This window comes from Rhodnius prolixus, unplaced genomic scaffold, assembly GCF_049639745.1.
Source record: "Rhodnius prolixus isolate KJV_2025 unplaced genomic scaffold, Rpr scaffold_4, whole genome shotgun sequence".
NCBI lineage: Eukaryota > Metazoa > Arthropoda > Insecta > Hemiptera > Reduviidae > Rhodnius > Rhodnius prolixus.
This window is the reverse complement of record NW_027411614.1, coordinates 17,629,989-17,702,077: the sequence shown is the minus strand read 5'-3', so window position 1 is coordinate 17,702,077 and position 72,089 is coordinate 17,629,989. Positions and strand designations below refer to the sequence as shown.

Below are 72,089 nucleotides of genomic sequence, written 5' to 3'. Positions count from 1 at the left end.
CTTGTACATTATAGATCATAAAGCGATTGGTTTTATATTACCTTACTTTAAAAAAAAGAAAAAAAAAGTGGGAAATCACAATGGAAAAAGAACATAGTGAGTGATTTAAGATGGAAGTTACATCACCGTTTAAGGTGTGGACAACTCACCAGAAAAGGATATTCACTTGAAAAGTTCTTATTTTAAATGCTTGTAAATACTCAACCAGAAAATGTGGTGTATCACTTGCAAATGCTACCATTATGCGTGCAGACTATCTTCCGGTTTGATGGCTAAGCTTTTGTAAAATAGAGAATAGAAATAAACTAGCGCTGGTAATTGGGAATCTCTGCTGGAGCCTTATAAGGCCAACTCACGTCCAAACCATTGTCTTTATTGCTTAGTTATATGTATACCATCTACTAGAAGGACTTCCTATATTCGTGCCATCATTTTTCACTACCAACATTAAATAGACACACTAATTGCCAATATATAATAAATAAATAGAGAAATGCAACTTTTTGTTTCTTTCACACTTTTTTCAAATAAATTTTTTTGGCGTTAATAACAATAATAAAAGTCAGAAACTTCTTTGTAAATAATTAGAAATACGAAAATTACTTAGTGTAGTGATGTAACCATTACCTCTACGACATACCTGTATCTACTACTTCAACGTTAGCCACTTACGTGAATTGATTATCTAAAGCAATCAATAAAAGCATTATTAACTGATACACTAATTCACACATTGAGAATTGAAGCTTAAATCGATCAAAACGAAAGCAACTTCCTGTGGATTTACAATTACGAAATTAAATTAAGGAAACAGAAAGACCAAGGAACCTGGGCACAAGCTTTACCTGGAGAGTGTACAACAAAGCCATACTGCAACAAGCATACCCTACTATTCCAAAACATATGCCATCCAATCAAATTCTCTTGGCACTTTACTGCTCTACCAGACACTGATTAAATGACAGCCTAGTCTGGATTACTCTGGCAAATCGACTGCTGACGTTCCAAAGTAAATTACTACGTGTTGTACTGTTTGGATCACAAGAAATACAAAATTTCACAAGAAATTCGAACACAAATGACTAAACTCTCAGAAAATTTATTCACACACGCCTACCATATAGGCGCCTCCATGTCTTCAAGATTCCCAAAATCCAGATGTATCAGTTACCTTTAATTGTTTTACCCGTACAATCAGTATGTGAAAAAAGCTCGATGTTTCATTTTATTATTGAATTAAATATGAACACAGTTTTATATTTTGAATTTTCTTTACGTGAAAATGAATCTACTGAATGGTTGGATACGGTTGAAACACTTTCCATCCGTAACTTTTCAGAAATATTTTATACAGAAAGGGATAGAAAAATGAGTGGATGGTCTCGGAATGAAACGTGCCAGTGTGTGGTAACGTTATAAACACTTCCGATTGTCCACGCATTTTCTCTTAGCGTATTTATGTACAAATGTCTCATGCATGGCGTATGATTTGCCAGAAAAATTGGAAATCTAATTAGAAGAATTAAGTAAGGTTGCGCATTGAATGTAACTTTCTTCTTGAAGCAAGAAGAATTTTTTTAGGGTGTCCATTTTGACAGCAAACAGGGTTGAATGTAGAATGTCTAGCGTCATACTTGAAACTCAGCGCGTTTCTTTCACAACTCTATCTTGATCTATGGGATTTACTGGTGCTACAAATACCAAAAATGATAAATTAAATTTGGTTAAAAATTACTTCCCTTTTTGAATTCCCTTAATCTTGCTCTTGAGGGCTCGCACCTCTTTTTCTGGCGAAGGTTGTACGGCCTCAAATAATAAAATCTTTAATTGGAAGTCTCCCATTATCGTGAATTTTCACTTATGTTTGTCAAATTCTGTTCGAAATCTTCGTCCTAACTTTGGTGACTTTTAAACTAAAAATTATGTAAATATAGTTATACAAATATACGAGTAGTTTCCCAACTGTGAATTCAAAAATAATATATCTCTTGTGAACACACAATTTTCAGAAATCTTGAATGCAATAGTTTTTCTCAAAGCAGTGAAAATTGTTACCAACCTAATTTCTCAAAGCAGCGCTATCTTCTTACCTAACCTAATTTAAAGTTCTGTTAGAAACATAGTAGGGGTAATATTCCCAATGGAAAGTCTCAAATACATTTTTCAAATAAAATATACTTTGTATGTTATTTACGTCAGAAAAGTTTTATATTCTTAAACCTAATTATTAGCTTACAACTCTAAAGAGTTAAATGGTCTATTTATCACGTATATGTTACACAGAAATTGTACCTTTCTGTATATAAATATATACATTCCCAAGTTGTATGTACGGCCAATAAAAATGGTGAAATTATATGTCTATGCAAAATGTAGATATGTTAAATTTTTGTTCAACATAATATAGTACAGGGAACTTCAAATAAAATGTATTTAAAGTGAGCGAATGAATAAAATAGGAGAATGTATCCTTATACATATTGTATTTATATTTTGAATATATATATTTAGTAAAAGATCTCTTTTTTACCCCGTAAATCATAGAACATACAATATAGTAGATTAAGGTTATTAACCTCTTTTATAAGCACATTTCTATAGATTCTTATAAATCAGCAGTAGCCAGTGTGTGGTAACGTTAAACAGAGCGTATCCTGTCCGTTTCATGTATATGCGTGGCATGTGGGAGGCCAACGTGTAACAGTCCTCATATTGGGTCCTCAAGTTAAATACTAATTTCACGGATCGACGAGCCTAACTGTGGAGTCTTGGTCTTTAGAGTCACTTGTAATAAACAAGTAAAAATACTTTGTTAAAGCCTTAACGCCACTTCGCTTGCTGCTTTGGGTTCAAATTCTAGTTCAAGTAATGTGTAACATCAAATGGTTCCATGTATCCTAACCACAGAAGGCCCCTGCTTACAGTGCGCGTGACACAGTCTAAAATCATCATTTCATTAATCATTGCGTGACAAGGAGATTCTATTGGAATTTGGATAGGTTATAGTTGGCAAGGTTATGGCGATTTTTTTAGTTTTGTTTTAAGTCAGAATCTTTAAGAAGATACTGTTTAAAATTAAATGATTTTACTTAAATAAAATAAGTTTTTAAATTTTTGCAATCTGAAAACCCTGTACGAATAAAATTATTTTAATAAAGTTGAATCCAATCTGTTACAATCAAATTATGTGTTCAAACGTCTGAGATTTTCAACTATTCAAACATAAGCTATTACGCTAACGCCGCTCTTGACTGCTTGTCCACCCGCTCCCTTAACAACTAAATAGGGGAAAGGACAAGTGATATATAGGGTGCGATGGGTGATCCCATGAACAGCCCTGATTTGGCCGACTGGTGCTCTCCATTGTTCAAACCCCAGCCCCTATTAGTATACTCATGGGAGTGCTGGTCCAGTCAGGCTCCCATATCTTTCAAAGGTTTTTCTATCTTGATCCAAACAATATTGTCAGGAAGCAAGTGTCATCAAAAGAGGAATCTGCTCATTGCACGTGACCACGCCACCGCACGTGACCTTCATAGCTATTCCTGAGAATAATTTTGTGCTAACTTTTTAAATGAACTTATACTGCGCTATGGAGTTTATTGATTTGTCCCGCATAATGGGTATCACTTATCGATTGGTTTCACTAATGTGCTAGGAAATGCTTACGTAAGCATTGGGATTTATTTATTTAACTGGGCGCATTGTTATCTGAGCTCATTGACGGCAGCATCCTTTTTCAGTGCATTGAAGGCCTCTAGTTAGAGAACTCTCGTTTTAGACAACATGAACCGGATAGCGAGCGGAGTCCGAGAATCCTAGGGGAGTAAGGATTGGGATAGTCCACGAGTGGGAGATCAGGGCAATAACCACTCAGCTCTATTTACAGTAATATATATTTAATTTATAAATTATTCAATAAGTACTGTAGGATTCATTTTAAAAGTTAAATTTCTGTGAACTCACAGAAATGCCAGCATGCCACGTTTACTCTCCGGCGGGGCTCCAGTCCACCTGTTGTCTCTTCAACAGCAATCCACTTCCTTGTACAGATCTAGTCCACTACCTTGGGCTCTACATAGACAAACGACTCACCTGGAATCCACACTCTAAACTTAAAAGACAAGCAATGACAAAAGAACTCAAACGATTGACACTGCTATCCTCAAACCTATGTGGACCTACGGACTAGAGCTATGGGGTTCAGCCAAACCTACAAACATACGGACAGTACAAACATTTCTGTCAAAACTCCTCCGACAAATAGCTGACGCCCCTTTCTACGTGACTAACCTCACTCTTCACCACGTCCTCAACATCCCATTCGTATAATAACTAGCCAAGACTAAATATCAAAAGTTCCATACTGCTCTCTCTACTTGCTCAAATCCTCTTGTACAGTCTCTCGCCTCCTCTGACATCCCTAACAATCCTCCTCGCCGACTGAATCGACTTCTTGCAGTCTGAAGACCAAATCATCATTATAATCCTATAGAGAGTGATACCGCTGGGTAGTTTCTCTCCTCCTGCTCTTCCCGAATCAGTTCATCATATGTACTCATTGCATACATGTATACAGATTGTAAATTACTAAATAAATAAATTTAAAAAAAGTTAAATTACATTATATGAGTAATGGGGATAGTGTTCCGTTCTAGAAATACACAATATACAAGATGTATTAGAGTCAAAAGCTTTGAAGGTATATTACAATAGGGCTAAGCAGAAGGACACTCCTTCGTTTGTACTTAAATAGCCTTGTGGCTATTTAAGGGCTGTTGAGGAGCATGATCATGATTGAGACCTTTACTAGCCTTTTATCCACCTGTTGATCATCTCCCCAGATATACCGCAATGGTTGATCATTTTTCAGGTAATTTTGAGTAGATAAATCAACAGCATTGTTTCCATGATAACCACACGAGAAGTGCATAAGAATTTAAAATTTATTCAAAAGTTACCGAGGAATGGTACACGCGAGTAGGAGGATAATTTCATTAAAACTCAAATGATTTGAGTAAGTTAAATTACTTATTATATTGATAAGGTTTACTTAATCAATACTTTTCAAAACCTTAAATGCCATAAAGCTTAATAAAAGCGAAACAATTTTTTCGAATTAAAGTAAGCACCACAATTTATGGTGCAGCATTTATGGGGGAGTTTCTATTCTTCCGTAAAGTCAATAAGGTTGCAACACTGTGACATATGTTTCATTTTGATGTTATGAACATTAAAAAAACTTAACATGTGCTATGTTATGATGTTCAATATGTTTCAATATGTTTCTTGTTATTTGTACACGTTATTTAGCCTGTTATGACTTTATTATAACATATTACGCACGTAAATAAATCATCTAAAAGCCAATGCTGTTATGGTGGTTTAATTTTATAAATTCTAATGATACATTTTTTGTCGTTCAATGTTTAGAAAAATCAGCTCAGGATTTGGAGAATATTTAATTTCTAAAAATACAAGTAATTAAACGAATTAAGGAGTGATGTCAATTTTTCTAAATTGGTTTTCATCGAAGGAAATCCGTTCTGAGGCCCCTCCCCTCGAGTCCAAAACAAAGAATGGATTTTAGAAAACAATATAAAAGAAAAATGCAGGAAGCCGATAATCATTCGATTTGGGTCCACCAGGAGTTCGTCTGTAACTGTACGACTAATTAAATCAATGAATTTTGAAAAAGACATATTTTGCTCAAGACAAAACACAACTAAACAGTTTTTAAATGTAACGTAGGCATTACTCAAGAGAGTAACTTTGTGGTCCTTCTAAAAGGTTGTTTTCTCAATAGAATGAATACATTAACCGCCCAGCTACGGTAGAAGAGCAGTGATCATCTCATTAGAAGCGTCCCTTAGAGAATTGTTTTTAATCGTTTTAGAGGTTATATTATAAAGCTTTCTTTAATTTTGTTGTAAATTGAATATAAATGTTCTTAAATTGCAAAGAACATAGCCGAAAGGCATTGAAAAATGGACTGCTAAGAATCTTAATCCGACTAAAGGAAGCTTTCAGTGAAGTGGCTTTGTGGCTTGCAATCAAATATGAAGCCTAGGCATTGAGTATTTTTTTTATTATACTGCATACTGTGTCGCTCTAAATACAAAACTGGTCGCGTCCTAATCGACTGGTCCTCGCGTGGAACCCAGGCTCGAATCCAGCTCTCACCCTTAGATTATCTTTTCCTACGAACGTCTTATATAGATCACTGTCCGGTGATAGAGTACGCAATCTAAAGAGATACATCCGGTAGCGGGCAGTAAACCGAGAAAGGCTCCAGATGCCAATAATTTCAGATGTTGTCACGCCTTTTTATTGAAATAAATAAAATAGTTTAAGTGGCAATATAATCGAATCAATCAAAGACTGGAAACTGAGAATAAAGTGATTGGAGAAAATTAGAACAGATAACGGGAATTATAAGATGAAGAAGACTAGAATACTGAATACTAGATAATAGTTAAAACAAACGAAATCATTTGGTTGGACTAAAGAAGCTGTAAAATGTAGAGTTCAAGAGTGAAAATTGATGCTGGTACATCTGTAAAACGGTACTATTTAAAGTAAAGCGCAACGTTCGCTTTTTTCCCATTTTAATCAATGGAAAAAAAAGCGAAAAGGGACAATTTAAGTAAATCTACCAATGCATTATCAAGATTATTGGAGAGAATCCCCATTGAATGATGGAATAGCTTTAAATTCGGCAATGTATGTTTAAAATATAATTGGAAATATTCTGCACCTTTTTAGCCTGCTAATATGAAATATAAAGATCTAAAAAAAGAGATACTTTATGAATCCAATTAAATAATGCAAATAGTCTAATAATATTCTTAAATAATGGTTATTCTGTTTTCCAAGATTTACTTGGCAGGGTTATATTGCTTGTACATTTTATTGTGCGCACAGAATAAAGAAAAAAATTAAATGATTATATAGGGTGAAGCATGTGTGCCAGAAATATGTTCTGTGGCGCCTTTCATGTACTCTTTAACTGCAACTAATGCTGTAATTCTTTCAGTCGTTCGTTCACACGTGGATAACTACAGTATCTCAGTTAAATACTAAAGTTGGGGGTGTTTTAGCCTTAGGCTTTCAAGTAATATCTTAACAATATCTTAAAATAATAGTCGCAACTAATGTTGAAACATGTGTTCATACTTAACGAGGTGTTCATTGTGGAGGTAAGCGTTCTATTAGGTTTGGACCTATTCATAACCTAATAAAAAACCCTATTATTATGTCGGCATTCTCTAAAATTCAGCCGGTCACTACTTCTTAAAACATCGGGCATAAATTGTTATTTTTATATTCCATAAAAAGTTTGTTTATTCCTTCGTAAAAAGAGTTTTGTTGGATTTATTAGTATTTTTTAAATGCAATTGAAGGAATATTTCAAAACATTTAGATTTTGAATAAAAAATATGGTGCAACTACTCAAAACGACTTTATCGTACTCCAGTGATTCTCAACCTTTTTTTCTTGTCGCGGCACACTTTTAACAATTCCAAAATTTAGCGGTACACTAACAATAAGATATGTTTGATAATTTCGTTTAAATTTGGTCGCATAAATGATAATGCTACTACATCATTCTTCTACATTTAATATACAATTTTTATTGAATGCATTTCTAAAATTTGGCGGCTTGCAAAAGTGCCGCGGCACAGTGGTTGAGAATCACTGTCGCACTCAATGAACTCAATGAATTGAATTGAAAAATTCGTTAAAAAACGACAAAATATTAAGTAAAATGGATTTTCCTACCGATTTTCTACAAATTTGGGTCTTCACTTATGTATTAAATCCTCTATTAGTATTTTAAAGGAAATGAGTTAGTACATTATACATAAATGACACTTTAGAGGAATCCTAACCTACATTAAGAGCAATTTTTAAGAGGAGACCACTTTTCTTACCCCTAAAAGAGCGTTTTAAAGACAACCGAGATTCAAACCGGAAGCAATCTTACAATAAATTACAAAATATTTGTATTATTGCTTAACCTGGATACACGGCCCACATGGAGAATGAACTGTGTTAAGTTTGACTATATAAACTAATCGATTATAATTTAGACCTAAAGGCGGACACAGAGCATATGAAAGGCACTAATTTAGACCACATTGGAAGGACCCCCTCTGACTGTTTAGTTATAATATTGTAAACTAATTAGCAAACATACATTAATCTTTAGGACGGTGCCTGGGTGGCCTCTGGTATTACACTCTACACCAGGAGAAATGTATAAAGAACATTTGGTAATCAAAGATAAATAATGGATACTGCGATATGCTGTCTCACACGAATCGCCCCACCAGCCAGTCATCACAATGGCCGGGCCACTCTCTCGTAGTCTGTAAAAAAATAACTATACAGGTGACAAATGATCTGACACTGATAAAATATTATACTACACTCCCTCGGGGTGGTGATTTCATTAGCATTTTTATTTTAGGTCTACTTTTTACCTTTATACATATTTGTAATTTTACTTGTGTCTATTGCAAGCTTTCGTAAAAGTTGGAGGTGTACATTTCCTCAATGTTTCAATTGTTGAAGACATTGTACTGCACAACGCTTTCTTACAATGCGGTTATGCACTTCTTCTAGCACGCGATTAATGAAAATATTTACTTTGATTTTGTCAACTCAGGCATGGTTTTGGTTTATTGGGTATTTAAGGCAAGATTTTTCGACTAAACTTACAGCTAAATCATTCTAATACTAACAAAAATCACTGATTAAAATTTCTAAATCATCATTATTGCCAAAATATCACCAACAAACCTTGGAGATGGTTTACTGACTTATCTTATTCTCAAAAAATTTACTATACAGGGTGACCAGAGTTATATGCTCCACCCACTTTTTTTTTTTTTAACGGCGGGGAATTTCGAAAAAATAAGAAACACGTTTTTAATCATTTTTAGTCTAGTTTATTTTCAGTGATTGACCCATTTTTTAAAACCCTTGTATCTCGAGATACAGCATCCAACTTTTGTTTTTCAAATGGAACGTTATATTTTTTGTTGCATATTTTTATAGTATTTGAGCTCATAAAAAAAACAAACAAAAATTTTGAAATCGGTTGGTTTTTCAAAAGTTATGGTAATTTAAAATATGAAAAACAAATTTCAGTTTATTATCAAAATTACGTCATTTTTTTTAAAGAACCTGTTCAAACTGGCCACAATCAACGGATAGGCAAGCTAAAACTCTGGACACCCACGCTCTGTGTGTAGCAGCACTTATGGTAGCGAAGTCAAGATCTAGGCAGGCTAGAGTTATTCGACGTTCAGGTTGTTTTTTCTACAAACGTTTGGTGTGGAGTTTTAGGAAATCAACTAATCGGCCCATACTTCTACAGAGAGAACTTAACTGGTGAAAGGTATCTAACTTTTTTTATCTAACTATTTAACATTTTGCCAGTTCTGCTTGAAGATGTTCCTCTACAACGTCGGCTAGATATGTATTTTCAACAAGATGGTTGCCCGGCATATATGCGAGAGTGGTTCGAGGTTACCTGGACAGAATTTCCATGAAAAGTGCTTAGGGACTCATTGACCCATCCAATGGCCACCTCGATCTCTGAACTTAACCCAAATGGACTATTTTTTGTGGGGATATCTAAAAAATAAAGTGTACAGTAACCTTAATCCCTTGGCTTCAGTCGATGATCTGAAACGTCGAATAACTCTAGCCTGCCTAGATTTTGACTTCGCCACCATAAGTGCTGCTACACACAGAGCGTGGGTGTCCAGAGTTTTGGCTTGCCTATCCGTTTATTGTGCCCACTTTGAACAGATTCATTAAAAAAAATAACGTAATTTTGACAATAAACTGAAATTTGTTTTTCATATTTTAAATTACCGTAACTTTTGAAAATCCTAACCGATTTCAAAAATTTTTTTCTTGTTTTTTTAAGGAGCTCAAATACTATAAAAATATGAAAAAAAAAACTATAACGTTCCATTTGAAAAAACAAAGTTGGATGCTGTATCTCGAGATACAGGGGTTTAAAAAAAAAATGGGTCAATCACTGAAAATAAACTAGACTAAAAATGATTGAATACGTGTTTTTTATTTTTTCGAAATTTCCCGCCGTTTGAAAAAAAAGTGGGTGGAGCATATAACTTTGGTCACCCTGTATACAAAAAAGTAAAGTATGGGTATTTTTTCAAGCTGGCTTTACGTCCAACTACCAAATTAGGTGTCGTGAACAGAGGCAACTAGCACACATTCTTTACGACAAAGTTCTCATATCAAATAAAACCCAAGGCCTAGACCGGAAATCGAACCCAGTACCTCTAAACTATAATATTAGTTTTGCAGGCCTCGCATGAAACCGCTCGGCTACCGTGTTGCCTACGTAAACAAATAATGCAACTATTTTTTTATTCGCTGATTGATATCTATGTGCAACATTTTGCTGCAAATAATGCCAGAACGTAGACTCATTTTGAAATTTATACTACCACTTCCATTTTAACCAAATTGGTTATTTAATTGAAACAATTATTATCTATGATCATGTTTAAAAGATTTATCGCTTCAATAACGTAAATGTTTTGTAGGTACCTCAGAAACTGATAAAGTTGTTAAAACAAATTAATTAATTGGCGATTTAATTTGTAACCTTCCCTCTTTTTCAGAAAGCGGTCGCTGTAAAAGTCCAGTAAATGAATACTGAATTTGGAGAATTATCAGTGGGCGATAACTCCTGTTACGTCACTATTCATTTTTCACAGATCTACTCTTTTAGTTTCATAATTCAAATTAATTATTTAAAATTAAATAATAAGCTTTAAAATATCATCTACTTCTTCATTAAACTGTATTTACCAAATAATGAACTTAAAAATCCCTATGGAGACGATTAACCCTGGAAGTATGATATCTTGCGCCAACCATCATTGGTGCAATATATTTTTCTTGCCTGTTTGATCACAATTCTTGATTAAATTGTCAAGAAAAATAGTTCTCTATTACTGGACATAAAAGACTCCATTTAGATAATAAATGTCCTCATATTAATCTGTAGGAAAATTTATGGTAAATTTATACTTAGTGCCTGCAAGTACCTGTACACTATATTAGATATTGGATTGAGGTGAGGTCACCATTTCAAACAGTGTCTACAATGTAATGTGAATTGTCTCACTTATATTGAACTTGTGCTTGCTATTTATAAAGGATTTTTAATGCATAATATTTACCGTTTCATTCAGTTTGAAGGACTTTTATAATGTATGAAAAATTGTGATAAAATAATTGTGCCATTATCATATTTAATGTAAATATCACACCTGCTGGTTTTTTTATATAATCTAATATCTTGAACATGTATCCGCTAATACTTGTACAGATTAAGATTTTATTGGTAAGAATTCTATTACATTTATAATCTTTACTCTTTATTTAGTTTTTATTTGCTATCAAGTTACTAAGAATAGCGAATTTACTCTGGATCGACGAAAATAATGAAATATGTAAATGAACTTGCAAAATACAATAATAGCATAGCTAATTGGCGTTCTATAACTTACGGAAATCTAAGTACGGGAAATCATTCAATTCTTTGTTAAAAATGGTAAAGTTTTAGACATTTCAACGCTCCTATTGTGCAGTACAGTTTAAATGAATAAAAGTGCGTTCATTGTTTGCTGCATTTTGAAAGTAAAGTGAAAACTTAAATTTAAAAATGTAAATTTTTGATGTTCTGATGTGTATTAAAAGCCAATTATATTTTTTAACTTTGATGCCAAAACCCCTTTCATTACAGATCTTGTTAACACTCGTTTCTTCAAATTTCATTCCTCTACAGCAGCTCATCCTAACCCTCTCATAGAACACCTATCTTCCTCCACATTACCAGGTAATCCTCTAAGGAGATTGATGAGAAGATGGCCTCGTGATCTTCTCTTATCGTGAGAGCAAAGCACGTTACTGGAGTGGCACCACTGGGTGCTTTCTCCACTCATGATTTTCTTCTATTTCTTTATTCTTTTACCATATTTGCTTGTTGCAACAACTGTTGCAGTGGTAAATTCCAATAAAAGATTTTTTTTAAAAAATTTGTTGCAGTCTCTATCGAGAAATCTCTTGGGAGATACTCCAACGTTTTCCAGGCCGAGATCTACGCTATTAGAACTTTTGCTGATGAAAACCTGCAAACGGATCTTAGAAATAGGGAGATTTGCATTTTTTCGTACAGCCAAGCTGCTCTGAGGTCCCTTACTTCCTACAGAACTACCTCTTCCCTGGTTTGGGAATGTAAAAAGGCTCTGAAACAACTGGCTCGGCATAATAAGGTTCGGCTGGAATGGGTGCTGGGTCATGTGGGGATTAAGGGGATTGAGACATCCGATCAGCTGGCCAGGGACGGGGCTAACACTCCTTTCATTGGCCAGGAACCTGTCCTGGGTTTCCCCAAGGGTGCAGTTCGTGAGGCTCTTGGAGACTGGATCTGGAGAGAACATAAAAAGAACTAGGTGATGTGTCCTGGGGTCAAACACTGCAAGAGCATGATGTCCTGGCTGTGCAAACAAAGAACGTAAGAGACCCTGTGCTTGGATTATTCTAATTACTACCCAAGCACGGTTCAGGAAGCATGTATACGAGACGGAGCGTTGTGAAAATTCAAGAAGAGGAGGAAACGACCTCTCACTTCGTTGTAATCAAGCGGTTGCGCATTTCGTCATCCTCAATTCTTACAAAACAATCATCATTGCATCTTTCAACAAAGTGTTACGACCCTCGTATCTAGGATGAGCTATACTTCCATGCTAGAAGAGTTTATTTATTTAGCTAAAAACAGAGGGCGGTTGGAACAGCGATTTCCCTTTAAATAACACTTTGTTGAAAGATGCAATGATGATTGTTTTGTAAGAATTGAGGATGACGAAATGCCTCGGAAAGCAGGAAACAGATTTTCATCAGCAGACAAATTATATCTCCAAGGAAAGGCAACCGCTTTAGCGCAAAAGTAGGTTGGCTTCATCTGTTTGACCTGAGAGCCACATCGGCTCGTTTTTTTGTTTACTGAAGAAGATCGAAAAAGAAAACCAAAAGATTCTGCTCAGAAAAGAACGCAACTCAAAAGATTAGACTAGAAATAATTCAAAACAACAACAAGGCGTGTGATAATTCTAAAACTCTTTTTATAAGTACATAAATAATGCACTTCTGTATGCGGTTATACTTCACTTAAGATAAATCACTCCGCCAAGTCGGTTGAACTATGAGCAATAATGCCCAAACCAACTTTACATTGTTTTCTATTCTTCATTTAAATAACACAATCATGAGTAAAAAATTCTATTTATTATTAATATAAGGTTTGAAATCACCTTTGCACCTTAAACTCAATATTAGGTTGGAAGTCAAATAATTGCAACATAATATTTCCGACCCAACTGTAGGCGTATGGTTCGTCAAAACGTTTTTTCTTTTTCTTGAACCAAATTTAGACTACGTCTTGGTTAGCCGCATATTTCTTCATACAGCCTCCGGCTAGATAACATTTAAGTCATAAATACTCACTTGAAACATGCAAGATATGATTCATGTTCACCTTTGCTACTATTCCGCTATAATTTTAGGAAATTAAGTGTTTTAAATTATTGAAATTTTTATTTAAAAATATCATCTTCACAAGAACGGAGATTTTCAAAGCAAATATTTAGTACTTATTTGTAAATATATCATTTGTATCATTTCTGTCAGTGAGAGAACACACTTTTAAAATGTTTTAATTATGCAATAAATAAATAAAATAAATATCCTACACTCCACTAATTACAGATAAAAAATTTATCGTCTGCTTTAATTCTTAATTTCCTTCAAACTCTTAATGATTCCATTTGCTTTCTTTGCTCGGTCAGTAAAAGCATGGAAGTGAATTAATAATTGCTAAAACAGTAATGTCACTTACGAGGATCGTTTGAAAAGTCCGTGCAAAGTCAAAGAGATAGCACTACTGGCGCGTATCGAGGTTATGTTTAGTTAGTAGCATCTCTTGGAAGAACACACACCAAGTTTCAGCCAGATCGGTCTATTTCTTTGTGTTTGGCATTCGTTTCAATCGAGGAAGTCGAGTGATTTTCAAAAAATGGATGAGAAAGAATTTCGTGTGTTGATTAAACACTACTTTATGAAAAGCAAAACGCCTCAGGAGACTAAAGAGAAGCTTGATAAACATTATGGTGACTCTGCACCTTCGATTAGAACAGTTTATAAGTGGTTTCAAAATTTTCGTAGTGGCCATATGGGCACAAGTGACGCTGAACGTTCTGGACGCCCTGTTGAGGTTACTACTCCAGAAATCATTGATAAAATCCATGATATGGTGAAGGATGACAGAAGAGTGAAGGTGTGTGAGATTGCTAGTGCTGTGGGCATCTCGAATGAACGGGTACATAATATTTTGCATCAACATTTGGACATGACAAAACTATCCGCAAGATGGGTGCCGCGATTGCTCACGCTTGACCAAAAACGAAATCGTGTGTAGTGTTGCAAGGACGGTTTGCAGCTGTTCCAGAAGAATCCGCAGGACTTTAAGTGTCGTTTCGTCACTGTGGATGAAACATGGATACATCACTACACTCCTGAGACCAAAGAACAATCTAAACAATGGGTTACCATCTGCGCCAAAAAAGGCGAAGACCGTTCCTTCGGCCGGAAAGATTATGGCGACTGTCTTTTGGGATTCGCAAGGAATAATCCTCATCGACTATCTGGAAAAGGGTAAAACTATTACAGGTGCATATTATTCATCGTTATTGGACCGTTTGAAAACCGAGCTGCAAGAAAAACGACCACGATTGGCCCACAAAAAAGTCCTTTTCCATCACGACAACGCTCCAGCTCACACCTCAGCAGTTGTGGTCGCAAAATTAATGGAAATAGGGTTCCAACTCGTTTCACATCCCCCCTATTCTCCAGACTTGGCTCCCTCGGACTACTATTTGTTCCCCAATATGAAGAAATGGCTGGCGGGAAAAAGATTTTATTCAAACGAGGAGGTGATTGCAGAAACGAATGGCTATTTTTCAGTCTTGGACAAATCCTATTATTCGGAAGGGATCAACAAACTAGAGCAGCGTTGGACGAAGTGTATAAGCCTAAAAGGAGACTATGTTGAAAAATAAAAAAGATTTACCCCAAAAAATTAAGTAGTTTTTATTTTTGCACGGACTTTTCAAACGACCCTCGTATATGTAATGTCAATTACTAAACACTGAAATGCAGATTTTCTTTCTAATTTTTAAATTGTGAAGAACTGAGATAATTTCGCACATCATTTTGTATGTAAACTATGTTTAAGATGGATGAAGAGTGACGAGAACATTCAGAATTACAGAACTTATCTATTAGAACTACATATTTTCAAAATGTAACTACGAGATAGTGCATTTCAGAACAGCTTTATACTCAGAAAATGGTTCGAACCGATAAAATCGCCATGAAAACAGAGACATAGCTTTAGAGGAAACTTCAATAAAGAAATTAAGTCACAGAAATATCCAAATGTTTCTTAGTTTAGCTATTCAGCGCAGTTTGATAAGATCTCTTACAGAAATGTTCAGACTAAAATAGATTGTGCAAGCGATGATCTGGTTTACACACAATACGAGTATTTTATTCTATTCGTATCGAATTACATTTTTATTTTGTTTTCTATTTTAGTTTCACCTTCTTGCTGCCCATTGCTACACCATCAGTTATCTGACAGTGCGGTTTAGAAAAGAGTTGGGTGATATATGTTTAAACATCCGTCAGGAAATTCCCTTCTGTCCGCTCCTTATGCCCCGCCAACAGCATATGGTACCACTATTCTGGTAAAACAAATTGTTTTTAATTAACTCTGTAGCTAATGTCGTCTATGGCCACGTGACCTACAGTGTGAGGGTTACTGGTAACCATATGGTTCACGTTGGCAGTCCCTCCTAATCGATTAGATATCGTCTAGGGATGTGCTAATGTAACGTGGATGGGTGTGGTCATAGACAGATACTGTCTTGGACATGAAGTTAGATAAAAAAAAATGAAGTTTCATTCCTTTGCAGGTGCACTTTTCTGCATTAATCTAAGTGGAAGGGAAATTATATTTTGTAGAAATTCGGCTAATCTTCAGAACATATTATATAAGTCTGGGATCATTTAACAAGAAGATACCCAAAAAGTCGGTATCTATCTGTCTAATACTTACAGTCAATATGTTAATCTCAGAAAAATATATATATATTTTTTTTTTTTTGGCATTGGCTTCCGCCATACAGCCAGCATCGTCTAGGTGCTTATCATTAGAATATCACTCACTCTCCATTCTTACTTATAAATACATTCGCTTCACACATTCATCCCTCTACTATATACAACTATTTACATAAAACTTACACCTAATGGATGGATCAGTACTCTATATTCCTGCCATCCTTTTAGCTTAACCGAAATTAAAATCACGTAATCCTTCTCTAATAATTTTGCTGCATTCATTCTAATCGGCTATAACTTTTAAATACATTCATATTTCATTGCTAGCTCTGCTATAGATTTAAGCATATAGATGTTGGTGGAGAATATTATGTCTTCTTAGCGAAATGGTGCATCTAAATAACTGTACATGTCGTCATATTACTTCGTTGTACAAATTTGTGAAATCTGTGGGGTCTATTAAACAAAAATGACGCTGGCGTTTGTCAAGAAGATTAAAGTAAAGAAAGTAAAGTAAAGTAATCGCCTATTTTTTCAGGCGGGGCTTAACTTCCAACTACCATTCACTTGGTGTCGTGGACGGAGGCGAATAGCAAACGTATTTTACTATTTCTTATTTAACCATTAAATAAAATCCAAGGCCAAGACCGGGACTCGAACCCAGTACCACATTTCATATTAGCTTTGCAGGTCTCGCCTCTTAACCCGCTCGGCTACCGTGGCGCCTTCAAGAAGTTTATTTCTACTACTTGAAAAACAATTTAGGTTTTTGGGGATCATTTTTTTTAAAGCATGAAATTTTGTTCTTATTTAGCTTGAAATAATTATGCATCACATTCTTTTGTTACGGTGGACAGTACGCCAACATAAGGATGTAACAGTTTTGTGTACAATCTGAATAAAAAAGGTTTCCCTCTTGTTCTAATAATGAATTACTTTCACTTGAAATAATTGTTTTCAAAATAACTTTTTCCTATTTTAGATTTAAGAATTTTTTTAAATCCTAAGCGAGCTTTATTCAAAATCAAATCTCATTCAACAATTATCATTTCAATCCAATCTTTTTGATTTCCCATAAAATAGTACACGTTACATCAAATGTGAAATAAATAATACATAAGATAAGCAAAAAAAATCAAAGAGAAAGAATAAAGGATACAAACCTTTTAATCAAGGACACCTTGCTTCACAATAATTCACACGGGAGATTGTTAATGCAGGTGGATAAATAGATAGGTAGGCTGGATTTGATTGATTGATTTGAAAAGATAGCCTACATTATTTATAAAGTTTAGTACAATTCTTCGAACTTTCCTTCATTATGCTGTACTATAACAGCTTGCTGTTAAATATATTTTGATGATAAATTTTGACAGCTGCGATATGTAAACAAATAAATTTAAAATTGGAGATAACTTGTAAATATGATTATTTGATGATTTGAATGACTATTATTAGGGAGTTCTTTAGAATAAATCATTAATTTTGTTTAAAAAAAAGCATACAATGATTTATTTAGACTCAATATTATCATTCAAATCAATAAAAACAATCAATATAGAAAAAGGCTTCAGTGGAATTGGTAATCCCATAATTAGAATTTTAAGACCATTTATCTAGACTAGATTCCGCAAACAAAATGACCGATTTTTAAAATGGCGAAGGATTTATTGCTTATAAAATGTAGTTCGAACCCAATAGTAATACTTGAAATCAATTAAATTAAACTGATGTAAAAAAGGAATTGTCTTCAACAGTAATTTATTTAAATGGGTAATAATTGTTCAAGATGTAAGGTTTCAAGGCTCAGGAGCCTGGGTATCTTAGGCGATTGTGTGATACGTGGTTAGTTGTCAGGAAACTAGTGGGCTAAGAGGATTTTCAATGAACAGAATGTTTTCGTGCTCCTATTGGTTTGGATTTGTTTGTATACATCCTTTACTGTCGATGGTTCTAATTGTTGTACAGACCCATGAGATTGGTACTCAATTCTGTGCTACTAAAGTAACCAGACTCATGAGATTGGTACTGTGCTCTTAAAATAAAAATAAAAAGGACGCCACGGTAGCCGAGCGGTTAGAGGCGAGACCTGCGATGCTAATATGTATTGTGGTACTGGGTTCGATTCCCGGTCTTAGGCCTTGGATTTTATTTAATGGTTAATAAAAGAAATTTATAGTAAAGTATGTTTGCTGGTCGCCTCCGTCCACGACACCTAATTGGTAGTTAGACGTTAAGCCCAGCCTGAAAAATAAATATAAAAACTCATAAGGAACTATGTTATTAGAGCAAACACAATAGAAGCTTGGTACTGAGATACAACCAGACTCATGATATTGGTACTGTGTAATTAAACCAGCAAGTGACTGGCACAGAGCTCTTAAATCAACCACACTCGTGAGATTCTACTTTATTATAGCAAACAGAATATGAGATTGGTATTATAGTATTAAGGTAACCAGGCTCTAAATTAAGGCAACAGCGGAAACTCATGCATACTTCCATTCACTTCCACTGAAACTACAAATCGCCACCTGCACCAATTGGTCTATTCCAATTCATTTAGGATACTAACATTTAGGATGTAAAGTAAAGTAACCGCCTATTTTTTCAGGCGGGGCTTTACGTCCAACTACAAATTAGGTGTCGTGGACGGAGGCGACCAGCAAACATACTTTACTATAAATTTCTTTTATTAACCATTAAATAAAATCCAAGGCCTAAGACCGGTAATCGAACCCAGTACCACAATACATCTTAGCTTTGCGGGTGGCGCCTCATTTAGGATGTGTAATTGTTTGCATAACTAATGTCTTGATTTCAATCATGTTTATCCGTGATTCATTAGTGCTACCTAGATTATTCTCTTACAAGAAACTACTGCTGAAAATTACAAATATCTTACGTGATTTAGTAATTTTCATACTGGCAACTTGAAAGTTTGAAAATTGGCCATAACTTTAAGTAATTTATCATAATTTTGTTTAGAGTGGATTGAATACGAGTATTTCTAAATTGCAACAAACACCAGTGGGGCGTTGTTTTAACGGCGACTATAAATTAAAGGAACCATTTACTCTAACTGAAAGTAATTTCTATTGAATGGTTAACATTTAGCATTATTATTAAGAAGTTTTATATGCAATAATTTGATTAGATAAAAAAAAATAGACTCTAATACTAGGCTACTTGTAGTAGTTTACGGTGGAAGTTGGTACAGAGAGCCTTTAGGGCGGCGCAGTCTCTCTGGTAACTCGTCCAGCTCCGAGCTATGGACCACCTTCGCACAATAGTTTCTTAACTGGTACAATACAGAAGACATGACGTAATATTACAACCTTTATTGTATCTACTAGTACATTGTATGTGCTAGTGTTTTTGTTTACGTGGTGCGCAGTTCTGTGTTCGTCTGTACGCTAGCTGTTGATCATACCCAATCTCCACCCAATTCAAATAAAAAAAAAAAAAAACTTCATTGCTTTGTCTTTATGCCAATTTGTGTGTCTCCCTGCAGGTGTAAAGATGTGAGGAGTTAGCAAACGTAGAAATTTGAACTGCGATCTTGAGAATACTATAAAAAGTTGAACTAGCCAAATCACTTGAGGCAAGCTAAACTCACGTCATACTTTCAATACCCTATCATTGTTGAAATGCAATTTAACTCAATGGTATTCACTCAATTCTTTCCACACTTGCTTAATCTGCATGAGGGATTAAAGTAGTACTCAATCAGCTACGGTAGAACATTGCAGTCCTTCTAGCATTTCTCCTCCATTAAACTAGCAAGATTTTTTTAAAAAAATGTATGACCCATTTAATACTTGGGCAATGTACACATTTGTAAACAATGGCGATTGTTCGGGAATGAGTTTGATAGACAAGTTGTACATCCATTGCCACGGTTATGTCAGTTTTCTCTGTCAGTCATTGCTCCTTCAAGCTTATTAAGTTGACAAATTTTTGTTTTTTAATTGTTGATTGATTATTATTAAATTTAAATTTGCGTAAATATTAAAAAAAACACTGATGCTATTTGTTAATTTACAAAAAACAAAAGAAAGCTACTTGAAATATTTCAAACACAATTTTTACCACAGTTTTCCTGAAAATTCCTGGTTTTTTGGTTGGTGATTTCATTGAATAAGTTTCATGAAAACAAGTAGTTTATTTCAGTAAATAGAAACCTATGCATTTTAATAAGATTTCATTGTGAATCACTGTTTAAATAATTGTAATGGTATCTGTTGTACAATAAGGCATATAAAGTACATCAAAAAGCAATTGGTCTTTACAGTACGTAAAAAGGGTCAAGGCAAGTAAAAAATAAACAAACTGAGGGTGATCTCGCAATACCTTATTTCTTAGTGAACTGCGCATGTGCAATATCTGTATGAGTATATTTCATTATAATTTATCTACAGTTGATTCTTAAAGAATAACGTGTTACTTCTGCAGCTTTAAAGTGATGCCAAAAGATCACTGAGCCATCGCCGACAGCAACAGTTCATTTTGGGCTTCCGACTCCCAAGTTCAATTTCTTTCTTATCTCCTATTAGTCAATAATGTTAATAATGAAATAGTTAGTCAATAATGAAAAAATTGTTTACGCGATTAACTTTTATTTAAACTTACATTTGGTTTTAAAAAGATAGCTGGCGTCAAGATTATACATATTCATTTTAAAAGAATGTAATATACAAAAAACAATTTAATAAAATGATAATTCCGGCCTGCCAATTGTCTCCAAATCTAGATATTTGTGCTTCATAGTTAATCTTTATATTGTTATGATTGTTTTTCGAAAATTTCAAGAATTTTTGGAAGTTTCTTGGGCTGCGAATTTGAGAATTTATATATTTAATATCTTTTAAGAATGTATTGTTCTATATTAAAATAACAATTCAACTTAAGTGCAACATACGAATATTAGCTTTGGAAATTTTAAAAGTAGTGACATGCAAGTGATTCGCTCCGGATGTAATAGATTTTTAATATCACATCAGGTGTCAGAAATAATGAACGTTTTGCTCGTAAATTGAATCGCAAACTAACGAGGTAGCCATCATAGTTTTGTTGATCTATGGCTAGTTTACCGCATATTTGGGATTTATGATAAATGGCCAAACAATAACAACAAAAAAAAACTTAAATAAGAAACTGTAACTTTGCCAGCATCATTGAAATTGAGTTCGTGTGCGGCTATATATAGTTGGCAAGTGATAGATATGCACGACCAGTGCATTGAACAAGATGCAGTTGGCCCAACTACTGGAATATAATACTCCGTTTTTGGAGAGAGCGGGCTCTTCATTATAAATTCAGTTACAACCACCAGTTCGTACAAAGTACATAGTTAAGCATTGCAACCCCTCGTAAAGTCATGCACTTGTCGTGACAAGACCAATTTTGGACATTGAACAAGAACGTTAACACAACAACAGAATATCTACATGTGCTACCAATGTATATACGAAGACCATTGTCTTAAAAGGGAGCCCAACAAGAACCTACCGCGCCGACTACCGTTATCCATTTAAATATATGCACCCTTTTTGTAAATTTCTATGTATAAGGTATTGCTGACTTCAATATTCTCTAAAAATTCACATCAAATCTCTTTCTCACTTAAGTTGTATTTAAATACCTAATTAACTGAAAAATACTTTGAAACCTACTGATTGATATCCATAATTCATATCTTATTTGCGCCATGATATTTGATAATAAATAATTGGTATACTTGTAATTTTCGCTTCCTTAAAGTTAATTCCAAATTTTTTTGAGTGCATATTCTCTGTTGATTGATTACTCTCTCGTTTAACATAATTTGCGGAATATATTCGTTTTATAAAACAATCGTTACAAAGTAATCAAGAAATTATATTGAATTTGTTATTATTTAATCGAACATACGCTTTTAATGTTGACTTCAAAGTGAGAGGGGTAAATAAGGCCTAAGGGACATTAACAAAAAGTTCGTAATTTTGAATACATAGGCTTCTTGACCGTAAATTATTAAACTAAGGATTCAAGGTAGACGAGGAATCGGTCAAATTATATAGTTAATGTAACTTAGCCATAGCCACGCCCTGAAGAAGACAATATATTTGTCGAAACGTTGGCAAAAAAGACAATATATTTGTCGAAACGTTGGCAAAAAAGAAGAGATGTTGTTTTTATTTGACCGATTCCTCGCCAATCTTGAATCCTTAGTTCAATAATTTTATTTATTTATTGCGCGTTAGCATCTGAATTAATTATCGCCCGAAGCTTTTTTTAGTCCTTTTCTAGCCTCTGGTCGTTGTTCTTTTGTTCATCACCGGAAGGTGAGCTGTAAGTAGCTCCCAGGAAGAAAAATATCTAAGGGGCAATAGCAGAATTCGAATCCGGGATCTGTTAAGTACCTCAAAAAATCATACCGAGAATCTAACAAATTGTTAGAGCCATGTTTAAGAATTTAGCCCTCCAAAAAACAAAAAAATTGATTTAATAAAGCAATATGTTTAGTCGATTACGTCCTTATTCCTAATATCTCGAAGGCAAAGGAAATATAAAATTTGAACTTCTTAGGGTTTTCGTTTGTTGATTTATCACGCAATTGTACACTTATGTCCAAAAACATATTTCTCATGTTCTGAGGGACTCAAAATATGTGTTTTTCCCGTAACAAAATAAAATTCAATAATAGTCACAGTTGCAATTTAAATTTGCCCAAAGATGGCGCATAAGCGACTTACATACAAAAGCAACGTCAAAATAAAATAAACACGTAAAGAGATTAGTTGTTTTCTCAATTTCCTTAATAAATGTTTAACCACATTTCACCCACATGGTGACCAATCTAATGTCCAGAAGGGGAGTTAGAGTTAGGACTGGTGAATGAACTGAACAGTTCTCATGGGAGAACCAGCATCCGAGGAAATAGCAAGAGAGATCCACTCATACCCTACTTCAGCAACACTACCAGCCCTTCTCATTGTATTAAAGCATGGTTTTATATACCGCAGACATATGCTTCACATACAGATTTAGTTACACTTGGTATACATAGACACACAATACCCCAACAACAATTCGCGTGGGACTATTCCATATAACAAACACGTGCCATAGTTTCTGTTATATTTAGATAACATACGATTCGTTACGTACTACATAAACTCATATAAGGGCATCTATTTCGTGGGAAGATAATCGTAAAAAAAGGTTAAATTTTTACGACTCAAAAGTAAATAGAAGATTAGAAGAGTGTAGCATGTTAAACGCAGTATTTGAAATGTAAGCAGTATGTAAGTATAATTTAAAATGGAAAGAAAATCGTTTCTGAGCAAATAAAATTTTACTGGAAAAACCTTCAATTGGTTTGTAGCAAATTTTCGGAAAATAGTTGTAGCAAAATATGTCACCAAAATTTTGTTTAAAAACAAGAAAAAGACTTTTTTTATAAATAGGATTGCAAATTTTGCTATAAATTTCTCCTCAGCTCTAAACAAATTTATTGACTGCTCACTACAGAAGTACCCATTTTCACGCGAGCAAATTTAAAATTGGCTCCTCAAATTCGTATCTCCCCTTAATAACAATAAATTATAACTTTATAAAACTGCATGAGCAGCCAGGAAGAAATGTTTGCTCGGCATCATGCAAGTGTGTGCACGTGTTTACAGATGCACCGTATGTATCTGCAGACTGGTGTTTATTATCTCATATACACATAGATGGTTAAGTTGTCAGGTACACAACATCACAATGAAACTATCTACAAACTTCTCATTCAACAGAGTAAACGGAATGGCCGGGGACCTAGAAAGGGGGAGTTAGTTCTATAGCATTATATCGCCATGGGAACAGAACGTGAGGGCTGTCCTTTGGTTATTACGCTCTCACGTACCGCCGCGGCGGTGGCATTGTCAGTCGCACGCTCGCACCGCCCCCAGTGTGTGGAGCTGGTGCATTCTCACACAGTAGGCGCGTGCCTGATTTAAGTTCTGATGCTGCTGCGCAAACCAGCCTGCTGCTGGCCGATGATGGCTCCCATTGTACTGAGAGCTAACCACCCACCATAGTCGCTTAACTAACTGAACAGCCTGGGAATTCTAATCGTCCACCATGCTAGAGTACATTGAATACCAGCTTCCTAGCACCCTGCACGTGCACATTTACGCTGATGAATCCCTTTAAGACCTGCACTGTGTCTAGGATTTAGATAATAAATTGGGTACAGAATTCACCCCCTCGTATGGTGTCCATCCATGTGAACAGCATGTGCTATTTAGTATAACAATTTTAAACAGTTCGACATTAATTATTAATTTTCAACCCAATATTATTGGAACCATTTATTGGCTAAAAGTCAGCAATTGTCGCTATCTGAAAATGCAATTAGCGTAAATTAACCTTAAACTATAATCAAGTTTATTGTTTTTTACTCATTGAGTAATTTTATTGAAACTCAAGCGATAGCAACAAAAACTGATATAAGGGACAAGAACAGTGGCTGCGCAATCGACAAGCTCTCCCAAGTTTTCGGATCGTGGCTAGCTTTGCTGACTTTCGCTTCCACGGAAATTACAGATGGATTTTTTCAGTATCCACAAGGACATCATCTCTCCTTCAACCAGGTTCTTTTAGGCCAATAATTATTTCCCAAGAAACTGTGCGTCAACCAGCTCATTGGATTTCTTGCTATTGCGGTCTTGCGAGAGTAGCAATTGGTACTCTAGAATGCATTTAGAATTTAGATGTATCATTCTATCTCTGAAAGTTAATTGCCACATTTGGGGATCTAATGACATCCTTGATGGCTGTACCATTTCCAAAGAGTACTCCTGAATCCTTTATTAGCCTAAAAGTCTGTCAAAGAATTTAAAAAGTAGTTAGGATACTGGATGCTCGAGACTATCAGCCGCCTAGGAACTGTCGCTCCTAGAGCTAAGTATAAGTCGGTGTGCTTCCATTCAGTGGGCTAAACTCATTAATTTTAATTTAAGGCTTTGTCAACATCTGATGTCATTGTCATTGTTTTTCAGTGCAATGCTGGTTTCCGGACAGTGTTCTGTCGTTATAGACTACTTTGTCCAACACCTCATAGTGACTTGTAAGAACTACCCAGAGATTAGATTAGTTTCTAAGAAGAAAAAGGATTAGATTAGTGGTAGAGCTTTGGACCAGCCCTTCTAGGGTTCCTAATCTTGGCCAGATAATGCTCTCCTTAGATTTTCTTTTTTTAGAAAACTATCTGTTGGACAGAATTATCTGAATGAGAGACATCTTTCTAAAGCCCGTCAGTGCATTCGAGTTGTAGTTCTTTATATTTTTGGCGCATTAACTTTGATCGCATAAATCGCTGCAAACTTACCGACATTGTAATGTAAACGTAAAAACTCATTGTATACTTAGAAAAAAAATCTCAACTATCTACGAGGGTCGTTTGAAAAGTCCGTGCAAAAATAAAAACTACTTAATTTTTTGGGGTAAACCTTTTTTATTTTTCAACATAGTCTCCTTTTAGGCTTATACACTTCGTCCAACGCTGCTCTAGTTTGTTGATCCCTTCCGAATAATAGGATTTGTCCAAGTCTGAAAAATAGCCATTCGTTTCTGCAATCACCTCGTTTGAATAAAATCTTTTTCCCGCCAACCATTTCTTCATATTGGGGAACAAATAGTAGTCCGAGGGAGCCAAGTCTGGAGAATAGGGGGGATGTGAAACGAGTTGGAACCCTATTTCTATTAATTTTGCGACCACAACTGCTGAGGTGTGAGCTGGTGCGTTGTCGTGATGGAAAAGGACTTTTTTGTGGGCCAATCGTCGGCGTTTTTCTTGCAGCTCGGTTTTCAAACGGTCAAATAACGATGAATAATATGCACCTGTATTACCCTTTTCCAGATAGTCGATGAGGATTATTTCTTGCGAATCCCAAAAGACAGTCGCCATAATCTTTCCGGCCGAAGGAACGGTCTTCGCCTTTTTGGCGCAGATTACCCTTGGTAACCCATTGTTTAGATTGTTCTTTGGTCCCAGGAGTGTAGTGATGTATCCATGTTTCACCCACAGTGACGAAACGACGCTTAAAGTCCTGCGGATTCTTCTGGAACAGCTGCAAACCGTCCTTGCAACACTTTCGTTTTTGGTCAAGCGTGAGCAATCGCGGCACCCATCTTGCGGATAGCTTTGTCATGTCCAAATGTTCATGCAAAATATTATGTACCCGTTCATTCGAGATGCCCACAGCACTAGCAATCTCACGCACCTTCACTCTTCTGTCATCCATCACCATATCATGATTTTATCAATGATTTCTGGAGTAGTAACCTCAACAGGGCGTCCAGAACGTTCAGCGACACTTGTGCCCATATGGCCACTCCGAAAATTTTGAAACCACTTATAAACTGTTCTAATCGAAGGTGCAGAGTCACCATAATGTTTATCAAGCTTCTCTTTAGTCTCCTGAGGCGTTTTGCCTTTCATAAAGTAGTGTTTAATCAACACACGAAATTCTTTTTCGTTCATTTTTTGAAAATCACTCGACTTCCTCGATTCAAACGAATGCCAAACACAAAGAAATAGACCGATCTGGCTGAAACTTGGTGTGTGTTCTTCCAAGAGATGCTACTAACTAAACATAACCTCGATACGCGCCAGTGGTGCTATCTCTCTGACTTTGCACGGACTTTTCAAACGACCCTCGTAAAATATCATAATTCTATTAGATACATACTAAAATCACTATTTTTGTCAATAAAATCTGTTTGCAGCACAAAGAGCATATAAATGAATTGAAAGGAACAATGACCGTTACATTTAATCTAAAAAAATCTTATATGATGGGAATTTATTTGTATTTCGAAAGTGTTTCGCTCGGTGTAGGTCTTAAAAATCGTTATTTTATATTAAAACCAATAGTTTAGGCGAGGATGTATGCCTTCTTCAATGGATTTTTGTTGTTTTATTTTGTTTTCCATGTGAATTACTTATAATTCAAAAATAAATAACTGAACTTCATTTTAATAAAGAAATATAATGTTTTTAACTTTCATTGGATCTCTTTCAAGCTAATAATTACGTTTTTTTGAAGCCTGAAGACCTCTTTTAAATTTATCTGTCGCAATTGCAAAGATTTTGAGTAACAGCTTAGGCAATAAATGAAACAAAAACGAAATGGCTGTTTTCTAATTGATTCGCTTGAACTTTTAATATTCAAAAACACTCCAGTTTACCTACACATACTGAAATCAATCATTTCTTATTTTTCTTTTTACTTTTAAAGAAGATTGACTGGAATGCTATTATTAGCGGCTTCAATACAATTGACAAATCTTACAACTGACGAAGACAAAAATCTTTCAACTTGTAGTGGGTCATGTCCAGTCATGTTGCCGTCATTAAGACAATATGAAATCATTCTCATGTCATTGTTCTTAACCGTCTTTTATTTCGCAATAATACTTGCTTTTATACCTAACGATCAGATCACGATTCACGACCGAACAGTTTATCTTTCTTTTTTGTAATATTATTAGTTGTAGTTTGGCGCGCTTTTAAATGTGAAAAAGGCACTAATCGTAGATGTAATCGCTGTTTTGTCTTTTTTTTTTCTTTTTTATTATTACTTTATTCCCTCTTGCGTTTTAAGTTTAGCATAAGAATAATAGTCTTAATATTAAAACTCTTCGTCAATGAGCTGATCACAGAGAGGTAAACATTGTTTGTTATTCTCATTGATGAGTTGAAAGCAATTTATTCAGTATAAGATCATCATTAAATCATAAGATAAAAAAACATCTCTAAAAAAACTATTTCTAACTAGCTAGAGGTGTTGATGGTATCGAAAAGTGAAACACTTGTCGTTTCGTAAATTATTCAATTATCTTTAGCAGCTGGCAAACGAAACTTTATTATATTAGCATAATTTGTTAACAATGGGCCCTTGGGAAGTACAATTTTTGAATTCTTCTGCGACACCGACTTCCTCAGTGGTATTTCTGAACAATGTATGTAGCTACTTTGGCAGCTCACTCATAAAGTAAATCTAGTTTAATAAGAACAATGATGGCAATGTACTGAGAATGTCTCCGATCGCCAATGAACTTAGAAGTTAACGTGCTTTAAAATATAAAGTTCACTAACAAACTTTTACAATAAATGTCTATAATGTTACAATCTCTCTCGAAGCGTTTTTTTCAAATATTTTTGCCGAACTGAAATAATATTCGGCCTCTCACTTTTATTTTAAAAATATCATCAACTTTAGATGTGTTCTCCATCAGTTAGGAGATAGTCAACGAATGCCGCAAGTAACTGGGAGCTCTGGCCAATCACATTAGCGTAAGGCTAAGTCGGTGCATGGTGACTAAGTTATGGAAGGTAGGGAGTAGGCCAAGAGGATTGTCTAGGACCTTGCGGATACACTCAGACTCCTAACCTTTTTCCGGCACTTCTTACCTGTAGGGGCCGTACAAAAATTGACTCCCAGAAGCATTCTATCATCTGAAGAAGTATGGTGAGTATGAAGCTCGAAGATCTATCAGAACGGACCTGACAAGACTCGTTCTACCTATTTCCTGAGCAGGACCAAACAGCCAGGACAAAAGACCTACCAACCTTTAACGTTAACACCTACATTGTAAAACAAAAGTTTTGATTATAACCTGGTTTTAAGATCAAAAGCTTAGCATAAAAATATTTACAAATTAACAATTATCTTTCTTTATTAGTTATTATTTAACAATGAACATATGGGACAATCTGAAGTTTTCTGATGTGCAGTTAATTAGTTTTGCATAACTAAAAGAAGGCGATTGATTGCTAATCCCGAAATAAATTGCCTAAATCTCGTTTAAAAAAATATATTAAAGGTGAAAATAGATCGAATAAATTCTTAGTTACATGATAGGAACGATAGAGCTTAAAAATCGGAGGCATTCTAATTAAATATTTTATTTAGATGCGGTATTAAAAGGAATAAAAATTCTTGCAGTATCATTGTAAAAGGAGGCTAGACAGAAGCATGAATAGTATCTATTTAAACAATGTATTCTGTTAGAACCATGATAGCATGTAGTGCGTACACATTGAGTGGCCAGTAATGTTAACAATGACAACAGCAATGACGCCCAACTTAGTTATGATGTCCGACCTGCCATACATCGTCTTTAACAATAGACATCACGTTATGAGTCATTCCTTTTCTACTTCTAAACGCTAAGCCAATTCATTCAACTTCTCCTGTGTATCCGTAAATTATATTGCAGATAGACTTTCTTAATAGTAATTATCTGAACTGTGGCTACCTGAACAGGTGCTTTGTATTAATTAGATGCTGCTTAGTTGCTTTTTATTGTTGAGGAGAGAGATTAGTCCTGAACGATTCGCAACAATGAATGAAATTCACTTTTACAGTTTTGGTAATTATCGTCGAATAAGAAAGCTTAAATTTCTTCTTACCTCAGCAAACATTTGTTAAGTTATAGTGATTACTCTGTATTTCAATAAAAAGTGCGTAACTTATTTGATCATTGACCCCTTAAGAATGTACATTAAACTTTACGTTACTTTCGCCCATTTGTAAAACTAGTTTAGAAACAGAATTCTGGCTAAGAAATGTGCAGGTACGTCCTAGTGCTGCACGAGACCGAGTCGAGGCGAGACTTTATACAGTCTCGATCTGGTCGCTCAAGTCTCGGTCTCGGTCTCGGTCTCGTCGAGATATCTCGGTCTCGGTTTTTTTGAATTTTTGTTTAAGTATTAAAAGCGGTTTGCTATTAATAATCTTTTCAAAAAATGTTACTATTTTCTAATAATTATTTTAATTTATATATTGGTAATGAAAATGTGTGTAAAAGAAGACAACTACTTACACCTCAATGCATTATATATTACTATTACTGTTATATATCTTTATATAATTTCAAGAAGATGTTAAAAACGCGCCAAATGAAAGACCCAAATAACATATCTGCCTGCTATATTTTATTCGTGAAATAAAAAATACAAATTTCCCGCTCCATTAGTTATGGCTATTGGTGAAGATAAAGAATCTGATGATACACCTTTTGACGACGACGACGACTGCATCAATATTTTTGCACCATTTGCTCAAAAATCAGCAAATATCACCGAAGCATGGAAGACAGAAATAATTAATTACACCAAATTAGACCAAGCACCAGTAGACGTTGACATTTTAGAATGGTGGAAAACACTTGAGAATTCCTTCAAAAATTTGTCTAGAATGGCGAAAGATATTTTTAGTATCTGTGCAACTTCAGTGCTATCGGAAAGATTATTTTCGCAAGCTGCGATGATAATGACCAATAGAAGATCTTCTCTAACTTCTGACTCAGTAAAAGCTCTTTTATGTATCAATGCTTGGGCAAAGGGTATCTTAAAAACGAAAATTTGTGGCAATATTTTTTAGGTGCATAGATAGTCTTTTTTTTCAAATTCATTAATTCTAAGATTCTAAAATATAATTCAGATAATATCTAAGTTCAAAGTATTAGATTATTAATAGTGAAATTTATGAAATTGAATGAATGAATTATATAAATAGTGAAATTTAGTGAATTTATGTAAAAATTAGGTAATTCGAAGGGGGCCGCCACGGTAGCCGAGCGGTACGAGACCTGCGAAGCTAATGTGTATTGTGGTACTGGGTTCGATTCCCGGTCTTAGGCCTTGGATTTTATTTAATGGTTAATATGAGAAATTTACAGTAAAGTATGTTTGCTAGTCGCCTCCGTCCGCGACACCTAATTGGTAGTTGGGCGTAAAGCCCCGCCTGAAAAAATAGGCGATTACTTTACTTTGCTTACTTTACTTATGTAATGCGAAGTGAAATAGATGTAGTAATATTGAACATATATAATAAAATCGTATCTTTTAATAATTAATTCAATACCCGTAATGATTATTTATTAATAAAGAACACAATTTTATAATTTTGTAGCTAAAAATTAATATTTGAAAAACCGAGACGAGACCGAGATTTCTCGATCTCGGTCTCGGTTGTTCAAGTCTCGGTCTCGGTTGCTCTTGAGCTCGGTACCGAGACCGAGATTTGTCTCGTTTCTCGTGCAGCACTAATTTTCCACGATGAAATGCGCTGGAAAAAAGCTTTAGAAGTTTCGGCGAAACAGTTTTTCAGTTAAAAAAATAAATCAATAAATGACCACCAGAACTCAGTTGTAAAATTACTTTTGGCTAACCATTTCTTAAGTTTTAAGCTCTTATTGGACAAAGTATTATATTTAGAGAAACCTCAAACAAAGTTGGGAGCTTAATTTCTCTAAATTTAATTAAAACCTTCTTTTTTTTTGAGCTTAAAAAGAAATAAAATTTTTTGAAATGCCATAGTATGAAATTTTTAGTTGATCATCCATAGTATTTCATCATTTCAAAAAATTGAATATAATACAGGTAACAAATTTCCTGCTGCAAGCTCTGACTTTAAGCCACAAGAAGACTGCTTGTCACATAGTAAAGTAAATATGTATGGGGCACTTTGTCACCGGTGCTGACAAGTTCGACAACTTGTAATTTGCATAATATAAGATGATAAAGTCTGGTATGTTGAGGAACCATATTAATATATTTTATTTCTCTTTTCCTGTAATAAATCAAATTAGAAATCATCTTCTCTGTTATTAAAATAAAAATAATACAATTCAAATACTTTAATTCAAATCGTTGCACACACATTTTATTAGCTATCGTGGCTTCTAGTAAATGGAGTTGGTAGAAAAATAACTCTAGAAATTTCACCTTTTTTTTTGAAAATAGCTCTTAGTAGGCTTTTCTGTAAACTTAGAATTGGATGGGATTGGCTTTTCTGATAAATTAAGTTAAATCAGAAATTGGTAAGTCAAATTGTTAAAAAAAAACTCACATATTCTTTAATGTACAAGTATAAACCGGCTGCAGGTTCAAAATTATAATTCTTTGTTTCCCCAAATTGTTTTTAGAAATGGATTTCTAACTTATTTTAATGTATTCCTAATCTATTGGTTGTTATTCTATTGTATGCAGAAAATTAGAATTCTTTGTTTCTCCAAATTGTTTTTTTTGAAATGGATTTTCAACCCTTATTAATGTACTCTTTAATAATTACTTTTTAATCGACTGTAAGTATACAATTATCATTCTTTGTTTCCCCAATTGACATTTTGGAATTTATTCCTACGCCTTTTTGATGTATTTTTTGATATTTTCTTTTTAATCGACTATAAGTTCAAAATTCTCCAAGATTATTTTGTAATAACCCATACCTAATGTTGAGGTTTTTATTAATCTCTTTGGAATCGACTATAGGTTGAAAATTGGCATTCTTTGTTTCCATAAATAAACCATAATATTGATGAGATTTTACTATGGGTTAAATATTCCGAGTCTGAAGAATATTTATGAGGCAAAATCTTAAGATGTTCTCTCCCCTCTCCTTTTTAACGTATATGTAGAGCAAACACTGGAAAAGATCTTGCAAAATGGGTGTACCTGTTGGTGATAAGTTTATCCACTCCCTCCGATATGCCGATGACCAGGTAATAATAGCGTCAGAGGCAGAGGATGTGAGCTACATGTTCAGGAAATTAATAGCCGAGTATTCCAGAAAAAGAAAACAGAATATTTGGTGTTCAATGCTCCTCCCGTTCTGGTAGAGATAGATGACTGGCTGCTATATCCAAGAAAGGAATTTAAATATCTTGGGTACTGGCTGTCATCTGCAGGAACAAGTGAAACAGACATTGAACACAAAGTAAGTATTGGCAAGAAGATTATAAATGCAATAAATGCGACCCTCTGGAGCAAGGAAATAGGAATGAGAACAAAAAAGAAGATTCACCACTAATTCGTGGTAAGTGTAGCCACATACGTAGCAGAAAACTGGACGTTGTCCAGAAAAGCTGAAAGTAGCTTGTTGGCCCTGGAAATAGACTTTTGGAATATCCAGGCTCCAGCGAATTCCCAACTCCGAAATTAGGAAGAAAGCCAAAGTCGGGAAGACCATTCTCTATGCAATAGAGACAAAAAGACTGAAATGGTATGGTCACCTAATGCGGATGGATGAAGATCGCTGGCCCGAGAGAATCCACAGTTTTACTCCACAGGAAAGCAGAAAACGGGGTAGACCCAGGAAGCGGTGGATGGAGGAACAAGCGATGGCAGCCTGGGGATTAAGAGAGGAGAACTTGGAGGATAGAGAGTGGTGGCTATTGGGTATCGGGGATATGGCCACATAGGTTGTAAAGTACCCGGGTGGAAAAACTAAATCTAAAGAACAGCAGTAACAGAAAGTTATATGAGTTCATTCTAAAATTTAGCATATCTTCTAGGCGGGGGGAATCTACGACTAAAGACTCAAAAATCGAATCATCAAAATTCGAAACTGATTCAAAATACAAATTAGGTCCTGATGAGGGCAAATAGTCCCTGAAACGTAGTGAAATAACACAGTAATGGTGTTTTATAGTTTTTTTTTTTATAAATATAGAATAACTCTAAGTAAAATTAAATTATTACCTTTCACGTAAACGGACAGCTGGATAAACATATCCCAATGATGTGTTTTAAAACACGATTCTAACGTTGTTAATGCACGTTGTCAATATTGGCTGATAGATAATTTATGCGATACATAGTATGAGTGATGACGAAACCAGCGCCGATCGAGTTATGACGGCACTCACTAACTAGGTGCGTACATGCAGAGGTGTCTTGACAGCCGATCTGCGCACTCTTAGGTCGCCTTAACACGCTGTTAGATGGACAGACAGGCCGATAAAGCTATAATGTATGTACATGTTCCTCGACTGTTATCCCCCTTTTTTAATACTTCAACGAGAGGCGAGCCACTTCACGAGTCATCATCATCATATATCCTTCTTATGTTTACTGAACAGTGGTGCCGGCACGGGTCCACCGCGCCAGGCCTTTGTACCCTGGCCGACTGTGACTTGCTTCTTTTGCCTTTCTCCAGCTTGCTAGTGTACCATATCTACACTTTTTTTTTTATTTTACAGTCACTTTAATATCTTTGGTGAGCTTTTAATCTTGAAATTTTAGCTTCAAAGTTCTCATTGGAGATACTCATATCAACCATTTCTTCTATACTTCATCATTTATTTCTTGAGTGCTTTTTCTGTTTATTGAAGACAATACAACTAGATAATCATGGGACAAAATTTTATTAATAAGAAAAAACAGAGAATTTTTGATCGAATTAATAAGATCCTCAGCACTGTCTCCAAAGTAACTGGACTGGCTTTAATTGTTGTAATTTCAATTTTCATTCATTTTAGCTTTGCACATACGAGGGTCGTTTGAAAAGTCCGTGCAAAGTCAGAGAGATAGCACCACTGGCGCGTATCGAGGTTATGTTTAGTTAGTAGCATCTCTTGGAAGAACACACACCAAGTTTCAGCCAGATCGGTCTATTTCTTTGTGTTTGGCATTCGTTTGAATCGAGGAAGTCGAGTGATTTTCAAAAAATGGACGAAAAAGAATTTCGTGTGTTGATTAAACACTACTGTATGAAAGGCAAAACGCCTCAGGAGACTAAAGAGAAGCTTGATAAACATTATGGTGACTCTGCACCTTCGATTAGAACAGTTTATAAGTGGTTTCAAAATTTTCGGAGTGGCCATATGGGCACAAGTGACGCTGAACGTTCTGGACGCCCTGTTGAGGTTACTACTCCAGAAATCATTGATAAAATCCATGATATGGTGATGGATGACAGAAGAGTGAAGGTGCGTGAGATTGCTAGTGCTGTGGGCATCTCGAATGAACGGGTACATAATATTTTGCATCAACATTTGGACATGACAAAGCTATCCGCAAGATGGGTGCCGCGATTGCTCACGCTTGACCAAAAACGAAAACGTGTGAAGTGTTGCAAGGACGGTTTGCAGCTGTTCCAGAAGAATACGCAGGACTTTAAGCGTCGTTTCGTCACTGTGGATAAAACATGGATACATCACTACACTCCTGGGACAAAGAACAATCTAAACAATGGGTTACCAAGGGGGAATCGGCCGGAAAGATTATGGCGACTGTCTTTTGGGATTCGCAAGGAATAATCCTCATCGACTATCTGGAAAAGGGTAAAACTATTACAGGTGCATATTATTCATCGTTATTGGACCGTTTGAAAACCGAGCTGCAAGAAAAACGCCCACGATTGGCCCACAAAAAAGTCCTTTTCCCTCACGACAACGCACCAGCTCACACCTCAGCAGTTGTGGTCGCAAAATTAATGGAAATAGGGTTCCAACTCGTTTCACATCCCCCCTATTCTCCAGACTTGGCTCCCTCGGACTACTATTTGTTCCCCAATATGAAGAAATGGCTGGCGGGAAAAAGATTTTATTCAAACGAGGAGGTGATTGCAGAAACGAATGGCTATTTTTCAGACTTGGACAAATCCTATTATTCGGAAGGGATCAACAAACTAGAGCAGCGTTGGACGAAGTGTATAAGCCTAAAAGGAGACTATGTTGAAAAATAAAAAAAGGTTTACCCCAAAAAATTAAGTAGTTTTTATTTTTGCACGGACTTTTCAAACGACCCTCGTATTGCAATTCCCTTGTCTTTTACCCATGAGATATTTTTGATTAAGATCTGAAGGGCTTACAGATACCATTCAGGGTGACTCTTTTTGCTTGTTGGCAGATCTTTAAAACTTTCCTACACTTCAAAAACGAATTATCGGATCTCATTGAATTTGCTGAGTTCTCAAATGCTACTGCATTTTGTAAAAGTATAAAAAGATATTCCTTCAGGTTCCTTTACCAGTGGAAATCTTTCTTTTTATTAAATTTACGTAATATTACTAAATTATTTTTTAAATAAAATTTCAAAATTGATTGATGAAATTTTTAATTTAAATTATCACATTTTTAATGTGTTTTCAGGGATATAGCAATATTTTTCCATTAGTAAAAATTGTCTAGTAATGAACTGCGGCAGTGATAGACAGAATTTAGGAGGTAATTTCTTCTTTTATTACTTTTAAAATCTTTATGGCCTTTCATTAATAAATATTATACATAATAAATGAAATTACTTTATCTGTCTATTGTAGGAAATATCTGAAGTAGCAATTATTTCTTTATAATATCTTTTATTGCACTATGCGGAAGTAAGAATTTTCATCGGTAAGTAATGTCTGTGAGTAAGTAAAAAGCGAGTTGGCGGATGTCCACTTACTCATAATTATTTTGAAAGATCGATCACATTCTAAGAAGAGAGATGGCCATCTTTGCGCATCCATGGTACCATGATATCCACTAAATAGAGCCCTGACTTCCAGTTCTCTTTGTTTAATTAAACTGTGCAGTCTTATAGAGGGCTACTGGGCAAATTGTACAGGCCAAACCCTGCACCATACTAAGTCTACGCTCTGGCATAATGCGGGAAGCGCTGTTTCCGTTAATCAATTAAACTTCCAATTAAGTTCTCATAATTTTTTTAAAGAAATATTTTAAATAAAAATTACAGAGACCTTCTCAGGTTAATTTTCTTTTTAATTTATTTAGTTATTTACAATCTGTAGGGTAAAGTAGGGTGAGATGGCCACCATTTTATTTGGAGGGTGCCTGCAAACTTTTGGCAAGGGCTAGGCTTACTTTATTATTATTTTTGGAAACCTCATACGCTCACAAACATAAGATAAGGAAAAAATTCCAGAAAAAATGCTAAGGGAAACATTTTTTTATTCTTACAACAAAAAAATAGCAGTTGGCCATCTATCCCCACTGGGTTGGGTGAGTTGTCCAGTGTAACTTGGGAGAGATGGCCACATATTGTAAATGAAATTGCACTAGTAAAACGTAAAAATAACAGAAAAAAATGAATGGTTACTTAATATTTACTTATTATTCTTCTTTTTAAATGCGCTTTTACTACAATTTTGGCAAGCGTATGCAAAAGAAGAGCAATTTCCGTGGAACCACTTCCGGCATATTATGCATTCCAACCTATCTTTTTTTTCTGGTCTTGCTGTATCTTTCCCCATATCCTGTACATTCAGTTTCATCGATTTCTAAAATGGCATCATTTTCCTCTTCAAATTCGATTCCTGTTTCGTCCTCTTCATCGGAACTTGGGGAAGGTGAGCGTTTTCTTTTTCGGACAATCCTTTCTTTCAGAATTGTCTCTTTGGGGATGGTATTTCTTGTTGGTTTGGATTTCTTTGCAACTCTGTTTTTCACAACAGCAATGTGCTCGAGAGAAGTTAATAAAGTGACAACAGTGACTTGGCTCGTTTTCTTGAAGAGACGACAGTTTGGGTGTGGGTTAATACGATCTCAAATTTTTTTCAGCATAATTTCCGCGGTTAGTGTTCTGTTTTTTATGCTGAGTTGGCATTTTTCTGCAGTGAATTGGAAACTGAGCCAAACTATAACAGAAAAAAAGTAAAAATAATTGGCCATCTATCCCTACTGTTTGATGGCCATCTGACCCGAATGCTAGAGCGAGATAGCCAACATGATAAACATAACTCAACGCGTACTTTTTGACAGTTTTAAAAGTTAGGATTCATTAATGTATGTAAAAAACTACACTAAAATTTCGACACATACATTCGCTGCAGCACGCAGTATGTAATTATCATAAAAATTTTTGTTGAGGCGATAATGTTTTTATTCTCTGAGTTAATTAATAACGCTTTGACGCAGACCAAAATGAACTCACTGTAGTCAGACATGAATGTTCATCACTGGAGAGGTCACGCAGCGCCGTCGGACGACATTTCGGTTAAATTTCGGCTGTTGGCCATCTCCCCCGATTGGCCATATATACAATACTCTCCCTATATACAATATGTATATAATATATATAATATATAATAAATAATACAATATACAATAAGTAAAAAGAAATAAATACGATAAATGGATGCGTGAAAGGCAAGAGAAAAGAAACTACCCAGCGGTAGCTCTCACTACAGAATATGAATGACAATAATTATGATCTTCAGATTGCTAGGAAGTCGCGAGGCCATCGGAGTATTAGGAGGTATGTCAGAAGAGGCTAAAGACAGTACGAGAGGATTAGAGCAAGTAGAGAGAGCAGTATGGAACTTTTGGTATTTAGTCTCAGCGAGTTGGTCTATGAAGGGAACTTTGAGATCTTCGTGAATCACAGGTAATAGTTTATAAGTATGCATAGTTTTAGGTGAATCACAGGTGTTAGTTTTGACCAAATCGCCAAAACTTGAAAATTCCTTAAGTGAAGGAATTTTCTTTGCGGTAAGTAACATCAGTAGATAAGTTATCATCAAGTCCTCTGATGGGACCAGATCGAAATAAAGTTTCAATCTTTTGAAACATTGGTCAAATTGGAACAGTTTTTAATAATAATTTTAGGACTCAAATATTTAAATATATATTATATTTTTCCGATCAAATTGTGACGCAATCATGATTTTTTTTTTTTGAAGCGTGTGAGAAAACCAAATAAGAAAAACAGTTATTTACGAGTATAAGCAAACTAAAAGCAGTATGAATTATTAGAGGGCGTTCTTTTATTAAACAATTTATCAAAATTAAAGGCAATTAGTTGAGAATTCCTATTTCTTTCAAAAAAATAAAATAAAGCAAAGTTTTGTCCGGGTAAAAATAAATTCAAAAAACCTCAAATAATGAATTGTGATAAAAGCAGTTACTTTAGATTTTTTATATCAAACATTTCCAGATTATACATAAATTATTGTGTAAAACTACATTAGTTACCTTAGAGCAGATCTGATAAATTATTTCGTTATTTACCTGTATGTGAATGTAACATTTTAATTTTTACCACACTAAATAGCCGCTAATATCTCTTTGTTAGATTTGCATTATGTTTTTGTTTTGTTATCATTTAAATGATTTTATCAAAATGAAGCTAAATATACGAGTTTATGATTAATGTTACAATTTATCGATTTAGAGTATCGATATCCTATTACAGAGATTATTGTCAGTAAAAAAAAAAAAAGAAATCATAGTTTCATTTCATACCGGTTGTGTTTATACTTATGTCACTCTGAATGGTTGGATTTACGTGGCGAGTCATATAACACACCCACTTGTAAGTTCTGTCATATTTTACAAGGGTCATTTGAATAATATTTAGATTTACCAACGACTCTTAGTGAGCGAATATCTGGCGTGAAGATCTACCAGTCTTATTTCTATCGCAATTCTAGCAGTTTCTAAATTTCTTTAAAGTAAGTAAAAGGTTCACTCCTCGTAAATTTGAAGATGGGATTTGCAAAAACAAGTTTCTAGCTAAGGTTTGTGACTTTTTTTTTGTGCTGGGTGTGATCCTCTGTCTTCCTTCACCCTTAAATTTATAAAAATTGTCCCCTCGCTTATCACATTAATCAGTCATTCAGAACCTAGTAATAATTTATTCAAAAAGTAGATTTAGTAAAGTAAAGTAATTGCCTGTTTCTTTTAGAAGGGCTTTACGTCCAACTTCCAATTAGGTGTCGTGGACGGAGACGACTAGCAAACATACTTACATTGATATGCAAACAATGTGGAACGCTTCACGATTTTGCATATCATCCTTGCGCAGGGGTCATGCTCTGTACCGTTCCAATTTTAGTATATGTACCGCCGAAGCGAGCACGAAAAAGTAGATTTATAAAATGTAAATATGCTATTTATATATAAATGGGAGCGTTACCCTCCTATGGGATCAGCGATAGATCATGAAGGAGAAGCGTAAAGTGGAGCAGGAAACTAGCAGAACATTGGAGGAACCAGCACTGGAGTGTCCTAGTACAACGAAAATCTGCCGCCTTGAACTGTATCCAGAATTGATCTGAGGCTTGCCTCAGTAAGACAGGAAATGAATTGTGCAAAACAGACGGATTTATAAACTTCTTACTTCGAGACCGGTGCTCTTAGGCATAAGACCTAGGCTTCGTTTAGTCCACTAAGCTACTCTAATTCACTCATTTTAGTGATGGGGAACCCAGCTCTGGCAATGGAAGAAATACACAAAACTAAAATATCCGCTTCCTCAGAGGTGAGTACTGTGCTTGGGCCCATTCGCCCCCTGAAAAAATAGGCATTACTCTTTACTTACTATTTTATTTTATAATTTCGTTCATTTAATTATCATTTATAAGTGCTCCATTTTATTCAGATAAGTAGAGCTTTATTAATACGCGTAACTGACAAAAAGACCAATAACAGATATAATAATATATTATTTTAAAAAAAAATATTTTATTGATTAATAAACCATCCTTAATCATAAAAATTTTCGTTCCTGACAATTTGGTTACCATAAATTTTCGTTCCTGACAATTTGGTTTGGTTACCATAAATTTTCCATAGATTTCTTTAAATAAACTTTAAATTTTGCCCACTTGATGTTTTACTTTGAAGGTCGTAAGGATTTATTAAATTTCATTATGCTAAATAAATAAAGACAAAGAGAGAGATAGTGTGAGTATTCGAGGATGGACAAGGAAAGAAAGTTCAGGATGGGAAATAGTTAGTCCTTTGCTACATTGTAGAGAGTAGTCCTTCTTAGGCAGTCTGCCGTGGACGGCTGTATTTGCAGCGTAGAGCGCGAGTGCGTATGAAGGATGTTGTAGCGCCAGGGAGGAGCCGAGCGCCCACTCGTGCCCTTGACTCTCCGCACACTGAAGCAGCCTCACTTCAAGGCCAAAACATCCTTGGTTTACTTTATTTGCCGTGAAATGCTGCTTCCACTTCCGTTTGCTTTCAATTCAATCAGATCTAGTTAGTGTTTACTTTTATTGACTATAGATAGCGTTTTGATTAATCGCCACAATATCGGTCAGATGGGCTAGAAAACCCTACATCGCATTTCTCTCACAATATACGGTCCTCAGATTCCAACAAAAATAAATTTTTATGGGAAAATCTGTTGAAGAAAAGTGTTTACTTTGTGTGACTTTAAATAGAAAATGGATTCAGTTTGTACCGTCAAACTTAAAGGCTCCTTTCCAGCATTAATAATTTGATTTTAAATTCACTGGCTATTAATTTTAGGCTTTAATTTAATGGTTCCGCCGTTGCTCCCATATGTCCTATTTTGTGTAGCTTATTTCCTCTGTTCAATAAAACTTCAAACTTGAATTTTGTAAATAAAAAGTTAATTTACTACCTGTATATTCGGTCTGTATTGCTATATGCGGCCCCAGTCTGGTCTAATACTTGCCCCACAAACTATAAAAAATTACAACGCGTGCAGAATAAATGTTTGAGATTGATTGGGTCCTACCCTCGCTGGACACCAATCGACTACATGCATGCCACACTTGATGTGGCCAGTGTCTCTACGCAAGTGTACCTTCTTTCAGAAAAATTTGTCAGCTTTTGTGAAGCCAGCACACACTTGTATGTATCCAATATAGTTAATTACGATCTAACATCTCTTGCATACAAAAAATACAAACATAAGAGACTAAAACATATTTTGTTTTAGTACTGTTTATTTGTAGTTAAGGTTTTTTTTTTTCTTCTTCTTTTTTCCTTAGAATTTAATATTAATTTTTCTTACTTTGTGTTATTTTAAGCTCTGTTGAGTGTATATAGGCACTATCGCCTGAAACCTCTTTATTCCTGTAAATATGTACATTTTATAATTTGATTTGAAGCCAATAAATATAAATATACCATATGTCCTATCTTGGCTAAAGTTCTACAAGAGAAGGAGCCTTTAAAGGAGGATCTGGATCGTCTTTGATGTACTGCATACTCAGCCAACCTCCGCTCATTTTGGATACTAATTTCTTTCTTGCTTAGCAAAACAGGCTCTTTGTGGTACTACTAGAACCTGTGGGAAGACATGGGGTTTTCGCCCCAAAATGACTCACTGGCTCAATATACGAATAATCATTCCTATTATCACCTACGATGTTGGGTAGTGTGGTGGAGGAAGACTGAACAACAGGCGGCCATCAAGGCGCTGCCAGTGTGCAAACTGGGGATCTTTAGCCGTGTCAGGCATGGTAGGTTCAGGAAGCATCTGTTCAAGCTGGGGCTTATTAATTTGGACCCGTTGTGCAGATTGTGTCTGGAAGAGGAGGAAACGGCCTCATACTTGTTCGATCGTTGCAATCGAGTGATTGCACTATGAAATCTTAGGATCTTGAGACCAAAGGAGGAAATAGCGCAAAAAGTACTAGTAGGGAAAGTCTTCAACCTCTTTAGTAGGGGAGGTTTCATCTACTAAATCCAAAGGGGGAAGGCACAATAAGCCTCTTTTGACTACGTGCCATGGGGCACAGGTCCCGCCCCGCTATTTTAATCCTTAACCTTTCTTGCTTGGACACAGCTTTAAAGCAACCCTGTCATCATCTTCCTAAACATTCAAAATTCCTAAAATACTGCCTCTTCTTAAATGTCACATCACCATTCAGCCACTTCAGCGGAGTAAGATTTCCTTCTGCACAATTTAACCTTTCACTTCTCTCCGACGCCAAATTCACCCCATCCTCTTCTCTTAAGATTCCTCTAAACCAATCTTCACACTCTTGGGTTTATACCTTTCTTTCCTCCACATGAGTAGGTAAGCTTAGACCTTCTCGCTGATTCCATTCACAGCAAAACTAATAAATATAAAATACTGTATAAGTAATAAAACAATTTAAATTGATTATAAAAAAAAATTAATAAAAATATTGCCGTGACCAGGATTCGAACCTGGGTTATTGCGGCCACAACGCAATGTCCTAACCACTAGACGATCACGGCCATCAGGAGAGGTGAAATAAGAGTAACTTTCTAATTCAGGTAGCAGTGACAATTTGTTATCACTATTAATATTCCATAAAAAGTTTTGATAAATTTTCTCAAAAGAAATTTGCGTCTGCAAAATAATTAAATAATAAATGGAGATAAGGACAGTTAATATTGTGTAATCCCCTTAATTGGAAACCTCTTCCGCTGAATTGGCTCCCAGCAATGTAAATGTTTATAATAATTTTCAGCTTCTGATTGAGGAGTCACTATAAATTCTGAAGGTTTTATGAAAAATTATTATTTTTCAAATAACTTCAAAAATGAAAATTGAGTTAGATAACAACTTCAAGTCTTGTTGCTTACAGAACTAAATTCTGTGATTAAAGAAAAGGACGAATCACCAAGTATTAAAAACTTTCTCTTAAATTAGACTAAATCCTTTAATTTTTAATTAATCTCTTACTTTTTTATTTTGTTTTTGTTAAATTACAGATAATTTTGAAAGTCTATAACATCATTTTTAACTTTAAACCCTTCAATACTGTTTTAAAAACTTCAAAGAAATATGTGTAAATTACTTTAATGTTCTCTTACTGAGCAAGAGGAGATGTTGTATTGGTGCAGATAGATGATGTTCCACAAAGTGTTTCCACAAATTTCTTAAAGTATGTGTGTGCACATACGTTCAAAGAAATTAAAAAACGAACAATTGCAGCAAGTTCAAATTCGACATTCCTTTAGGCGCAAACAGAAGATGATTCTACAAGTTTATGGACAAAATAGTGCGACCACATCACTGAAGCCATTTTTTAGTTTTAGATATTCGTAATTCTTTTTAATTTTTCTTACTTTTTGTACATCATTTTTCGGATATACGTATATATTCTGTTTCAACAGTACAACATACATTTATAGTATGTGAAAATTACGTTAAGTCGTTTAGCTTGGTCAGCTTTAATTTTGAAGCCTTAAACAGGAAGAACAGTTATATCATTCGTTAAAAAGTCTTCACCTGATGAAGTACTTAGACATTTTTGTTCCTAGAAGCCTCTTACAGCTCCTAACGAGTCGTTTTTTTTTTGTCCCGAGATAGGACCAGAAAAGGCTTTCGCCGTCAATGAAAAAATAGTAACACCTCATTTGCTAATGCAGTCACTTAGCATTGATCTCATCTCACAAGCACTTCTATAAAGACGCTCCTGCTTCAGGACTTTATAAATGGAAACTGTGAAGTATTAACTTACTAAGGAGTTTGCCAACAGACGGAGTCTCCATTCAAAGGATATTCAAATATCACATTATATTAGCACTTCTATTCTACATTCGCTGCTTATGTATTAACAGGCGGAAGGATATATTGTACACAAAAAAACAGTGCGTATATTAGAAAGAGAGAGGGAAGGGATTAGCTATGAGGTTAGCATACTGGACTCCCACGCAGAGGTCCCGAGTTCGAATCCAGCAGCTGACCCTTAGATTTTCTCTTCCTAGGAGCTTCTTACAGCTCACTGTCCGGTGATGGACAGTGTTGTCTGTAACGAGAGAACACTGTCCGGAAGCCGGCAGTGCACTGAAAAAAGCTCCGGGCGCTAATAACCTCAGCTGTTGATGCGCCAAAAAAAAAAAAAATTAGAGAGAGAAAAAAGTAAAATTCGTAAACTTTTTTTATTTTACATCCTGAGGAAGTTAGCAAAATACTTATTGAAAGATTAACAGAGATTGATCTGTTGTTAGAGATCTCAGCTACCTGAATTAGAAAGTTGCTGTAGTTTCACCTCTCCTGGTGGCCGTGATCGTCTAGTGGTTAGGACATTGCGTTGTGGCCGCAATAACCCAGGTTCGAATCCTGGTCACGGCAATATTTTTATTTTTTTTTATAATCAATTTAAATTGTTTTACTACTAAGTAATACGATTTAAAAAATGTCTTATTAGCAAATTAATTATTAACATTTAAATTTCATGTCGGTAAATGTACTTATTTTGAGGAAAAACACAGTTAAGTCAGAATGAGTTATTGAGTTAATTTTCAACTTTAGAATTTAACAGGCCGAAATCATTCCTTAACTTTTTATTTCTTTTGTTCTGCTTTAAGCTAGAATTCTTTCGACTTCTAATTAGATCCATTTCGTCACCACAAGTACCAGCTCCATAGGTGATGAAACAACTCACCTAGGTTCTCTAGGAATGTTTAAGGAGGAGAAGTGGGAGCCGGCACTAAGGTATAACTGCTCCCTGGCGCCAACTCACCTCCCCATATAATACCCTAAATGTAATTTCGCTAAATGAACCCTTAAGAGTATTCTAGGTAGGGTGTATTCCCCCTTCATCCAGGCTCCAGTGCTTTCCGCTGTTTTTTTTTTTTTTTAGCGCTTCAACAGCTGAGGTTATTAGCGCACGGAGCTTTTTTCAGTACACTGCCGGCCTCCGGACAGTGTTCTCTCGTTACAGACAACACTGTCCATCACCGGACAGTGAGCTGCAAGAAGCTCCTAGAAAGAGAAAATCTAAGGGTTAGCAACTGGATTCGAACCTGGGGCCTCCGCGTGGGAATCGAGTACGCTAACCACATAGCTAATCCCTCCCCTCTTTCCGCTGCTAAAGAAAACCAAGCACTCCACTTTGCTAGGAGCAGAGAGAATCAGGTACAATCTTCCTGGTGTCCAAAGCATTTCTTCTCGCAAATCCTTCCACAAATTGCCCCAAATTTAAAAGCTAGACGGGTTTTAAGTTACGACACTTTTAATCCAGGAAACCCTAGAAACCACCAAGGATGTCAAGCGATTTAGGGAGCCAGTAGATTGGGTTATCCATTCCTTAGCACCCAACTCTAGCGGGATAGCTGCAGTGGGTAGCTTCTCTACTCCATATAGCCGATCTAAGTGCCCCAAATCAGCTCATTTACTTATTGTATTTTACTGTTGACTATGACTAAAAAAAAATTAATTTAGATAAATAAATAAATAATCTTCACAAAATTTAAGATATTGTTGAACAAATGTTACAAAATTAAACTCTCAAATACAAAAGCTCTACTATGACCAACAAATACAGCTTTTGAAAGAAGAAAAGATCAAAAAACATCCAAAATGTAAAGATTTACCGCTTATAACGGATGTGAGTAAAAGAAAGAATTAGTGAACAAGCTCATAATGAGGTTAATACTATTTGATATTGGTCTTGGATTTACGTGTAGAACCTCAATTTAACGCTGTAATTTATACAAATAAAAACTTTTATAATCGTAGTTAAAGAATTAGGCTGCAGAATCATTCTGCGCTTCAAAGAGAGGTTTTAATTGAATTTTATCATCCATTAGGTTATCGATTTTATAACTCCTTTAAAATAAAAGAAAGTTTATTATATTTGGTAAATGAGTTGAATAATTGTGTGTAACTAAAAAATTAGCTCCTGGTGTGTAGATCTAGTGCTCCTTTGAAGTGTTTCAGCAAATACTTAACAAATAACAGTACTTAGTATAAAACAGGAAAAAATGGCCGATCGGAGACTTTAACGCTAGGCTAGGTGACTTAATTTTAGACAGGGATTTTTCGCATAAATATGTTAAAGCCCTTATCTGTCTTCTATCTTTAATTCAATCATTTCAGGAATAAGAACTAATGAAAACCTTTCCTCTTGTTTCACTTTGTACAGTGATCCAAATAAAATCTCTGTAGTTCACCTGGATCAACCACACACAATCTTCTTTAATTGAGGAAATTATTAAAAAATAAAAATAAAAAAAAATACTAGATGCCGTGACCAGGATTCGAACCTGGGTTATTGCGGCCACAACGCAATGTCCTAACCACTAGACGATCACGGCTATCGTAAGAGTTGAAAGTAGATTATCGCTCTGATACAGTCAACGTCAATGACCGTTATATTTTATACATTATAAATTTTAGACTGGGAGTCTGTGTATCTGATTAAAATATCATATTAATTTGTTTGCTAAATGTTTTTTTCATTCAAGTTTTTCATCCTGGGTAAACCTCAATATAACCTGTTAATTGAAAACTCATTTTTGATGTTCTCATCATTTGAGTAATTTTACTGCATTAATTTTCATTAACATTTTTTAGAATTTATTAGATGCCATTAATGATTTTAAATAAAAACAGTACGTTTAAGTTCAAACTTCGATTAAAGTGATTGTTACTTATGCAATAGTCAAGCATTAATAACAATGTGTAATAATTAATCTGAGTTAATATTATATAATATAATTTTCTTCAATTATATTCTTAATCTAGGTGTTCTTCCCACAATGTTGTTTGCATTTAATATAAAGTAGATAAAGATAGGCATATTTTTAAGACTGCCAAAAATTATTAAAGTATTTTAATACAAGTACTCAATTAAAGATCCTACAGTAAATTACACAAAAGAAATCAATAATTACTGTTGAATAATTTACTTGCTATTAACTGCGTGTTATTTGTACCCTCGAATACTTCTGTTAGACGAATTGAAGATTCAAATTTTGTTTTAACTCCGTGATTCAAATTTAAACAGTGACCAACTTAGTCCTTTTCTACATTAATGGGCATGTTATGTGATTACTAAGAATAAAGGGCATTACAGTGATCAATCAGAAAAATAATTTAGAATAGATTTAAAATATAGTGCTTTATTAAGATGTAATGTAGATTTTATCATTATTATAACAAAAAATATTAAAAAAGAAATGGCCAGCAAAGAGGTCCGTGAAATCTAATAAATCCTAAAAAATATAAATGAAAAGTTAATACACTAAAATTGCTCAAATGAAATGAATGAAGTATTAATGAAATGATGGGTAATTTGTTGATTTGTGTACCTTTAAATGTTTAATCAACCATTATACTTATCTTTTTAAACTGTAAGTTTTTTTTTAGAGTATTAGTATAAGAGTTGTTGGCATTATCAAAAGATATGTGCTGTCAACTTGCGTCACTCCTAGGGACCGCTAGTGTGCCTCCCGTAAGGTCAGATTTCAGAACTGTTCAGGTATATAGTTATTGTGAAGTAACGTTAGTTTCCGTGGTCCTATAGCTGATGGTATCTATAAATGAAACTTGACCAGCATTGCAACTAGCACGCCACTAGTACCATTGTTGGCTGTACTCCTGACCATATATTTTGCGCTCTGTAAATCTTAGGCGTCATAATTCTTGTACATCTTATTTAATTGTTTGTTAATCTACTTACTGGATAGCCAACTTGTGACTGATTACCGCAAGAGACCAACTTCATTTTCATTTTCAATGACTTTATGAAATGGCTAGTCTATATTATTCAGCAATAATGATAAATGAATGGTTAGAAGTTGATGCCATAATGTTACCTTAACAATATTCTTCTATTGGTTGGGTGACGTTTCTAATTTTATATAGCAGCTAATTATTAACTAATTTATTAATAATTAATGAAATTTGTTGTACTTTAGTAGATACCGGTTTTTATGATTTATTGTTATTAATAATATTGTAAGCGTTTACTCAGTTGATATCAAATGATTGCCACACGTACACTTGAAAATATCGACAAGATTGCCCAATATTGATTGATTCAACTTCTAAGTGTTTTTAGATCACCCTCAGGACGTCATTCGTCACCCCATTCCAATTTTAATTTTTGGATCGAATTAAACCTTATTTGATAAGAATTGATTATCCGAACGTTTTTGTTGAAATGAGGATTAGTATTTCCACATTTTCCCCGAATAGTGAGATAATATTATTTTATCCAGGAAATCTATTTATATTGTATAAGAAGTTAAATATGTCAATGGAGGATAGCTTGACGAACTAAAGCTCCGTATGCAAGGAGCAAACTGTGTCAAAACTTTTTCTATATTTTTAAATTAAAAAATTAAAATGCGATGTAAGCACTTCTTACTAAAAAGGCAAAGAGAAATTAAACATCAAATACACGTGATTGAAATACTTCCCTTTAACAGCTGTAAGAGTGAGGTGACACTTTAATGTAACGCAATAAAACTCGAACCACTATGTAGACACCAAGATCCACAAAAGCTACATCCACATAGAATTTCGTATCGAACGATAGATAATTCATTAAGTATAAATCGGTTCACGCGTCAATAATTTGAACGATTGCAGAACATCCCTTAGTTGGTGAAAGAGCAAGATACCATTTTAATGACAAGTAGAAAAACCCCAACTTCCCGGCAAACATTATCGAAATCGGGATAAGATTCAAAGAGTAAAAATAAAAAGTTTTAGAGGGGGCCTTACTTACGTGGGGCAAACGTCTCTCCCTGCGTTCAGCGTCGAGACCAACAAATGTCAAATCTTTTATGTAAATTTAACCTTCTACCTATTATAACTTGAACATTGTTTATAATAGTTATAGAGAAAATTTTCTCAACAATTCGGTAAAAACCTCATTAAAATCTGAACAATACGAACAGAGATATAGTGGTTAGAAAGTTGAACGATTTACAAAACCTCCAAAATTTAACTTACTGTATCTCTGTAACTATTATCCCTAAAACAATGTAGTTTATGCCAGTTATAGAGTTTAGTTTTCTCTACAATTCGATACAGAATTCATTAATATCGGAACAATATAAAGAGAGCTATAAAGGTTTGAAATTTGAACTATTTACAAAACCTCCAGAATTTCACCTCATTAACTATTATAATTAGAGCATTGTTGTCTGTACCGAAAGAACACTTCCCAGAGGCCGGCAGTGTATTGAAATAAATCATTACCATTAATGCCAGATTTTGACTTGTTTTTTAAGTCATGCACGACAAATTGATATACTCGAGAAAAAAGAAACAAATCGCTAAACAATAAATGACCAGAAATTGTTAGATAATAATTTAATATTGTGGAAGGAATGACGAAATAAATAAATGAATTTAATACCAAGAAAACAGGATACATTAGTCTAATATTGATGACCTAGTCAAGACCTCAAATTATAAATAATGTTTTACAATAAGAAACAAAAAGAAGTAATACACATATTGCAATGTAAACAATTTTTATTGTTTGGATAAATAACATTATTGACTTTAAATTCTTTTTGACAAAATAGTTTTCATTTTGATTTAATTCTCCGCTTGAAAATTTTTGTAGATACTGGATAAAAGTTAAAATTTAAATGAGGAACAACAAAACGTTTTCATTCTAAATCTGCCGAGAGCCTAAAGCCAACTTTTCAGATTTTTGGTGAATGCCAACGAAATAGCTACCTGATAGATAATAAATAATAAAACAAATAGTCAATTTTCTATTGTGGCATTGGGTTTTTTGCCCCTTCTTCCGACATACCCTAAGTAGAGGGAAAATGGCGGTTCTGGCGCACCTAAATTGTGCCAGATCCAAACACCTCCAAATCTAACCGGGTAATCATCGAGTTCAACGAAGCTGTAAGCCATACCCATCAGCACCATTCTACCCCCACCTATCATCGAATTTGACGAGGCTGAAATCCGCACCATCAAAAAAAAAAAAGGATTCGTTTTAAAAGATCTAAAGATTTAAATCGGATAGATATACTCAGATCTCAGAACTGTTAAATAATAATTTTGTTCAGAATAATGTTTGAAATAAATAGGTTTATGACAGAGAAGTTTAAAATAAACAACAGACTAAACGGTTTTATTATTTTCGAAAAATGAGTTTAAAAAAGAACTCACACAAAACAAATAGGGTGAAGCGACCGGTAATTTAGAGCTTAAGAAAAAATTCGGGTTTCGGTTAGAATATCTTCCGTTATTTTGGCTCCAGGTGTCGGTTGGTACAATTGTGCCGCTCCATTAGATTGTATTATGTATTATTAATATTTAAATAGCAGTAAATTCGATTTTTATGCCAACCAAAAATTATTACTTTTTTTAAAGTATTTCAATGACCCGCTGATTGACATACCGAATTTTCGGTGGTACCAGTGTTTGACAGGGGTGGGACCAGTGATTGACAACAAGTATATTCCTGAATCGACCTAAAAAATTAAAAATACCTAAATCACTGTTCCACTTAGATTTTTAACAAAAAATCAGTCTTATTCATAATTAATAACAATCGGTTTTTAAATTGGCCTACCTAAATCATGTAATACTCCTTAACAAAAACTTACAGTTTAAAATGTTAAGTATAAGGGTTGATTAAACGCCAAAAGGTACACAAATCAGCAAGTACCCAACATTTCATTAATACTTCATTGATATTATTTAAGTAATTTTACCGCATTAATTTTCATTAATATTTTTTAAGAATTTATTAGATGTCACATACCCTTATGCTGGCCATTTTCATCTACAAAATATTTGTTCAAGTAGCACACCATTTAACTTAGATTGACTGTAATATCTATTTATCTATAATAATCAAACTATTGATTACAGGTAAAAAAGAGAACGTTATAAAAAATAAAAAAATATGAGGCTAAAAAATTCATAAAATTTTTTAAAAATTGCTTACACCAACATTCGTACATCAATGATTTTATTTATTTATTTTTATTTTTAAATAAAAATCGTCGGTTTAAGTTCTTTCTTCGGTTAAAGTAATTGTTATTTTATGTAGTAGTCAAACGTTTGTAATAATAAGTAATAAATAATCTGGCTTTATCGCAAATAATATAGTTTTCTTCTATTACATTCTCAATCTAGGTGTTCTTCCCACAATGTTGTATACATGTAATATAAAATAAATAAGATATGCATATTTTTAGGACAGCTAATTATTCCAGTATTTTTCCATAAGTAAAATTAGGGGAACTAAATTAAATTACAATTGAGAAATGAATAAATAATGTTGAATAATCTACTTGTTATTAACTGTGTGTTATTTGTCATCACGAATATTTCGGTAAGACGAATTCAAGACTGAAATATTGTTTTAAATCCTCCGTGATTCAAATTTAAACAGTAGCCGACTCTAAATTTGTCTTTTTCTAATTTAACATGCATGTATATGTGACAACTTCAGAATCAGAAGAATAATTTGGAATAGAGTTAAAATAAAGTACCTATTTATACGAAGATATAATATACATTTTATCACAATTATAACTATTATGAATGAACTGGCCAGCATAAGGGTATGTGACATCTAATAAATTCTTAAAAAATATTAATGAAAATTAATGCGGTAAAATTACTTAAATAATATCAATGAAGTATTAATGAAATGTTGGGTACTTGCTGATTTGTGTACCTTTTGGCGTTTAATCAACCCTTATACTTAACATTTTAAACTGTAAGTTTTTGTTAAGGAGATTTTTGTACCTTTTGGATAGATTTTCCTTTTTGTCTATTAGCAAAGTTACGTCTGCTTTACAGATTTTTTTAAAAATTTGGAATAAGCTATTCTATCATTATAACCTGATATGGTGTTAAATCGGAACCGTAACTACCACTGGAGAGATCTTTTTAAAGAATGGTTATAGTTGCGGTCCCCAAACCATCCTCAATAACCATTTTTTTTTGAGAAAGCGTTTTGAATAAAATAGGAAGGTATTTTTACGTAAATAGCAAAATTAAACTGCGATTTCAGTACTTCCTTTTAAGAGGAGCAAGAAAAATAAACTGCGATTACAGTACTTCTCCCTAAAAGGCAAAGATTTTGAATCGAACGACAATTCATTAATGTAAATCGGTTCACTCATTGATAATTTTAACGATTGCAGTACTTCCTCTTAGTAGGTGTAAGAGCATGATGGCACTTCACAGCCATGTAGAGGAGCTTTAATCACTTCTTCGTGCTAAATTTTATCAAAATCGGACTAAGCTTTGTAGAAATATTAGTAATAATAGTTTTAGAAAGGGCCTTATTTGGGTGGGGCAAACTTCCCTTCTTATGAGGCATAGCGTCGAGACTTTTAAAGTACAAATCTGTACAAAATTTTGATTCGAATGACACTTCATTCATGAAAATCGGTTCACGTGTCGATAATTTGAAACGATTGCTATACTTCCCCTTAACAAGTGTAAGAGCAGATCGTCGCTTTATTGTTATGTAGGGGAGCCCTAACCCTATCATCCTATCAAATTTTATCAAAATCGGGCCAAGATTTACAGAGTAATTAGTAATAATAATTTTGGAGGGGGCCTTACATAAAGGGGGCTAACTCCTCTCCCATTCGATGTATAGGGCCGAGACCCCCAAAAGGCACATCTACATAAAATTCCGAATCGAATGACACCTCATTCATGAAAATCGGTTCACGCGTTTAGGCGCTACGTTGTTTACAAAAAAGGTAACAACAAGAACAACAAGAAGAAGAAGAAGAAGAAGAACAAGAACAAGAACATTTTTTGAAAAAGCCGTTTTTGCTCATTTTCGGCAACTTTTTTCTCGAAACCTATTAGATCTGGGTGGTTGCAAAAAAATTACAGCTATAAAGGAGTGTTTGCTCTATATTTTAAAGAAAATTTGGAAATTTTATCTTTTATAGAAAAAGAGAAAAAAATTGTCAAAGTTGGGTGTTTTTCAACGTTACGCTTTTTCGTGCAGTTTTTGATGGTCAACCCTTATACAACTGTCCTACCGGACAGTTTTAATTTATCAAAATTACGCTTTTTCATACAGTTATTGACGATCAACCCTTATACAACTATCCCACCGGAGATTTTAATTTCGTACAAACCTTCTACGGCATCTGCGTCATTCAATTATCGAGAAACATCATTATACAAAACGTTCAAACTATTATTGGTTACTTTGGCTCAAGAAACAGTTCGCTTATCCTTCTTGCAATGATAGGATGACGGTTCCGGAATGCTTTCTACCAAGATCTACCTACTAGGTTATAATTGAAAGGGTTCGGAATATACAGTTTTTTAATAAGTAGCCACACACTCATCAGTAGATGGCTATTAGCGATAAGAAACCCAGCTCTGGCAACGGACGTGATCCACAATAATAAAAGAAATCTTTTTCCGCAGAGCAGAGTACTGTACATGGCTCCATTCGTCTGCTGACTGTAGATTTACCATTCACTTTGTACAGTAGGGTAACTCGAGCGACTGGGTGTTTTTTAGCAGCTTTACTAATTGATGTTCCTTGACCTAAAACTACCGCCCGCAGTTAACAACACATTATTGGCATTTTACTGAGTAGTATGCCATAGTTTCCTTGAGTACAGATCCGTTAGTTGAAAAGATATTGAGAGTTGAAATTTTTTTGGGTCATGGTTTTGCTGTGTGAATTATAAGGGCCCCATTTCAACTATCATTATCTTCTCAACTAATGGTTCTGTACTCAAGAAAACTATAGCATACTACTCAGTAAAACAGAGTGTGTAAGAGCAAAAAATTTTACACGAATAATCTGTGGTTTACTGTGGGAGTTATGAGGGCACCATTTTACAGCAAAACCATGAAACAAAGAAATTTCAACTCTCAATATCTTCTCAACTAACGGATCTGTACTCAAGAACACTATAGCATACTACTCAATAAAACAGAGTGTGTATGAGCACAAAATTTCATACGAATAATCTGTTGTTTACTGTGGGAATTGTTAGGGCCCGATTTTACAGCTAAACCATGACCCAAAAAAATTTCAACTCTCAATATCTTCTCAACTAACGGATCTGTACTCAAGAAAACTATAGCATACTACTCAGTAAAACAGAGTGTGTAGGAGCACAAACTTTCATACGAATAATCTGTTGTTTACTGTGGGAATTGTTAGGGCCCGATTTCACAGCAAAACCATGACCCAAAAAAATTTCAACTGTCATTATCTTCTCAACTAATGGTTCTATACTGAAAAAACATATAGCATACTCCTCAGTAAAACAGAGTGTGTAAGAGCACAAAATTTCATACGAACATTCTGTTGTTTACGGTGGGAGTTATGAGGGCCCCATTTTACAGCAAAACCATGACCCAAAAAAATTTCAACTCTCAATATCTTCTCAACTAACGGATCTGTACTCAAGAAAACTATAACATACTACTCAGTAAAACAGAGTGTGTAAGAGCACAAAATTTCATACGAATAATCTGTTGTTTACTGTGGCAGTTATGAGGGCCCCATTTTACAGCAAAACCATGACCCATAAAAATTACAACTCTCAATATCTTCTAAACTAACGGATCTGTATTAAAGAAAACTACAGCATATTACTCAGTAAAACAGACTGTGTAAGAGCACAAAATTTTATACGGAAAATCTGTGGTTTACTGTGGCAGTTATGAGGGCACCATTGTACAGCAAAACCATGACCCAAAAAAATTTCACTTCTCAATAACTTCTCAACTAACGGCTCTGTACTCAAGAACACTATAGCATACTATTCACTAAAAAAGAGTGTGTACGAGCACAAAGTTTCATACGAATAATCTGTTGTTTACTGTGGGAGTTATAAGGGCCCCATTTTACAGCTAAACCATGACCCAAAAAAATTTCAACTGTCATTATCTTCTCAATTCATGGTTCTATACTGAAAAAAACTGTAGCATACTCCTCAGTAAAACAGAGTGTGTATGAGCACAAAATTTCATACGAATAATCTGTTGTTTACTGTGGCAGTTATGAGGGCCCCATTTTACAGCAAAACCATGACCCATAAAAATTTCAACTCTCAATATCTTCTCAACTAACGGATCTGTACTCAAGAAAACCAAAGCATACTACTCAGTAAAACAGAGTGTGTAGGAGCACAAACTTTCATACGAATAATCTGTTGTTTACTGTGGGAATAGTTAAGGCCCGATTTCACAGCAAAACCATGACCCAAAAAAATTTCAACTGTCATTATCTTCTCAACTAATGGTTCTATACTGAAAAAACATATAGCATACTCCTCAGTAAAACAGAGTGTGTAAGAGCACAAAATTTCATACGAACATTCTGTTGTTTACGGTGGGAATTGTTAGGGCCCGATTTCACAGCAAAACCATGACCCAAAAAAATTTCAACTGTCATTATCTTCTCAACTAATGGTTCTATACTGAAAAAACATATAGCATACTCCTCAGTAAAACAGAGTGTGTAAGAGCACAAAGTTTCATACGAATAATCTGTTGTTTACTGTGGGAGTTATGAGGGCACCATTGTACAGCAAAACCATGACACAAAAAAATTTCACTTCTCAATAACTTCTCAACTAACGGATCTGTACTCAAGAACACTATAGCATACTATTCACTAAAAAAGAGTGTGTACGAGCACAAAGTTTCATACGAATAATCTGTTGTTTACTGTGGGAGTTATAAGGGCCCCATTTTACAGCTAAACCAGGTCCCAAAAAAATTTCAACTGTCATTATCTTCTCAATTAATGGTTCTATACTGAAAAAAACTGTAGCATACTCCTCAGTAAAACAGAGTGTGTAAGAGGACAAAATTTCATACGAATATTCTGTTGTTTACTGTGAGAGTTATGAGGGCACCATTTTACAGCAAAACCATGACCCAAAAAGATTTCAACTCTCAATATCTTCTCAACTAACGGATCTGTACTCAAGAACACTATAGCATACTACTCAATAAAACAGAGTGTGTATGAGCACAAAATTTCATACGAATAATCTGTTGTTTACTGTGGCAGTTATGAGGGCCCCATTTTACAGGAAAACCATGACCCATAAAAATTTCAACTCTCAATATCTTCTCAACTAACGGATCTGTACTCAAGAAAACTATAGCATACTACTCAGTAAAACAGAGTGTGTAGGAGCACAAACTTTCATACGAATAATCTGTTGTTTACTGTGGGAATTGTTAGGGCCCGATTTCACAGCAAAACCATGACCCAAAAAAATTTCAACTGTCATTATCTTCTCAACTAATGGTTCTATACTGAAAAAACATATAGCATACTCCTCAGTAAAACAGAGTGTGTAACAGCACAAAATTTCATACGAACATTCTGTTGTTTACGGTGGGAGTTATGAGGGCCCCATTTTACAGCAAAACCATAACCCAAAAAAATTTCAACTCTCAATATCTTCTCAACTAACGGATCTGTACTCAAGAAACTATAGCATACTACTCAGTAAAACAGAGTGTGTAAGAGCACAAAATTTCATACGAATAATCTGTTGTTTACTGTGGAAGTTATGAGGGCACCATTTTACAGCAAAACCATGAAACAAAGAAATTTCAACTCTCAATATCTTCTCAACTAACGGATCTGTACTCAAGAACACTATAGCATACTACTCAATAAAACAGAGTGTGTATGAGCACAAACTTTCATACGAATAATCTGTTGTTTACTGTGGGAATTGTTAGGGCCCGATTTCACAGCAAAACCATGACCCAAAAAAATTTCAACTGTCATTATCTTCTCAACTAATGGTTCTATACTGAAAAAACATATAGCATACTCCTCAGTAAAACAGAGTGTGTAACAGCACAAAATTTCATACGAACATTCTGTTGTTTACGGTGGGAGTTATGAGGGCCCCATTTTACAGCAAAACCATGACCCAAAAAAATTTCAACTCTCAATATCTTCTCAACTAACGGATCTGTACTCAAGAAACTATAGCATACTACTCAGTAAAACAGAGTGTGTAAGAGCACAAAATTTCATACGAATAATCTGTTGTTTACTGTGGAAGTTATGAGGGCACCATTTTACAGCAAAACCATGAAACAAAGAAATTTCAACTCTCAATATCTTCTCAACTAACGGATCTGTACTCAAGAACACTATAGCATACTACTCAATAAAACAGAGTGTGTATGAGCACAAACTTTCATACGAATAATCTGTTGTTTACTGTGGGAATTGTTAGGGCCCGATTTCACAGCAAAACCATGACCCAAAAAAATTTCAACTGTCATTATCTTCTCAACTAATGGTTCTATACTGAAAAAACATATAGCATACTCCTCAGTAAAACAGAGTGTGTAACAGCACAAAATTTCATACGAACATTCTGTTGTTTACGGTGGGAGTTATGGGGGCCCCATTTTACAGCTAAACCATGACCCAAAAAAATTTCAACTCTCAATATCTTCTGAACTAACGGATCTGTACTCAAGAAAACTATAACATACTACTCAGTAAAACAGAGTGTGTAAGAGCACAAAATTTCATACGAATAATCTGTTGTTTACTGTGGCAGTTATGAGGGCCCCATTTTACAGCAAAACCATGACCCATAAAAATTACAACTTTCAATATCTTCTAAACTAACGGATCTGTACTAAAGAAAACTACAGCATATTACTCAGTAAAACAGACTGTGTAAGAGCACAAAATTTTATACGGAAAATCTGTAGTTTACTGTGGCAGTTATGAGGGCACCATTGTACAGCAAAACCATGACCCAAAAAAATTTCACTTCTCAATAACTTCTCAACTAACGGATCTGTACTCAAGAACACTATAGCATACTATTCACTAAAAAAGAGTGTGTACGAGCACAAAGTTTCATACGAATAATCTGTTGTTTACTGTGGGTGTTATAAGGGCCCCATTTTACAGCTAAACCATGACCCAAAAAAATTTCAACTGTCATTATCTTTCAATTAATGGTTCTATACTGAAAAAAACTGTAGCATACTCCTCAGTAAAACAGAGTGTGTAAGAGGACAAAATTTCATACGAATATTCTGTTGTTTACTGTGAGAGTTATGAGGGCCCCATTTTACAGCAAAACCATGACCCAAAAAAATTTCAACTCTCAATATCTTCTCAACTAACGGATCTGTACTCAAGAAACTATAGCATACTACTCAGTAAAACAGAGTGTGTATGAGCACAAAATTTCATACGAATAATCTGTTGTTTACTGTGGCAGTTATGAGGGCCCCATTTTACAGCAAAACCATGACCCATAAAAATTTCAACTCTCAATATCTTCTCAACTAACGGATCTGTACTCAAGAAAACCATAGCATACTACTCAGTAAAACAGAGTGTGTAGGAGCACAAACTTTCATACGAATAATCTGTTGTTTACTGTGGGAATTGTTAGGGCCCGATTTCACAGCAAAACCATGACCCAAAAAAATTTCAACTGTCATTATCTTCTCAACTAATGGTTCTATACTGAAAAAACATATAGCATACTCCTCAGTAAAACAGAGTGTGTAACAGCACAAAATTTCATACGAACATTCTGTTGTTTACGGTGGGAGTTATGAGGGCCCCATTTTACAGCAAAACCATGACCCAAAAAAATTTCAACTCTCAATATCTTCTCAACTAACGGATCTGTACTCAAGAAACTATAGCATACTACTCAGTAAAACAGAGTGTGTAAGAGCACAAAATTTCATACGAATAATCTGTTGTTTACTGTGCAAGTTATGAGGGCACCATTTTACAGCAAAACCATGAAACAAAGAAATTTCAACTCTCAATATCTTCTCAACTAACGGATCTGTACTCAAGAACACTATAGCATACTACTCAATAAAACAGAGTGTGTATGAGCACAAACTTTCATACGAATAATCTGTTGTTTACTGTGGGAATTGTTAGGGCCCGATTTCACAGCAAAACCATGACCCAAAAAAATTTCAACTGTCATTATCTTCTCAACTAATGGTTCTATACTGAAAAAACATATAGCATACTCCTCAGTAAAACAGAGTGTGTAACAGCACAAAATTTCATACGAACATTCTGTTGTTTACGGTGGGAGTTATGGGGGCCCCATTTTACAGCTAAACCATGACCCAAAAAAATTTCAACTCTCAATATCTTCTGAACTAACGGATCTGTACTCAAGAACACTATAGCATACTACTCAGTGAAACAGAGTGGGTAAAAGCACAAAATTTCATACGAATACTCTGTTGTTTACTGTGGGAGTTATGAGGGCCCCATTTTACAGCAAAACCATGACCCAAAAAAATTTCAACTCTCAATATCTTCTCAACTAACGGATCTGTACTCAAGAAAACTATAACATACTACTCAGTAAAACAGAGTGTGTAAGAGCACAAAATTTCATACGAATAATCTGTTGTTTACTGTGGCAGTTATGAGGGCCCCATTTTACAGCAAAACCATGACCCATAAAAATTACAACTCTCAATATCTTCTAAACTAACGGATCTGTACTAAAGAAAACTACAGCATATTACTCAGTAAAACAGACTGTGTAAGAGCACAAAATTTTATACGGAAAATCTGTAGTTTACTGTGGCAGTTATGAGGGCACCATTGTACAGCAAAACCATGACCCAAAAAAATTTCACTTCTCAATAACTTCTCAACTAACGGATCTGTACTCAAGAAGACTATAGCATACTATTCACTAAAAAAGAGTGTGTACGAGCACAAAGTTTCATACGAATAATCTGTTGTTTACTGTGGGTGTTATAAGGGCCCCATTTTACAGCTAAACCATGACCCAAAAAAATTTCAACTGTCATTATCTTTCAATTAATGGTTCTATACTGAAAAAAACTGTAGCATACTCCTCAGTAAAACAGAGTGTGTAAGAGGACAAAATTTCATACGAATATTCTGTTGTTTACTGTGAGAGTTATGAGGGCCCCATTTTACAGCAAAACCATGACCCAAAAAAATTTCAACTCTCAATATCTTCTCAACTAACGGATCTGTACTCAAGAAAACTATAGCATACTACTCAGTAAAACAGAGTGTGTAGGAGCACAAACTTTCATACGAATAATCTGTTGTTTACTGTGGGAATTGTTAGGGCCCGATTTTACAGCTAAACCATGACCCAAAAAAATTTCAACTCTCAATATCTTCTCAACTAACGGATCTGTACTCAAGAAAACTATAGCATACTACTCAATAAAACAGACTGTGTAAGAGCAAAAAATTTTACACGAATAATCTGTGGTTAACTGTGGGAGTTATGAGGGCACCATTTTACAGCAAAACCATGAAACAAAGAAATTTCAACTCTCAATATCTTCTCAACTAACGGATCTGTACTCAAGAACACTATAGCATACTACTCAATAAAACAGAGTGTGTATGAGCACAAAATTTCATACGAATAATCTGTTGTTTACTGTGGCAGTTATGAGGGCCCCATTTTACAGGAAAACCATGACCCATAAAATTTCAACTCTCAATATCTTCTCAACTAACGGATCTGTACTCAAGAAAACTATAGCATACTACTCAGTAAAACAGAGTGTGTAGGAGCACAAACTTTCATACGAATAATCTGTTGTTTACTGTGGGAATTGTTAGGGCCCGATTTCACAGAAAAACCATGACCCAAAAAAATTTCAACTGTCATTATCTTCTCAACTAATGGTTCTATACTGAAAAAACATATAGCATACTCCTCAGTAAAACAGAGTGTGTAACAGCACAAAATTTCATACGAACATTCTGTTGTTTACGGTGGGAGTTATGAGGGCCCCATTTTACAGCAAAACCATAACCCAAAAAAATTTCAACTCTCAATATCTTCTCAACTAACGGATCTGTACTCAAGAAACTATAGCATACTACTCAGTAAAACAGAGTGTGTAAGAGCACAAAATTTCATACGAATAATCTGTTGTTTACTGTGGAGGTTATGAGGGCCCCATTTTACAGCTAAACCATGACCCAAAAAAATTTCAACTCTCAATATCTTCTCAACTAACGGATCTGTACTCAAGAAAACTATAGCATACTACTCAGTAAAACAGAGTGTGTAGGAGCACAAACTTTCATACGAATAATCTGTTGTTTACTGTGGGAATTGTTAGGGCCCGATTTTACAGCTAAACCATGACCCAAAAAAATTTCAACTCTCAATATCTTCTCAACTAACGGTTCTGTACTCAAGAACACTATAGCATACTACTCAATAAAACAGAGTGTGTATGAGCACAAAATTTCATACGAATAATCTGTTGTTTACGGTGGGAGTTATGAGTGCCTCCTTTTAATGCAAAACTATGACCCAAAAAAATTTCAACTCTCAATATCTTCTCAACTGACGGATCTGTATTTAAGAAAACTATAGCATACTACTCAGTAAAACAGAGTGTGTACGAGCACAAAGTTTCAAACGAATAATCTGTTGTTTACTGTGGGAGTTATAAGGGCCCCATTTTACAGCTAAACCATGACCCAAAAAAATTTCAACTGTCATTATCTTCTCAATTAATGGTTCTATACTGAAAAAAACTGTAGCATACTCCTCAGTAAAACAGAGTGTGTAAGAGGACAAAATTTCATTCGAATAATCTGTTGTTTACTGTGAGAGTTATGAGGGCACCATTTTACAGCAAAACCATGACCCAAAAAAATTTCAACTCTCAATATCTTCTCAACTAACGGATCTGTACTCAAGAAAACTATAGCGTACTACTCAGTAAAACAGAGTGTGTAAGAGCACAAAATTTCATACGAATAATCTGTTATTTACTGTGGGAGTTATGAGGGCACCATTGTACAGCAAAACCATGACCCAAAAAAATTTCAATTCTCAATATCTTCTCAACTAACGGATCTGTACTCATGAAAACTATAGCATACTACTCAGTAATACAGAGTGTGTAGGAGCATAAAATTTCATACGAATAATCTGTTGTTTACCGTGAGATTTATGAGGGCACCATTTTACAGCAAAACCATGACCCAAAAAAATTTCAACTCTCAATATCTTCTCAACTAACGGATCTGTACTAAAGAAAACTACAGCATATTACTCAGTAAAACAGACTGTGTAAGAGCACAAAATTTTATACAAATAATCTGTGGTTTACTGTGGCAGTTATGAGGGCCACATTATACAGCAAAACCATGACCCAAAAAAATTTCAACTCACAATATCTTCTCAACTAACGGATCTGTACTCAAGAAAACTATAGCGTACTACTCAGTAAAACAGAGTGTGTAAGAGCACAAAATTTCATACGAATAATCTGTGGTTTACTGTGGGAATTGTTAGGGCCCGATTTCACAGCAAAACCATGACTCAAAAAAATTTCAACTGTCATCATCTTCTTAACTAATGGTTCTATACTGAAGAAAACTATAGCATACTACTCAGTAAAACAGAGTGGGTATGAGCACAAAATTTCATACGAATAATCTGTTGTTTACGGTGGGAGTTATGAGGGCCTCCTTTTAATGCAAAACCATGACCCAAAAAAATTTCAACTCTCAATATCTTCTCAACTGACGGATCTGTATTTAAGAAAACTATAGCATACTACTCAGTAAAACAGAGTGTGTAACAGCACAAAATTTCATACGAATAATCTGTTGTTTACTGTGGAAGTTATGAGTGCCCCATTTTACAGCAAAACCATGACCCAAAAAAATTTCAACTCTCAATATCTTCTCAACTAACTGATCTGTACTCAAGAAAACTATAGCATACTACTCACTAAAACAGAGTGTGTAAGAGCACAAAATTTCATATGAATAATCTGTTGTTTACTGTGAGAGTTATGAGGGCACCATTTTACAGCAAAACCATGACCCAAAAAAATTTCAACTGTCATTATCTTCTCAATTCATGGTTCTATACTGAAAAAAACTGTAGCATACTCCTCAGTAAAACAGAGTGTGTATGAGCACAAAATTTCATACGAATAATCTGTTGTTTACTGTGGCAGTTATGAGGGCCCCATTTTACAGCAAAACCATGACCCATAAAAATTTCAACTCTCAATATCTTCTCAACTAACGGATCTGTACTCAAGAAAACCATAGCATACTACTCAGTAAAACAGAGTGTGTAGGAGCACAAACTTTCATACGAATAATCTGTTGTTTACTGTGGGAATTGTTAGGGCCCGATTTCACAGCAAAACCATGACCCAAAAAAATTTCAACTGTCATTATCTTCTCAACTAATGGTTCTATACTGAAAAAACATATAGCATACTCCTCAGTAAAACAGAGTGTGTAACAGCACAAAATTTCATACGAACATTCTGTTGTTTACGGTGGGAGTTATGAGGGCCCCATTTTACAGCAAAACCATGACCCAAAAAAATTTCAACTCTCAATATCTTCTCAACTAACGGATCTGTACTCAAGAAACTATAGCATACTACTCAGTAAAACAGAGTGTGTAAGAGCACAAAATTTCATACGAATAATCTGTTGTTTACTGTGGAAGTTATGAGGGCACCATTTTACAGGAAAACCATGAAACAAAGAAATTTCAACTCTCAATATCTTCTCAACTAACGGATCTGTACTCAAGAACACTATAGCATACTACTCAATAAAACAGAGTGTGTATGAGCACAAACTTTCATACGAATAATCTGTTGTTTACTGTGGGAATTGTTAGGGCCCGATTTCACAGCAAAACCATGACCCAAAAAAATTTCAACTGTCATTATCTTCTCAACTAATGGTTCTATACTGAAAAAACATATAGCATACTCCTCAGTAAAACAGAGTGTATAACAGCACAAAATTTCATACGAACATTCTGTTGTTTACGGTGGGAGTTATGGGGGCCCCATTTTACAGCTAAACCATGACCCAAAAAAATTTCAACTCTCAATATCTTCTGAACTAACGGATCTGTACTCAAGAACACTATAGCATACTACTCAGTGAAACAGAGTGGGTAAAAGCACAAAATTTCATACGAATACTCTGTTGTTTACTGTGGGAGTTATGAGGGCCCCATTTTACAGCAAAACCATGACCCAAAAAAATTTCAACTCTCAATATCTTCTCAACTAACGGATCTGTACTCAAGAAAACTATAACATACTACTCAGTAAAACAGAGTGTGTAAGAGCACAAAATTTCATACGAATAATCTGTTGTTTACTGTGGCAGTTATGAGGGCCCCATTTTACAGCAAAACCATGACCCATAAAAATTACAACTCTCAATATCTTCTAAACTAACGGATCTGTACTAAAGAAAACTACAGCATATTACTCAGTAAAACAGACTGTGTAAGAGCACAAAATTTTATACGGAAAATCTGTAGTTTACTGTGGCAGTTATGAGGGCACCATTGTACAGCAAAACCATGACCCAAAAAAATTTCACTTCTCAATAACTTCTCAACTAACGGATCTGTACTCAAGAACACTATAGCATACTATTCACTAAAAAAGAGTGTGTACGAGCACAAAGTTTCATACGAATAATCTGTTGTTTACTGTGGGTGTTATAAGGGCCCCATTTTACAGCTAAACCATGACCCAAAAAAATTTCAACTGTCATTATCTTTCAATTAATGGTTCTATACTGAAAAAAACTGTAGCATACTCCTCAGTAAAACAGAGTGTGTAAGAGGACAAAATTTCATACGAATATTCTGTTGTTTACTGTGAGAGTTATGAGGGCCCCATTTTACAGCAAAACCATGACCCAAAAAAATTTCAACTCTCAATATCTTCTCAACTAACGGATCTGTACTCAAGAAACTATAGCATACTACTCAGTAAAACAGAGTGTGTAAGAGCACAAAATTTCATACGAATAATCTGTTGTTTACTGTGGAAGTTATGAGGGCCCCATTTTACAGCTAAACCATGACCCAAAAAAATTTCAACTCTCAATATCTTCTCAACTAACGGATCTGTACTCAAGAAAACTATAGCATACTACTCAGTAAAACAGAGTGTGTAGGAGCACAAACTTTCATACGAATAATCTGTTGTTTACTGTGGGAATTGTTAGGGCCCGATTTTACAGCTAAACCATGACCCAAAAATATTTCAACTCTCAATATCTTCTCAACTAACGGATCTGTACTCAAGAAAACTATAGCATACTACTCAATAAAACAGACTGTGTAAGAGCAAAAAATTTTACACGAATAATCTGTGGTTAACTGTGGGAGTTATGAGGGCACCATTTTACAGCAAAACCATGAAACAAAGAAATTTCAACTCTCAATATCTTCTCAACTAACGGATCTGTACTCAAGAACACTATAGCATACTACTCAATAAAACAGAGTGTGTATGAGCACAAAATTTCATACGAATAATCTGTTGTTTACTGTGGCAGTTATGAGGGCCCCATTTTACAGGAAAACCATGACCCATAAAAATTTCAACTCTCAATATCTTCTCAACTAACGGATCTGTACTCAAGAAAACTATAGCATACTACTCAGTAAAACAGAGTGTGTAGGAGCACAAACTTTCATACGAATAATCTGTTGTTTACTGTGGGAATTGTTAGGGCCCGATTTCACAGCAAAACCATGACCCAAAAAAATTTCAACTGTCATTATCTTCTCAACTAATGGTTCTATACTGAAAAAACATATAGCATACTCCTCAGTAAAACAGAGTGTGTAACAGCACAAAATTTCATACGAACATTCTGTTGTTTACGGTGGGAGTTATGAGGGCCCCATTTTACAGCAAAACCATGACCCAAAAAAATTTCAACTCTCAATATCTTCTCAACTAACGGATCTGTACTCAAGAAACTATAGCATACTACTCAGTAAAACAGAGTGTGTAAGAGCACAAAATTTCATACGAATAATCTGTTGTTTACTGTGGAGGTTATGAGGGCCCCATTTTACAGCTAAACCATGACCCAAAAAAATTTCAACTCTCAATATCTTCTCAACTAACGGATCTGTACTCAAGAAAACTATAGCATACTACTCAGTAAAACAGAGTGTGTAGGAGCACAAACTTTCATACGAATAATCTGTTGTTTACTGTGGGAATTGTTAGGGCCCGATTTTACAGCTAAACCATGACCCAAAAAAATTTCAACTCTCAATATCTTCTCAACTAACGGTTCTGTACTCAAGAACACTATAGCATACTACTCAATAAAACAGAGTGTGTATGAGCACAAAATTTCATACGAATAATCTGTTGTTTACTGTGGCAGTTATGAGGGCACCATTGTACAGCAAAACCATGACCCAAAAAAATTTCACTTCTCAATATTTTCTCAACTAACGGATCTGTACTCAAGAAACTATAGCATACTACTCAGTAAAACAGAGTGTGTAAGAGCACAAAATTTCATACGAATAATCTGTTGTTTACTGTGGAAGTTATGAGGGCCCCATTTTACAGCTAAACCATGACACAAAAAAATTTCAACTCTCAATATCTTCTCAACTAACGGATCTGTACTCAAGAAAACTATAGCATACTACTCAGTAAAACAGAGTGTGTAGGAGCACAAACTTTCATACGAATAATCTGTTGTTTACTGTGGGAATTGTTAGGGCCCGATTTTACAGCTAAACCATGACCAAAAAAATTTCAACTCTCAATATCTTCTCAACTAACGGATCTGTACTCAAGAAAACTATAACATACTACTCAGTAAAACAGAGTGTGTAAGAGCACAAAATTTCATACGAATAATCTGTTGTTTACTGTGGCAGTTATGAGGGCCCCATTTTACAGCAAAACCATGACCCATAAAAATTACAACTCTCAATATCTTCTCAACTAACGGTTCTGTACTCAAGAACACTATAGCATACTATTCACTAAAAAAGAGTGTGTACGAGCACAAAGTTTCATACGAATAATCTGTTGTTTACTGTGAGATTTATGAGGGCACCATTTTACAGCAAAACCATGACCCAAAAAAATTTCAACTCTCATCATCTTCTTAACTAATGGTTCTATACTGAAGAAAACTATAGCATACTACTCAGTAGAACAGAGTGGGTATGAGCACAAAATTTCATACGAATAATCTGTTGTTTACGGTGGGAGTTATGAGGGCCTCCTTTTAATGCAAAACTATGACCCAAAAAAATTTCAACTCTCAATATCTTCTCAACTGACGGATCTGTATTTAAGAAAACTATAGCATACTACTCAGTAAAACAGAGTGTGTACGAGCACAAAGTTTCATACGAATAATCTGTTGTTTACTGTGGGAGTTATAAGGGCCCCATTTTACAGCTAAACCATGACCCAAAAAAATTTCAACTCTCAATATCTTCTCAACTAACGGATCTGTACTCAAGAAAACTATAGCGTACTACTCAGTAAAACAGAGTGTGTAAGAGCACAAAATTTCATACGAATAATCTGTTATTTACTGTGGGAGTTATGAGGGCACCATTGTACAGCAAAACCATGACCCAAAAAAATTTCAATTCTCAATATCTTCTCAACTAACGGATCTGTACTCATGAAAACTATAGCATACTACTCAGTAATACAGAGTGTGTAGGAGCATAAAATTTCATACGAATAATCTGTTGTTTACCGTGAGATTTATGAGGGCACCATTTTACAGCAAAACTATGACCCAAAAAAATTTCAACTCTCAATATCTTCTCAACTAACGGATCTGTACTAAAGAAAACTACAGCATATTACTCAGTAAAACAGACTGTGTAAGAGCACAAAATTTTATACAAATAATCTGTGGTTTACTGTGGCAGTTATGAGGGCCACATTATACAGCAAAACCATGACCCAAAAAAATTTCAACTCACAATATCTTCTCAACTAACGGATCTGTACTCAAGAAAACTATAGCGTACTACTCAGTAAAACAGAGTGTGTAAGAGCACAAAATTTCATACGAATAATCTGTGGTTTACTGTGGGAATTGTTAGGGCCCGATTTCACAGCAAAACCATGACTCAAAAAAATTTCAACTGTCATCATCTTCTTAACTAATGGTTCTATACTGAAGAAAACTATAGCATACTACTCAGTAAAACAGAGTGGGTATGAGCACAAAATTTCATACGAATAATCTGTTGTTTACGGTGGGAGTTATGAGGGCCTCCTTTTAATGCAAAACCATGACCCAAAAAAATTTCAACTCTCAATATCTTCTCAACTGACGGATCTGTATTTAAGAAAACTATAGCATACTACTCAGTAAAACAGAGTGTGTAACAGCACAAAATTTCATACGAATAATCTGTTGTTTACTGTGGAAGTTATGAGTGCCCCATTTTACAGCTAAACCATGACCCAAAAAAATTTCAACTCTCAATATCTTCTCAACTAACTGATCTGTACTCAAGAAAACTATAGCATACTACTCACTAAAACAGAGTGTGTAAGAGCACAAAATTTCATATGAATAATCTGTTGTTTACTGTGAGAGTTATGAAGGCACCATTTTACAGCAAAACCATGACCCAAAAAAATTTCAACTCTCAATATCTTCTGAACTAACGGATCTGTACTCAAGAAAACTATAGCGTACTACTCAGTAAAACAGAGTGTGTAAGAGCACAAAATTTCATACGAATAATCTGTTGTTTACTGTGGGACTTATGAGGGCACCATTGTACAGCAAAACCATGACCCAAAAAAATTTCAACTCTCAATATCTTCTCAACTAACGGATCTGTACTCATGAAAACTATAGCATACTACTCAGTAATACAGAGTGTGTAGGAGCATTAAATTTCATACGAATAATCTGTTGTTTCTGTGAGAGTTATGAGGGCACCATTTTACAGCAAAACCATGACCCAAAAATATTTCAACTCTCAATATCTTCTCAACAAACGGATCTGTACTCATGAACACTATAGCATACTACTCAGTGAAACAGAGTGGGTAAAAGCACAAAATTTCATACGAATACTCTGTTGTTTACTGTGGGAGTTATGAGGGCCCCATTTTACAGCAAAACTATGACACAAAGAAATTTCAACTCTCAATATCTTCTCAACTTACGGATCTGTACTCAAGAAACTATAGCATACTACTCAGTAAAACAGAGTGTGTAAGAGAACAAAATTTCATACGAATAATCTGTTGTTTACTGTGGAAGTTATGAGGGCCCCATTTTACAGCTAAACCATGACCCAAAGAAATTTCAACTCTCAATATCTTCTCAACTTACGGATCTGTACTCAAGAAACTATAGCATACTACTCAGTAAAACAGAGTGTGTAAGAGTACAAAATTTCATACGAATAATCTGTTGTTTACTGTGGAAGTTATGAGGGCCCCATTTTACAGCTAAACCATGACCCAAAAAAATTTCAACTCTCAATATCTTCTCAACTAACGGATCTGTACTTAAGAAAACTATAACATACTACTCAGTAAAACAGAGTGTGTAAGAGCACAAAATTTCATACGAATAATCTGTTGTTTACTGTGGCAGTTATGAGGGCCCCATTTTACAGCAAAACCATGACCCATAAAAATTACAACTCTCAATATCTTCTAAACTAACGGATCTGTACTAAAGAAAACTACAGCATATTACTCAGTAAAACCGACTGTGTATGAGCACAAAATTTTATACGGAAAATCTTTAGTTTACTGTGGCAGTTATGAGGGCACCATTGTACAGCAAAACCATGACCCAAAAAAATTTCACTTCTCAATAACTTCTCAACTAACGGATCTGTACTCAAGAACACTATAGCATACTATTCACTAAAAAAGAGTGTGTACGAGCACAAAGTTTCATACGAATAATCTGTTGTTTACTGTGGCAGTTATGAGGGCACCATTGTACAGCAAAACCATGACCCAAAAAAATTTCACTTCTCAATAACTTCTCAACTAACGGATCTGTACTCAAGAACACTATAGCATACTATTCACTAAAAAAGAGTGTGTACGAGCACAAAGTTTCATACGAATAATCTGTTGTTTACTGTCGGAGTTATAAGGGCCCCATTTTACAGCTAAACCATGACCCAAAAAAATTTCAACTGTCATTATCTTCTCAATTAATGGTTCTATACTGAAAAAAACTGTAGCATACTCCTCAGTAAAACAGAGTGTGTAAGAGCACAAAATTTCATACGAATAATCTGTTATTTACTGTGGGAGTTATGAGGGCACCATTGTACAGCAAAACCATGACCCAAAAAAATTTCAATTCTCAATATCTTCTCAACTAACGGATCTGTACTCATGAAGACTATAGCATACTACTCAGTAATACAGAGTGTGTAGGAGCATAAAATTTCATACGAATAATCTGTTGTTTACCGTGAGATTTATGAGGGCACCATTTTACAGCAAAACCATGACCCAAAAAAATTTCAACTCTCAATATCTTCTCAACTAACGGATCTGTACTAAAGAAAACTACAGCATATTACTCAGTAAAACAGACTGTGTAAGAGCACAAAATTTTATACAAATAATCTGTGGTTTACTGTGGCAGTTATGAGGGCCACATTATACAGCAAAACCATGACCCAAAAAAATTTCAACTCTCAATATCTTCTCAACTAACGGATCTGTACTCAAGAAAACTATAGCGTACTACTCAGTAAAACAGAGTGTGTAAGAGCACAAAATTTCATACGAATAATCTGTTGTTTACTGTGGGAATTGTTAGGGCCCGATTTCACAGCAAAACCATGACCCAAAAAAATTTCACTTCTCAATAACTTCTCAACTAACGGATCTGTACTCAAGAACACTATAGCATACTATTCACTAAAAAAGAGTGTGTACGAGCACAAAGTTTCATACGAATAATCTGTTGTTTACTGTGGCAGTTATGAGGGCACCATTGTACAGCAAAACCATGACCCAAAAAAATTTCAACTGTCATTATCTTCTCAATTAATGGTTCTATACTGAAAAAAACTGTAGCATACTCCTCAGTAAAACAGAGTGTGTAAGAGCACAAAATTTCATACGAATAATCTGTTATTTACTGTGGGAGTTATAAGGGCACCATTGTACAGCAAAACCATGACCCAAAAAAATTTCAATTCTCAATATCTTCTCAACTAACGGATCTGTACTCATGAAGACTATAGCATACTACTCAGTAATACAGAGTGTGTAGGAGCATAAAATTTCATACGAATAATCTGTTGTTTACCGTGAGATTTATGAGGGCACCATTTTACAGCAAAACCATGACCCAAAAAAATTTCAACTCTCAATATCTTCTCAACTAACGGATCTGTACTAAAGAAAACTACAGCATATTACTCAGTAAAACAGACTGTGTAAGAGCACAAAATTTTATACAAATAATCTGTGGTTTACTGTGGCAGTTATGAGGGCCACATTATACAGTAAAACCATGACCCAAAAAAATTTCAACTCTCAATATCTTCTCAACTAACGGATCTGTACTCAAGAAAACTATAGCGTACTACTCAGTAAAACAGAGTGTGTAAGAGCACAAAATTTCATACGAATAATCTGTTGTTTACTGTGGGAATTGTTAGGGCCCGATTTCACAGCAAAACCATGACTCAAAAAAATTTCAACTGTCATCATCTTCTTAACTAATGGTTCTATACTGAAGAAAACTATAGCATACTACTCAGTAAAACAGAGTGGGTATGAGCACAAAATTTCATACGAATAATCTGTTGTT

General features: G+C 34.8%; 3 non-coding genes and 1 pseudogene across 3 annotated transcripts; 1 reads left to right on the top strand and 3 right to left on the bottom strand.

Moving 5' to 3' along the window:
- Positions 1–39,760: 39,760 nt before the first annotated feature.
- On the bottom strand, positions 39,761–39,859 carry LOC141456612 (U6 spliceosomal RNA; annotated as a pseudogene).
- A 3,035-nt stretch (positions 39,860–42,894) lies between these two features.
- Positions 42,895–42,966, bottom strand: TRNAH-GUG (transfer RNA histidin (anticodon GUG)). The gene has a single exon. It is a non-coding gene; the product is annotated as a tRNA-His (tRNA).
- Positions 42,967–44,740: 1,774 nt separating this feature from the next.
- On the top strand, positions 44,741–44,812 carry TRNAH-GUG (transfer RNA histidin (anticodon GUG)). The gene has a single exon. It is a non-coding gene; the product is annotated as a tRNA-His (tRNA).
- A 1,895-nt stretch (positions 44,813–46,707) lies between these two features.
- TRNAH-GUG (transfer RNA histidin (anticodon GUG)) lies at positions 46,708–46,779 on the bottom strand. Its single transcript has one exon. It is a non-coding gene; the product is annotated as a tRNA-His (tRNA).
- Between the last annotated feature and the right edge of the window lie 25,310 nt (positions 46,780–72,089).